Source organism: Cryptomeria japonica, chromosome 7, assembly GCF_030272615.1.
Source record: "Cryptomeria japonica chromosome 7, Sugi_1.0, whole genome shotgun sequence".
NCBI classification, from domain to species: domain Eukaryota; kingdom Viridiplantae; phylum Streptophyta; class Pinopsida; order Cupressales; family Cupressaceae; genus Cryptomeria; species Cryptomeria japonica.
This window is the reverse complement of record NC_081411.1, coordinates 856,549,870-856,621,958: the sequence shown is the minus strand read 5'-3', so window position 1 is coordinate 856,621,958 and position 72,089 is coordinate 856,549,870. Positions and strand designations below refer to the sequence as shown.

General features: G+C 34.9%; 1 long non-coding RNA gene across 1 annotated transcript; it reads right to left on the bottom strand.

Annotated features, from left to right (window-relative positions):
- Nucleotides 1–48,177: 48,177 nt before the first annotated feature.
- LOC131028914 (uncharacterized) lies at nucleotides 48,178–49,314 on the bottom strand. Its single transcript, XR_009102669.2, has 2 exons — nucleotides 49,024–49,314; nucleotides 48,178–48,679 (listed from the first exon to the last, which is right to left on the bottom strand). It is a non-coding gene; the product is annotated as an uncharacterized LOC131028914 (long non-coding RNA).
- Between the last annotated feature and the right edge of the window lie 22,775 nt (nucleotides 49,315–72,089).

The following is a 72,089-nucleotide window of genomic DNA, read 5'->3' as shown; positions in this document are numbered from 1 at the left end:
CCCTAATGAACCTCTCTCTCACACCTATCTCCCCCTCTAAATTTACCCCAAGTCTCTCTCATTCCCTCTTCCCCCCCAATTACCCTCTCTCATAACTCTCTCCCCCTCTCCCTTTGTTTATACTTCCCTCTCTCACTCTTCCACTCCCCCTTCTCCCCCTTAATTACTTCTCTCTCTCTCTCTCCACTTCTCTCTCCATCTCTCCTTCTCTCCCTCTATTGATACTTTCCCCTCTCCTCCTACCCCCTAATTTCCCCAACTCTCTATCTCATTCTCTCCTCCCCCCAATTACCCTTTCTCTCTCCCCCTCTCCCTTTATTGATAGTTTCCTCACCCCCCTCTACCCCTCCCCCTAATTACTCTGTGTATCTCTCTTCACCTCTCTCCCCATCTCTCCTTCTCCCTCTTTGTTGATACTTGACCCTCTCCCCTCTCCTTCTACCCCCTAATTACCCACAACTCTCTCATTATCTCTTCCACCCAATAACCATCTCTTTCTCTAACCTCTCTTTGTCTCTCCCTTTGTTGATACTTCCCTCTTCCCCCTGGCCCCTCCTCTTAATTACCCTCTCTCTCTCTCTCTCTCTCTCTCTCTCTCTCTCTCTCTCTCTCTCTCTCTCTCTCTCTCTCTCTCTCTCTCTCTCTCTCTCTCTCTCTCTCTTTGTCTTTCCTGATTTCTCCCTCTCTCAATATCTATCTCTCTCACACACCTCTCTACCCCTCTCCCCCTCCCCCATAGCAAAAAAAGTCATAGGGGAAAGATACTCCACACACCTCATCAAGAACTAAGATCCAAATATAGCTAACACAAAAGCATCTAAATTAGAAAGATAATCAAGATTCATTACCAATATGGAGAGAGATCTCTAAATAGATTAAAATAGAGATAGAGAGAGGAGAGGGATAAAGAGAGAGATAGAAGAGATAAATATATAGAGAGGGAGAGACTGGGAGAGGGAGAGATAGAGATGTATACAGATAAAGATAAAAATAAGGAAACTTATAAGAGTAAAGAGAGATGAAGAGATAAAGAAAGGGAGAGATTGAAGGAGAAATATAGAGAGATAGACATACCTAGAAAAGAGAGACATAAATATATATATATAAATGTTAAGGTCTATGAAGAGAGAGGGGGAAATATTGAATGATAAGGATGGATAGAAAGGAGACATATCTAGAGATAGAAAAGGAGAGAGGAAGATAGATATAAAAATGAAGATAAAGGGAGAGGGAGATGAATAGATATAGAGAAAGGGAGAGGTAAATACAAAGATAAATATATAGAGAGATAGAGAAGTATGGATAGAGAGGGGTACATAGAGTGAGATACAAAAAGGAATAGATAGAGAGATATAAAGGAAGAGGAATATGTATAGATAGAGAGATGTAGATAGTGTGATAGAGTGATAAAGAGATAAATAGAGATTATAGATAGAGATAGATAGAGAGAAAGAGGGAGAGATAGAGAGATATACAGTGGTTATAGAGAAGGATGGAGGGAGAGAGATAGAGATATATAGAGAGGGAGTAAATACAAAGATAAAGGTAGAGAAGGATAGAGGGAGAGAGGGAGAGATATATTAATCATGTATAGAGGAAGAGATATATAGATAGAGGGACATATGGAAAGAGAGATGGATAGGGAAATAGATAGAGATGTGAAGATGGAGGTAGAGATATATATGGATAGAAAGTGATACAGAGTAGGACAAATGAAGGGAGAGATTGAATTAATAAGAGAGATTTATATATAATGAGATATAGATATACATGAAGATAGATCTATAGGGAGAGAGAGGGGGGGGATAAGAGTGGGAAAGAAAGGAGGTGATAGAGACAAGTAATAAATAGGTTCAGGCAAGATAAGGTAGAGGGGGGAGATAAATAGATAGAAGAGAGATTATTAGAGAGATATAGAAATAAGGTGTGACAATGATAGAGTGGGAGAGGAAGAGATAGGAATAGAAAGAGGGAGATATATGTAGAGATAGATGTAAGTTGGGAAATATCTAGATGGGATGGGAAAAAGATTGAGATGAGTAGAGAAGGAAGATATATATATAAACAATATTTATAGAATTATAGATAGACAAGTGATAAAGAAAAGAGGTGATTGGAAAAAAAGAAAAAGAAAAAGAAAAAAGACTTTTTATGAAAAAATTGTGAGTATTTAAATTTTAAAAATGAAGGATTAAATTCAAATGATTATAATTATTTTTTGGTATATACTCTAATAAAAGTACCTTATCTATTTGATAGGTCTTTAAATCACCTTTCCAACCCCTATAAAAGATCATAATTTCAATAAGAAATGCAAAATTTATGCTCATTTTACTAAAGTATTTTTTTTATGCTGAGCAAAATGGATATTTTTGGAAAACAAGGCATCATAGTAATGATGTCACAAAATGGATATTTGTTAATAATGGATATCCATTTTGGTTTTGTGTTACCAAACCAAATTCAAATTCTGGCTGACCCATACAAAAATTCAAAGCGGAATTTGACGTGTTTGGCAAGGTTTGAAACACTTTTTTTTTCCTATTGCCACTTTTTGGCCCCTCATAATCCTACACATACCTAGGGTATAAATAAGAGAGAATCATACAAAGACACCTTATGAGTTGTGGAATGGAAGACCTCCTACTATGAAGTATTTCATAATCTTGAGAAGTAGATGCTACATCAGAAGAGATGAAGATGATCTTGAAAAGTTTGATACCCAAAAAGATGAAAGAATAATTATGGGATATGCTACAAACAACAAGGCTTATCGATGTTACAACAAGATACTGAACAAGATAGTGGAAAGTAAAAATGTGAAAGTATGTGAAGAATGGGATCAGGTTGCTCTCGAACTTGTATAAGAGGCTGATTTTGAGATTATTCTAGTTGCTATAGAAGAAAAAGAGTGATTTGAAAGATGGCAAAGAGAAAGAGGCTAAAGAAGAAGAGGAAGAAGAAGAACCTAAGCAAGTGACTAAATCCCCAACCAGATATGTAAATAGGAATAATTCAAAAGATCTAATAATTAGAGACAAAAAAAAAAGGTGTTCAGACAAGAAGAAGAGTTGTAGAAGCAAATGAGCAAGAAAACTACTATTTTTTTTCACTAGTGGAACCTAAATCATATAACGAAGCAAGTTCAAAGAAGAAAGTTGGGTAAAATAAATGGAAGAACTAAATCAGATATAGAAGAATCAAACATGGAAACTAGTACCTAGACCAGTAGGCAAAAATGTGATAGGATCTAAGTGGGTGTTCTGGAACAAGTGAAACGAACAAGGAAAGGTTGCAAGGAATAGAGAGAGATTGGTATGTAAGGGTTATTCACAAGTTGAAGGTATTGATTTTAAGGAAACTTTTTCTCCAGTAGCTATGATAGAATCTATAATAATGTTTATTTCTTTTACAAATTATAAGAATTTCAAGGTATATCAAATGGATGTTAAGTCAACTTTTTTAAATGGAGAACTTAAGGAAGAAGTGTATACTAAACAACCAGATTGATTCAGATAGTTAGAAGATTTGGGTATTGTTTGCAGGTTAAAGGAGGCATTGTATGGACTGAAATAAGAACCTAGAGCTTGGTATGCTAGATTGAATAGATATGTGTTAGAGAAAAATTTCAAGAAGGTATTGCTGACAACAATCTTTATTTTAAGGTTGAAGGTAGCAAGTTGTTGATTGTTGTTGTCTATGTTGATGATATTATATTTGGAGGAAGTGGTGGTCTATGTAAAGAATTTGCAAAAGAGATGCCGAAGGAATTTGAAATTTCAAATATTGGTGAGTTGTCATTCTTTCTTGGTCTACAAGTTACTCATTAGAGGATGGAATTTTTATTTCTCAAGCTAAATATGTCAAAGAGATGTTAAAGAAGTTTGAAATAGAGAATTGTAAACCAGTTGTTACACCTTTAGTCCTTGGTTGCAAATTGAGAAAAGATGATGTATCTTTGGATCTTGATAATAAGAAGTATAGATATATGATTGGAGTGTTGGAAACCAATAACACTGAGAGGGGGGTGAATCATTGTTATATCAGAATGATAAGTTTTAGCCTTATTAAAACATGCATACACCAACTGGTATACTGGTACATACAGAATTGAAAGAAGTAAAGAAACCAGTAAGCCAATCACATAAATGAGAATCATAAAACATAGATTTATACGTGGAAAACCTCAAAGAGGAAAAAACACGGTGAGATTTGTGACCCACAATATCAATCCACTAGCCATATGAAGAGATATTACAAAATATGAGGGGCTTGCACTTGCAGGAAGGCTTACAACCTAGAGAATACTGCTCAATCACAAAAGGAGCCTCACTGACTACATAAAATTCTAGACTATAATCTGGAGAAGTGTGAACTGCTAAGATAGCATCTTCTATGCTAGAATACAGTTCTGGTTTAAGCTCTGTATGTTCCGGTCTGAACCCCTAAACCCTTTACCGGAATAACCCTCACAATAATTTCCTCACATACATAATCTCTTTGAACTATTTCACATCATATTACATTCGCATATCCATTATCTCCTATCTCATGTTCCTCTCCCATATATCAAAATGATCTATCAAAGTGACTTATATACCCTATACAAATTTACATGCCTTATGTCGGCTTACAAAGATATATACAATATCAAATTACATGTTGGTCAGATAACATAAGTACATAAACATTAAATTCAATTGCCGATGTCAAATCCAAGTTATGTTGGCCTCCAATATCGATAACCTTTACTAAACCATGTCAGCCTGCAATGTCGGTGACCAAAGAAATCCTTATGTCCTGTCAGTGTCGGTGCCAATGTAGTATCTGTGAAGTGTCTGTCGGTACACCATAGAACCAATTTATGAAGCCATAACATAATACCATGTTGCCATCAATGACAACATAGTGAAACCAACCAATTGAGTGTCAATTGCCAACAATCTCCCCCTTTGGCATTGATGGCAACACTCATGTGAAAAATGGTCAAGGTTTCATCTGTCGGTTTCATCCTGCCCTACTCCCCCTGAGCTGAATATGCAAAATACTCTATATCTCCAAAACTCCATGACTCCATAACTCTGTAACTCCCCCTAATGTAAACAACTCCTTTTATTCTTTTTCACATCTATACTACTCCCCCTTTGACATCAATGCCATCAAAAAATCTAAAAGAAATGTCAAAAAAAGAACTGTACAATGAATATCCCAAAATGTCTTACCGGAGCTTAGCCAACTTCAAAATTTTTGGATAAGCCTTCTCCAGTAACTCCAGATAAGTATCCCAGTCAGTTTTGAATGTGTCGGAAATAGATACAAGTCCACTCAATAAATGTGCAAAAGACTCTTTCTCATTTACCTTTGTTGGTGTGGGCTTTCCCACCATATCCATGCATTCTTTCTTGTGTACACAGAGTGAATCCAACTGAGGACTCACCAAGCCTCTCAGACTTCTGGCTCTTCTAATTATTTTGTCTCTTTCCTTCTCAAGAACAAAAATTTGGCTCTCCAAAATCAAAATTTGACCATCAATTGATGTAGTTAATGAAATTAGCCTGTCAAAAGAGTTAGATATAGTTGCAATTTTCTCCTAAATCTCTTTTATCTTTTTATCTACATTGGTTGTAAGTATTTCAGTGTTACAACATACCCTATATATATATGTACATTATTTCAAAGAGTTTTCTATTAGGATCAACTTCTCCTCAATCTTTTTCTTCTCAGTTTCAAATACCTGATCAAATGCAACTCTCTTAGCCTGAGTAAATCTTTCTAGTGCTTTCCATTTTGAGATTTGTTGTAAGGATTGAAAATCCTTTTAATTATGCTTAGTGATTACCTTAAGCTTGTCGGATGGGCTCGCTTCATTTTCAATCTTACACTATGAGACCGGTCTGTGTAGAACAGTGATTGATTGATCTATAATCCCTTTATCTGTGGATCTCTCCTTCATCAATTTTTGTGCAGCCATCATCATCAGTTCAGTGGGACTCATCTTTGTGATGTTTTTCTTTTCTACCTGTGAAGTGTTAATTGACAATAATGATGGACCAACAACCGGTTCCCTGTCAAATTCCCATGCCTTCTCTTCTGAAGATTTATCCTTTATAACCTCCTCACTTTCACCAATGGCTTTACCACTTGGTGCAATCTGTGTAATTGTCGGTTCCTCTGTAGGAACTATAACCTCAACCTATAAATTTGTATCTAGAAGACTATTATCCTCAATATTAGTATCTTGTACAATATTAGCTTGTTCACTCTCTGTATTAACCGATATCTCAATATTTGTCTGTACATTTGTATTTACCGAGGGATAAATTTATACTATCTTAATATTTTTCAAAACAAAGGGTGAAGTACCCATAATCCCCTTTTCTTTTCCTTCAACTGGGGTATCTACAGTGTCTGTCTTGGTTTCTGGTGAAGTAAAGAATCCCCTGTTTTCTCCAAGAGATTTAACCCATGCTTTTTGAATCTCCTTTATTATTTCATTTACTCTTCCTAGCATCAGACTAGTTATCCTATATTTGCTATTGAACAAAAATTTGTCTGCCACCTCAATTGTCTTTTCCATTTCATCAGGAACAATAGTAACCCAAATAGATAATAGCTCTTGAATTCTAATGCATTTATCTTCTTGCATTGTTGACAGTCTTCTAGCATCTAACATATTATACAATTCAGTCGATATTTGATTTTCTATTTCTATTAAGGATTTCTTATAAATATCCAAGTACAATAGGAGTGCTTCCTCTACCTCTCTTTGTTCATCCTCCTCTAAGTGATCATAGTAAAATTGAAAATTCTTCAACATGCCATCTTTAGTGATTTCATCTACTAATTCTGCACAAGTTTTAGGTGGAACCTTACCAGAATCAGTGTCATCCTTCCTCTTCCTCTTTGCAGTATCGGATGTAGTTGTAGGTGTAGCTTTTGGTGCTTGCTTCTGTGCTGGTATTTTGATTGTAACCTTCCTAACCGATTTCTTCTTTGCTTCTAACTTTGTTTCCTCTAGTTTCTTCCTAACAACCCTCTTAAATAACAACGATGTGTCATCCTCAGATTCTGATTCTAAAGTAACAGGCTCATTATGAACTTCAGGATCCTTCCCCTTTCTGCCTTTCTCTGGGACATCATCAATTAATGCTTGAATTTCCTTTGAGACCTTCTCCACAAATTTGCTTGCTTCTCTCTTTTCTTCTGGTTGAACTCTGTTTCAACCTTTTGAGTTTTATGTTGTGTAGAACCACAGGGCTTCTCTACCTCATCTATCAGTGCATCAATCAACATTTTTGCATAGGCATCAAGAATCTGTGCATCCACCTCATAGCCCATTTCTTCAATCCAAATATTTTGGGGCTTAACTACTTCCATGAGTGTCTCATCCTTCTTTACCATGAAGTATATGTCTGTTGAATATTTCTCTACAATATGCTCAGGTACCCTTACCCTAGACCTCATAGATTTTCTAAATGCCTTAAAATACCCCCATACCTTATCATCTTTGTGACTTCCTAAAGCAACAACTGACTGTTTCAATTGTCTCCCTACCAGGATGTCAAAAGGCCATTGCCTCTTACCAGAACCGAGTGTATCATTCAGGAAATATAACATCAGGAAAACTATCAAGTTTCCATACCGAAATGTACCCTTCTCTTCACCCTTAATCTTCCCTATATTTATCAACAACTTGTCTAGCATCCAACCGCATAGATCTAATTTTATATTCTCTCTCATCATTTTGTATGCAGCTAAAATGCATGAACTAGAAATAGAATTCAGTCGGTTTTACTGAGTTACCTTATACCCGATGACAATGCTACCAAATTTTATGTTTGTGTCGGTGATAGTGCTCACTTTCATGGATCTTTTGTCAGATGTCGCATTGGTGATCTTCCTCACGAAATCATTTGAAACCTTCTTGTCTGGATGTTGCCCAACCAATGGTAAACCAGTGATTGCATGGATGGCTTCCTTAGTGATTTTTTAAGGTTTGTTTAACTATATAAATTCCCTATGTACTCTACTCAGAACATAACTAATTATCTCATCCTCAAATTCTGGAATATCTAGAATGTCGGTAAACCCTAGGTCTTCAATATGCTTCAATGCCAGTTTGATCTTTCTAGATTCTCCCATCAACTCACTCATATACATGTCCTTAATTTTTTAAGTTCCCAAGTCCTCGATGTGACAATGAATATATGCCCTAACATCCTCTACATAGACAACTCCCTTCGGAACGTGAGAAAATTCTTCAACCGAATCGTCCAGGGTAGCCACATGTGGATACCGCTTGAAAATGGCCTAGGGCGATCCTTGACCTCTACAACAGTCAAGTTTGCAACAAAAACATGAATAGAATATTATCCCTCTTCCATGTTAATGATAAATACCTATTGATCACTCTCGGTGAAAACCTCCAACAAATTCTTCCAGACATCGGTGAGATCGCTCAAGAAGAAATCTGATTGCTCTGAATTGCCTTTGATCACACTTAGTCACTCTTAATCACTCTGAAATCACTCTGAATGCAAGATGATTAACAATGAAGTGTATTCAACCTTTTAACCTTCGAGAAAAACCCTAATCTTCCATTGACATAAATGACTACCGGTGAAAGATATTGGATCTCGCTCACAACATATCCATGCTGGATAATTATCTCCAATATATGTAACATCTTCCAAAACCTCTTCTCGGGGCATATGCAGCATCTTCATGAATTTTGCCTACCCCTAAGGCATATGCCTCAGTTACCAAATGAGCTACCTACCAGTGCAGGAGCAACCTCTTTTGTTGGATAAGTAATCGGGACATTCCCATCTAATGATTGTTCTCCAGTCTTTCTACCCCATCTCTAAGTATGATCTTGTCGGATTTCACTAACCTTCTCTTTTCCTTTCTCATTTGATCCTTCATTACTAACTAGTGGATTTATGCTTCTATAGAACTTAGCAATATGTCCAACCTCATTACATGCATATCATGTAACATTTTTCATTTGAATTGCTTTACTAAAACCGGTGAAATTGCTTGACTTGCACTGATTAGCCATATGTCCAAATTTTCCATATGCATAGCATTTGACATTCATTTTGCAATCTTATGTCTTATGACCAAACTTATTGCATTTAGAACATTTACTAGGAGCAGAATCAGGGTTCTGATTTGCTCTGTTTCTACATTGCCTAGCCATGTGACCAAATCTATTGCAAATGAAACATCTACCATTGAATTTATAAGCATTAAATTGCCTTACCAATACCTTATGGTTTTGATCTTCATTAGCAGTACCGAAATTTTATCCTTGCTCAAAACCAAGTCCACTATAATCTCCAATCTGCCTCTATCTCTTCAATAACTCATCAAGTTGTGTTGAGCTGATCTTAAATTTTTCTTTGTACTCACTTCTAGTAGTTAAATCTTCTCTTAGAATTATCATTTGTCTCTCAAGCTCTTGTTCATTACTTTGGGATTGTACCAAATCAGTTCTCAACATATCATTTTCATGAACCAATCTACCACATTCTTCAAATTTGTTCTTCAGGGATACAACAAGATTTTCTTCCTTTTTCTTTTTGTCCTCAATCTCCTTAGTCATCTTCATAGTTATAACTTGCATTTCATTCTTCATAACCATGTTCTCCTTACTCAATTTCTGACATTGTTCCTTAAGTGCATCTTTCTCTTCATCATCTTGACTTTGAAAAAGTTCCTTCCTCCTAGCTTGAATAGATGATAGCCTCTCTTGTAGGACAAGAATGAATTCCTTAGCTGAATTCAATTCATCTTGTAGCTTTAAGTTCTTCAACCTTTCAGCATCATAATATTCAAGTGCCATCTCAAGTTGCTTCTCCAAAGCCATATCCATGGATTTCGATTTCAGGATCTTCCTCAAGCTATTAAACTTCCTCTTAGGCACAAGACTCTGATACCAATTGTTGGAAACTAATAACACTGAGAGGTGGGGTGAATCAGTGTTATACCGGAATGATAAGTTTTAGCCTTATTAAAAAATGCATACACTAACCGGTATACCGGTACACACATGATTGAAAGAAGTAAAGCAACCAATAAGACAATCACATAAATGAGAATCATAACACACAGATTTATACGTGGAAACCCTCAAAGAGGAAAAACCATAGTGGGATTTGTGAACCACAATATCAATCCACTGGCCATATGAAGAGATGTTATAAAATATGAGGAGCCTACACTTGCAGAAAGGCTTATAGCCTAGAGCACACTACTCAATCACAAAAAGAGCCTCACTGACTACATAAAATTCCAGACTTCGATTTGGAGAAGTGTGAATTGCTAAGATAGCATATTCTATGCCAGAATACAGTTCTGGTTTAAGCTCTGTCTGTTCTAGTCTGAATCCCTAAACCCTTTACCAGAATAACCCTTACAATAATTTCCTCACATGTATAATCTCTCTGAACTATTTTGCATCACACTACATTTTCATATCCATTATCTCCTATCTCATGTTCCTCTCCTATATATCAAAATGATATATCAAACTGACTTATATACCCTATACAAATTTACATGCCTTATGTCGGCTTACAGAGATATACATACAATATCAAATTACATGTCGACCAGATAACATAAGTACATAAACATTAAAATCAATTGCCGATGCCGGATCCCAGATATGTCAGCCTCAATACCGATAACCTTTACTAAACCATGTCAGCCTGTGATGTCGGTGACCAAATAAATCCTTCTGTCCTGCTCATGCCGATGTCGGTGTAGTATCTATGAAGTGTCTGTCGGTACACCATAGAACCAAAACATGAAGTCGGAACACAATACCATGTTGTCATCAATGACAACATAGTGAAACCAACCAATTGAGTGTCAATTGCCAACATGGAGGACTATTATACTTAACTACCTCTTGACTGGATCATATCATGCAATTTGTTTGTCTAGTTACAAGATTTTAAGCTAATCTAGAGTTGTCACATGAGCAAGTCATAAAGAGGATTTTTGGGTATTTGAAAGAGACTCCATATTTTTGCCTTTAGTATTAGAAGGATGGATATTTCATGCTGAAAGCTTACACAGATGTTGATTGGGATAGAAGTATTGATAACATGAGAAGTACTAATGGTGGTGCATTTTTCTTAGGAGATGGGTTGGTTTCTTGGTTAAGTAAGAAACAAGATTCAATATATTTATCTACTATAGAAGAAAAATACATTGTAGCTACATAATGATGTACTCGGGTTATGTGGATGAAACACTCTTAAGGATATCAGAGTGGTATATGATGAAGTTATCCATATCATGTGTGATCAAACTAGTTCTATAAACATCTCAAAGAATCTAGTAATGCATTCAAGGACAAAACATATCTCAATTCGTTCATTTTTCAAGGGAGAAGGTTGCAGAAAAAGTTAAATTGGATAATGTTTCTACAAAAGAACAAGTTGCAAATATTTTCACTAAAGCATTAGAAAGGATACCTTTGAGTAACTCAGGTAGAAACTAGGGGTCAGTACCCCTCCTTTTTCAAACTAAATGCATTGTTGTGGTGCATCTTTCCAAGGGGAGATTTAGAGCTTATCCTTTATCTCTTGGATTGATGTTGTTGATTCTTGTAGAGTTGTAAATTATATCCGCATACAATTTTGTCCTCACCTAGACCTCACTTTGGTGCTTTGACGTCCAATGCCTAATGTATCTCTTGATTTTTCTCACACCACTTGTCAACCTCACATTTTCATCACCTTCACTGTCTCCTCCTCATACTAGAGTCTTGATTCTCAAGAACAAGGTGTTGAGTGCCCTAGTCATATCTTAGGACCAAGGCATCCTCCAAAACAGGACCCATTTTAGGTCCCCATAATAGTCACTTCAAGTGAGCGAAAATTTGACCCCGTGTCGGCCCTCTATAAATTCAACTAATTTTTGGCCAATCAAGTATAAAAGGAGGTCTACTCCTCTCATTTGAAAACCTCTTTTCCAAGAGGCGAAATTACATTCTAGAAAATTCAAGTAAGCAATCAATCATTGGAGCAGAAGTAGAGTCAAGTTTTTGCATTCAAGATGGCAGCCATGATCAATCTTCTTTGAAGGCATTTTAATTACAAGAAATCCCAATTCCCTTGAATGAGGAACGAAAACAACTCCCTCAAGGTATATTTCAATTACAAGAATTTTTATTTCGGATCTAGCCTTTCCCTCAAAAGGAAAGCACTTTGCAACAATGTCCATTTCAATTAATATTTTAATTTCAAGGTTAATTCCAAAACTGGGGTTTGACCTAAGGCAAACCCCTATCCCCAACATCTTTCCCTCTCTTTTTTTGTGTGTAGGAAATAGGTGCAGCAGCTATACTCAAGAATTCTGGCAGAGTCGAAAATGATGAACAGGTTCAACTTTCAATGCAAGAAAATTCAGAGGACTAGGGTGAATCTATACTACCTGGTCCTAAAAAATCATACCAAACTTCTGGGAATAGGTTCTAAACATCTTCCTTTGCCCAGATCTCAGTTTGTGGCTTTGTCGGATATCTGTAGCAATCTTTTTTTATAATTTGCTTCAATTATTCATGGTTTTACCCTAATTTCGCAACTACATTCCAAATTCAACTAAGAAAGAGGATTACTATTCCCAACTAGTGAATCTAACCATAATTTTAGCCCTTTCCATATTTGGATTGTGGCTAGATCTATTAGGTTCACTCCTCTTTCAATGCAGTATGTGTCAGATGATTAGTATATTGTGTTCTTCCCTTTGTCTTTAATGTCAAACAAGGAGAGAACTTGTTGATAGGGTGATGTACTCAAGTGTTGATATTCAATTATTTCTATCAATGACAAAGGGGGATATTGTTGGAGATATGAGTATGTATGGTTGTCATTGATGTCAAACTTGATTATCTAAATGGATTCTATTCTGGATATGCTCCTAGTTGTTGCAGATTGAGTTTGAGTTGCAAATTGAGTTTGATATTTTGTTGTTGGTTGTGATACTTTGATTTTGGTTTGCATAAGCTAGTTGTTGTTGTTTTTTTGTAGTAAGAGTGTCTGTCAAATTGGTCCAGAAAGTCTTCGGTGGCCTCTAAATATGTTGTATCTTGTGTTGCAGTTTAGTGGATGTGATCTTATGGCTCGTATAGTATTCTCAGTGTGCTTCTTTGATGGATTCTCTACTCTACAAGGGAGCTATTTTGATTTGTGTTTAATTGTTTATAGTTCAATGTATGATTGGGCTAGCTTGATTAGATCATGTTCTTTGGTCCAGATATGCATTGGAGAATGAGTTGGAGTATTGTTTTGGGTCTCACCATGGCATGTGGAAATCCATGTGGAATAACTTCCATCAGAAGATGTCTTTTGGTCGACTGTTTGATGAGTTCTATTGTCTATCTACACATTACGTTTGATGGTGAGTTTGGAAGATGAGTTAGCATGTTTGGATCATTGGATTCATCTTGGAAGGATGTATTATGATTTTTTGGGGTCCCCTCTTTCTCTAGGAGTGGACCGCTTTGAGTATTTTTGGTCCAGGTGGATTATTTTATGCAATAGTGTTTATTCCAAATGTGGCCAGTGCTCTTGATTAAAAAAAAAAATCTCTTATATTTTCAGAATGAGGTTGTATGAGTTGTGTGTGGAATGTGTGTGAATTAATGAGAATTTTATTTGGACAATATGCAAGCATATCTGAGTTTGTGAATGTGTGAAAGTCAGTTCGTGGTGAACTTTGAAGAAGATATATTTAGAAAGACAATGTGCAGAGATAGTGATAGAGTTCAAAGATGTTTGCCATGATATTGGTTGCTTGATCCTATTGTTCAAGGACAATTTCATTTTCAGGAGATCATTCTCATTTCAGTTATGTTATTTCTTTTGATGTTGAATGATAATGGGTCTTTGAACAACATTTTGTATCTTGTCCTAAAGCAGTGTGCCTCAACTGGGCAAGTCCATGTATCTTGCCCTTAGTGAGCCTTATCCTACAAGTCCTTCAGGTGTTTTTTCTCCTTGGCAATGACCCCAAAACATTGTAATCATTCATATTCATAGTGTGAGTTAGATTCTCATCGTGGCTTTTCCCTATTTGGATTTTTCATGTAAATATGGTGTTCTTGTGTTGATGGTTGATGTGCTTTTAATAATGTTTGTTGAATGGTTAAATGTTGTTTATAATTTTTGTTTTGAAGTTTCAGACTGATTCACCCCCTCTAAATCCTACCTTGGGTTCAACAACTTACTTGTCCTTTCTCTATTGTAAATATTCCATGACTTCTAGAACTATTTGTTTATCTCCTCAGGATTTTCTCCTCAAAGTTACAAAAAAGGTTTGGTACATCCATTTTTTTTCTCTTTGAAATTCTCAAAAGAGCCTTAAAAATCTTTCTTCTCCAACATCCTCTAGCTAGTCATCTTCTCTTCCTTATTTTTCCACTTTACTTTCTTATTCAATCATAGGATCTCATACATTTCTAGTAACTGTTCTCACCTCATTTCTTATATCATTTATTTTTATTTCACAAAATCAATCCAATACCTCCTCTTTTTTTGGCATTCCTCTTTGAGGTGGCATCTTGAAATTTTTGTAGGTAACACCAATGTGCTTGCATAAACATCACATTCTATACCCACACCTGCAACAATCCTCTCAAGCTCCTCACCCACAAGTCCTAGTGTAATTTGTCTCACATTTATTTTTTCTATCCATATGCTCAAGACAACTGACTCTAATTATATAATGATGTAGAGACAAAATCTCTAGGCCTTATTAGGCTAGGAAAGGTTGCAACAATACCCACAAATTAAAACAATATGTAAGTTCCAAACATAGAATGGAAACCTCTCCAATTTATTTGAACATAATTGGGTATTTATTTATAATTTCTCTACCCTTTATTCAATGCAATGCTCGGTTTCCTCCTTTCTCACTAGCTCTACACACTTTTCCCATATCCACTCAAGACCCTCTATTTGTTCTTCTTGAATCTCCTTATACCCTTTGTCTATGCACAATAACTTCCCTCATTTTTCGATGCACTCTCATTCCTTTTTTGCATAACCTTATCCACTCTTCTCTCCTTCCTTAGTACAGTTATTGTAGCATCATAAATTTTCATCTACCTAATTTACACCTCATGTTTGTGCTCCCACTTTAGCATGTCTTATCCTCATACCCTCTCTAGGTCTATTCAGGCTCAATTATCCAACTTTGGTATCCTGTACACACTTAGGTGGGTCCCACTGTGAGATGCCTACCCCCTTGGATACTTGTTTTGGTCCCCTTTGCAAAAATACCAAGGTGTGGAGCTCCTTGGTCTGGACCAACGTGCCCCAAAATGCCTCGATCCCTCTCAAAGGGGCCCCAATTTGAAATGGGGTAAGTGTTATATCTCCCCACCAAAATTTAATCCCCAAGGTTACACATGACTATTGGAGGCCGGCCTAATTGGTAAATCACCTAGGGAGCCCTCTATAAAGATATCATATCAATTCATTTTAGATCCATCATCCATCTATAACATTCATGCATCCATGAAGCATTCATTATTAAGCATTTTTTGAGTTTCAAGGCTGCATATTCATCTTCAACTATTTTAGAGCAAATTTACATCAATTTTCATGCAAGCATGTGTGTGATTAGGTTTTTTCATGTCTATGTGTTTGTCATGACATCACATTCAAAATTTGTGATTTCATTCAAAGAGCATTACATCATCATCATCAATTGCACATTTGAGGTATATCTCCTTAACATTTATTTCAGTATTTGCATTATTTTTAATTCATGGCTAATTCTAAAATCATTGTTTGACCTAAGGCAAACTCGTATTCCCGACATCTTTCCCATTATTTTTGTGTGCAGAAAATAGGTGTGGAGTTGTACTTGGGAAATCCGACAAAGTTCACAGTGAAAAACAAGTTCAACTTTCGATGGTAGAAAATTTGGAGGACTAGGGTGGATATGTACTACTTGGTCTTGAAAAACTAGGCCAAACTTTGGAGGACAGGTTTTAGACATCTCATTTTACTCATATCCAAGTTGGTGGCTCCATGGGACATTTGTAGCTCGTTATTTTTGTTGAATCACTTTAATAATCCCTTATTATACCTTAATTTCATAATCATTACAATTCAACTTAGAAAGAGGATTAATCAACCACACAGCCCAATTGAATTCAATCAGAAATCTCATAGCCCTTTCCTATTAGGATTGAGTCAAGATCTATTGGGTTCAATCATCTTTCAATGTTGCGGTGTTAATTGGGCTAGTTAGTGGTTTTATTATCTAAAACCTTGATTCCTAATTTTGACCACATTACATTTTGGTGAACCAGACTGCATGCTTATTTATGATTTGTGGTCTTAGATCTCATTTTTAGATTTTGAAAAAATATTTTTTCTCTCATATATATCATAATTACATAAATTTAGTGGTTAATTTCATGAAAACCCTAATTTATTTTGTTAATTTCAGCTTGTGGGTTGCATAACTTTTCACTTATATTTTTAGATCTGATTTTAACGCACTCATAATGGAAATTACTAAATCTGATTTTTTTTCTATTTCACATAAAATAAAATAAAATGATTTTTAATTATCTATATGATAATCATGTGTTGGATAATGGCTTCTTTCATCTCACATTGCTTCTTTTCATTCATAGTACTTTTGCATATTGTATTTTAAAGGTTTCTAAAAAAAATTCCTACTTGAAAATCATATCTCAAAGCTTTTATCCATGTTATATGTTGTTTTATGATGACATTTTTAAGTACATGCATAACATATATAGATCACATAAAGGCTTTTATAGATAATGATAATCCTTAAAGTGGCATTGGAAAAATTAACATTTGTACCTCTCCTAGGGTATCTAATGTGAATTTGGAAAAATTCAATACTCCTATCAATGATCTCTCTAGTGGAGAGAAAGCATTGAAGAGAAAAATGACACAATCCTCTTCTCATAGCCATACTCTAGCACAAGGGGGGTAGGATCAAAATATTGCTTTATCAATCCCTCTAGATCCTCCTTATTCTCTTAGAGCTTATCTTAGTCATCAAAAAAATTGTAGGGAATATTATGTTATTCATTTTATTCATGACCTATCCCCTCATATAAAATTAAGCAAATATGAAGCCTTAGATGATAAGGATCTTCCCTCCCAACCTATCAAAGAGGATGTGAATAATGATGATAGAAGGGAGAAATTCCCTACAAAGGATATCCTTCATCTAAGGATATTTCTTCATCTAATTATCCATTTTATCCTTCCATGTGTCCTTACACTACAAATTTTAAATAAATCCATGCTAATGGTCCTTCATTTGCACAATTAAAAATCTCTTATAGGAGTGGCCATTATAACAAGATTTCAAAACAAGCTTATAGAGGACAAGGACTTAGAAAATATGAGCAAGGAAGAAAAGTCCCTATAAACCCTCCTTCACAAGCTGGTACCAAAGGCCTGGGATATCCTCATCATTCACCTATGGATGATCTCCTTAGGATTCAAAACTTTAAGGAGTATCTTGCGAGACATAGAACTTATCATCCATCTAAAGGTGCTTCTTCTTCAAATAATCCTTCTTCCTTAAATCATCATGACCATCATGCCAATGATAGTCCTAATTCTCACAAATAAATACAAGGACTCATTGATAATGCAACCATCAAAATCAAAGAATACAATCCTCCTCCTTCTAGCAACTCTTGTCCTACATCTCAAGAGACAAGACCTACTCCTATTAATGATCAAGATAAATTACCTACTAGAATATTTTGGAGATTAAAGTATGATAAGAATGTCATTTTTCCTTTCATTAGACTTAGTTACAATTATAAGAATAAGGAAGGTAATTAAAATTGTCTTTTTCATCGTAGTTATTCTCATTCTCCTAGAAATTGTAAATCCTTTAAAGCATTTGCTCAAGACCAATACGATAGAGCTTGCATAGCTCTTAGAATTGAATTCGCACTTTTTTCTTGGTGAAGATGGAGTGCCTTAGCACTCCATTCATCCTGCATGTTTCTCCTCGCCCTATGAAACTAGTAGTTAACTTCATTGGGGGCTCTTTGTCATGAGTGGTGATGTTTAAATAACAAGCATCTTGGGGCAGCAACATATAGTTCCTCCTTGTTTCTTCACTTGGGGGAAGCAAAACAATACACATCCAATTTTATCTTTCTCTTTGAAGATTACCTCTTCTTTAGACTTGCATTTTTCATATCTAGATGTCTTTTCTTGCATTGAATATTCCTTCATGTGAGTGCATGTGTGTTCCTTGTTTAGGACCTTTCATTGCTTGAAATAGTACATTTTCTTATGTATAATCTCTCCTTAGAGGTTGTGTAATTCTTCTCATTGTCCCTGCAATTGGGGGGCATTGATCTTTCTCTTACCCTTTCTAAGGATCCACTTTTCCTTCGATCAATGGTGTTTTCTTACAATACAATGTCATTCCTTGTTGAAATTGTTTGTTTGCTCAAGGATTCTCTCTTATGTGAGAGGTGTGCATCCTTCTCTACAACCTCTTCTTCACTTGGAAATGCATGCCTATTATAAACAAACTCTTCACTTTGGGTTAAAAGTGTGTCATCCTTCATCAATAATCCCTTTCACCTAGCAATGGGAGGAAGGTATTATTCTTGTTCTCCTTCCTCTCTCTTGGTTGATGTTATTTTTGTTCAAGAAACACCTCTTGGAAGTAGACATCTTTGGAATAATATCTCATATCCTCCAAGGATCCTTTTTACACTTGTTGCAACATATCTCTTTTTCAACTATCTTATCCTTGCTTGTAAGAGTATTGCCTCTTTAGCTTGGATTTATGAGCATTGATGCCTAAAAGGATATCTCCTTGGTGATGAAGGTGTGTATCCTTGTTTATAGCTTCCTTAAGAAATCAACATAGGACTATGTTGACATCTTAAGGGGGGTGCATTTCATATCACCCTCCTTGTACTATATTTTTGCATGTGTTATATGGGGTGTTCACTCTTGAAACTAGACAAAACAAAGTCTTACACAAGATGCTTCAGTCCTAAAATCAGACACAAAACTTATATATGTCTTATATGAGGTTACACATTCTCAAAACCAAACAAAACAAAGTATTACATGAGATGTTCCCAGAACTAGGCATATATTTGTCTTACACGGGGTGTTCATTCTCAAAAACAGACAAAACAAAGTCTTACATGAGATGTTGCATACCCAAAACTAGACACACATTTGCATTTTGATTTCATATCTTACACAAGTTTTTGCATGCTCAAAACTAGACAAAAAAAAGTCTTACATGAGATGCTCAACTCCTAAAATGAGACAGTTGTGTATGTATGATGAGTGAAACTAACAAAACAAAGCTAGACCATTCCAACTCTCCTTCCCAACATGGATCACCTCGAAAAACATAGCTAGCATGTGGTATCCATGTCCTCTATTTCTCTTCCTCTCATGGATCACCTAGAAAAACACAACTGGCCCATAAGATCCATGCTTTTCTCTTTCTTCTCCCCATGAACTCATAGCTTTTCTATTTTTGTTTCATGGTTTGATGCATTCTCTTGCTCTTTTTATGTGATCTATTGTGTCCTTGTGATGGTATTTCAAGAATGATATTAGTGATTGAGACATTTTGATTATCAAGGTCTCTCCGGCTAGTTGACTTAAGGTCGTGTTTTGGTTTTTAGCTTTTGTATTGTGTCTTTTGTCTTTTGTCTTTTGTCTTTGTTTGTCTTTGTTTTCCCTTTTTCTTTGTCTTGTTTTATGTGTCCTTGCATAATATAATGTGAGTTAATATCCTAAGATTGGGAGCTTGGTTCCTCGAAATTAGTGATGTTGTATCTCCTTGTTATTTCACTCCTAATTTTTTCTCTCTCATCATTCTATATTACCATGAGTATTTGCATAGGCTCATACCCCTATTAAAGTGGAGAATAAATTTAACATCATATATTGTCACCGGTCCAATTTACACCTCATGTTTGTGCTCCCACTTTAGAGTGTCCTATTTGTGTCCCCTCTCGAGGTCCATTCAAGCTCGATTATCCAACTTTGATGTCATGTACACCCTTTGGTGGATCCCACTGTGATATTCTGACCCCCTTGGCTAATTTTTTTGGTCCCCTTTGCAAAAGGACTAAGAACGCCCTCATCTAGACTAGGGCTCCCCAAAACACCCTAGTCCCTCTCAAAGGGGCCCTAATTTCAAATGGGGTAAGTGTTATATTTCCTCGCCGGAATTTGATCCCTGGGGCTACACATGACCATTGGAGGTCATCCTAATCAATAAATTACCTAAGGAACCCTATATAAAGACATCATACCAATTCATTTTAGATCCATCATCCATCTATAACATCCATGCATCTATGAAGCATTCATTATTAAGAATCTTCTAAGTTTCAAGGTTGCATATTCATCTTCAACCATTGTGTAGAAAAGTTACATCATTTTTCATCCAAGCATGTGTGTGTGACTAGGATTTTTCATGTCTATATGTGTTTCATGCCATTGTATTCAACATTTGTGATTTCATTCAAATGGCATTGCACCATCAGCAATAATTGCATATCTGAGGTATATCTCCTTCACATTTATTTCAGTAATTGCATTATTTCAATTCATTGATAATTCCAAAACTGAGGTTTGACCTAAGGAAAACCCATATTCCCAACATCTTTCCCTTTATTTTTGTGTGTAGGAAACAGGTTCAGAGCTATACTCGAGAAATCTAGTAGAGTTCACAATGACGAACATGTTTGACTTTAAATGGCGGAAAATTCAGAGGACCGGGGAAGATTCGTGCTACCTAGTCTTGAAAAATCAAGCCAAACTTCCAAGGACAGGTTTTAGACATCTCATTTTGTTCAAATCTAGGTTGGTGGCTCCGCGAGACATTTGTAGCTCATTTTTTTTGTCGGATCACTTCAATAATCCTTCATTTTACCCTAATTTCATAATCATTACAATTCAACTTAGAAAAAGGATTAATCAACCACACATGCCAATTGAATCCAATCAGGAATCTTAGAGCCCTTTCCTATTAGGATTGACCCTAGATCTATTAGGTTCAATCCTCTTTCAATGTTGTGGTGTTCATTGGGCTAGTTAGTGGTTTTATTATCTTAAATCCTAATTCCTAATTTTCACTATATTACAATTCTATTCTCTTGTATTTATGTTGGACTTGAGTCTTCTCAACGTATCTCTTTCCCTAGTCTTGCAACCCACATCATATGTGATGGGAAGGTCCCATGTTTTCCTCTTAGCTACTACTCAAAATACCCACTTTTTGTTGTTAATTTGTAACATTTTAATAATCTATAATGTTGTCAACCATTTTGGCTCCATCTAATTGATGCCTCCCTTAGCATTATGATTTGTTATTGGAAGTTGAATGGTGTTTATTCCAAAGGCTACGCTTCAAATAAATTATGCTTAGCTCTATATTAAAACATTTCCAACATAACCACCACTAACGTATTTCCATTGTTCAGTTTTCAACAATCCTATTAGATGGAGGGTGTTTTGTCTTCCTATGATGCCTTCTTTAATTTCACAAGTCACTGAATGGTTTCCTCATGAATTTTGAAGAGTTGAAATGATACTTAAAACAAAAGTCTTTCATTTTTACTAATTCCACAACCGCAACCTTGATTTATATCTTGAATTTTGAACATGGTAGTGCTAAAGCCATTTATAGAAATAAATTCATGCTACAATATTCGCGAATTGGGTTTTAACATCATATATTGTCACCGGTACAATTCGCACCTCAATACAAATCGTTGCCCAAATTTAATAAAAATTACAATTTGATTGATCAATATTTCATATCCATTTCTTATTTTAATAGTCCAAAGAGATTATGATAACAATGCCATTTTTTCGAATCTAGTGAAGCAAGGCTAGTGCATGAAAATCATTGATCATTACATCTTCCTTCCAAGAGCCTAGATTCTCTTCAAAATTTGTAGAGATGAATAAATCAAACAAACCAAAATTCAAGAATACAAGTTGGAATTTTTTTTTGGTCCCCATTGCTAGTTCACACGGGTGCTCCTCCACCAGTGGATGACCATGTGTGGGTCGGTGGTGGCTAGATAATTCATTGATTATATTTCATATATCATTACTTGCATTTATACAAAAAAAATTATGTGGTGTTGACTAAGTGGCATGAGAGCCTAAATTCTACCATTTGTATATCATATTTCATGTTCTTATACCTAGACTACGTAGTTTTACATGTGACATGTAATATGTCAATTGTGTATATTAAAAATGATCCATTTATTTATTTAATATTAAGAAATTGAGTTACATATTTAATTTTATGATATAATTAAAGGGTTGCAAACCTTGCATTTATCTTTTGATCTTTTGATCTATTTTGAACTTAGTGGTTATACTCTTAATAGCCATAACAAGGTGGGCCCATGAGTCTAGCAAAGACCAAAATGGAAGAATACAATAATCCTTCTTCTTGATCTTGTCACCAACACATCCCAAATAAGCAACTATCATGTTAAATGCATTTTAATATGATCAGGAATAGATCCTCCATCTTCCATCTTTAGAGAATACATATTTTTCTCACGTAAATTTTGTTTTCCATGGATTTAACTTGATAAACATATTCAAGCTTCTTCCAATGATCTTTTGCACTCTTCTTTTCATGGAAATTCAATAGGACAAAGTCTACCAAATAGAGCCTTATGACGCCTTGAGCTTTTGATTAATTATCCCAAACACATTGGGCCATGGTGACTGGTTTTTCTCTAGTTACCACAACCCATAGATCTATATCTATGAGCATATCCTCCATTTTTAACTTCCATAGTTCAAATTTAGTGTTGTTAAACTTCTCCATTTCAATTTTTTTGGATGTGCTTGTCATCTTATTCTTTCAACAAGATTTTGAAAATACTTTGCAAAGGGTCCCACTCAAACTGAGATTGGTTTAAAACTTCTACTACCCAACAACAAAACTGAAACTGACTAGGCTTTGATACCAACTAAAGGGGAGAAAAGATGTGGAAAATTCTTCCTAACACTAATATAGTGGGGGAGACAGTACACTTTTTTTTATAAATTTTAACTATTACAAAGTAAGAAACACATTCAGATAGAGATAATGTAGCTCATACTCACATAGGCCTCACTTTAGTGTTTTGGCCTCTCTATTTTGATTATGTTTGTTTATGCTCACGTTGGCTTCAAAACGCAATCTGCATCTATCACTTGGTTCAATGGTCTTTTTTTCAACCCTAATAGACTAGACAATTATGCCCTAGGTGCCCTTGTCTTTAGACAATAGCATGGTCCCAAGTACCCTTGTCTAGCTCAAAGGGACCCAATTTTGGAGCCTACAACTATTGGAAAATATAGGCAGGAATTCCCTTACATTATCAACTTGCTTCAAATTTTCAAACAAGTTTCATGAGGTAAGGCATAAAATAAAGCCCTACTCCCTCATTTGAGACATTCGTCTTACATCTCTCCACTCAATTATTCAAATTCAAGTGAGAAAGAAATCAAACATTATCAAGGCAATGAAGGAGAGGTCAAGTATTCAAATCTCAAACATTCACGATGGCATCCATGATCAACATATTATGAAGACATTTATACATGACAACATCAACCTTTGTATGAAGACTTCAAAGCAAGACTCGTTAAGGTATAAGATTCCAATTTAATAATTTCAATTCCAAATCTAGCCTCTGACTTTTTTAAAGCATGCTTTACATTTCAATTTCAATTCAATTATAGGGTTAATTCCAACCCTGAGGTTTGACCTAGGCAAATCCCTATCAACAACACAATTTCTCTTATTTTGTGTGCATGTTACAAATTCAAAAGACACAATTATAGATTAGAGAAGAGCAAATAAAGACACATAGATCCATCTTTTGCAGAGGAAAAAATTAGAGAACAAGGTCGTCCTAGGTGAATTTGTCCAACAAGTTTCTAATGAAATTTTAGGGAAATATTTTGAGCAACATCCCAATTCTAAAAATATCTTAGTTGTCCACATCCAACATTTTGAGAACAAGGTCGCCCCAAGCAACATTGTCCTGCACTTTTGAGCCCAAATTTCAAACACAAGTTCCTCTCAACTTCTTGGTTGCAAATTTGTACTTATCCTGCATATCAAATTTGAAACTACTTATGCATGTTGATTACTATCAATTTTACATCTTTAGCCCTAAATCTTGCATTCAATTTACATATTTCCATAGCTCATTTTCAACTCAACTCAAGGAGTATTGAATTCACCTTGTGCTCAGTCCTTTTAAATCAAATTTGTGATTGAGCCAAGTGGATCCATTATCCTTCCATGTGCAATCATTAAGGAAGTAGGTTTAGTTCCTAGTTTGCATGCATCAACTTGTGAACCCTATTCTAAACATTATAGATAATAAACATACAAATAGAATGCCACAATGAACACATGACGCACATGGGAAAACCCTTTCAAGAGGAAAAAAACCCACACTCTAAAAGTACATTTTTTTGTATTTCTAGTAAAATTAGCAGTTACAATATAATATCAGTACTAGGATTCTTCAACGAGAGTACTCAATCAACAACCCACAATCTAGGTTAATTTCAGCAATATAACACTTCACCTACAAAACATAACTTGCATAATGCTCTCAAGACTACCTTATATACAAAAATGCAACAAAGGAGGAAGCTTCTAAACCAATCCAAAAGATACACCTATCCAAATACATTTGGCACATTTTCCAACAACCTATAAGCATGCAAAATACACATTTACATCATCCTATGACTCCTCATTCAAACCTCCAAATTTGGGTACCAAATATTTCCTATATTTAGGTATGACAAATGCTCTTACACATCTTACAATTGTCATAAAAACAATCATAATTGATAACACTTATAGCTATAAGAGAATCCATCATAACTGACTATTAATCATTGATTCTCTTACAATCTATCAATACCCAATTCGGATGCCCATCTTCTCCATGCAAAGGTGTCTCTTGACACTATCCATTCCATAACAAAATCTATCATAAAGCTATCATAGTTGTCATAGGTAGGTGTGTCATAATACCAGTCATAAATTTGTCATCACATGAAAGATGGCACCTACTTATTAATATTCCAATATCCTCTAAGTGGGACGCATACTTCCTCATATGACGATAAAAAATCCATGTCACCTTCCTTGTAGGATGACAAGTCAACATGCCAACTCCCAAAAATGACAAATAGCATGTGTAAACAAAATTGTCTACTAGGATAATTAAAATAAATCAAATATTAAATAAATAAATCCAATTATTAATGTTAGGACTTATAATGGTGTAGACACCTTAATCCCAATATAATTCTCTACTAACCATGGGAGGTCAGGTAAGTATTTGTTCTCCTTTTCCTACCACTCGGTCTTTTCTTACTCCTCCCATGCTTTGGTCCATATCATCACTTTACCCCTTCTCTACCATTCTACTCATATCCCCTCCACTTTCTTCCTCTTCCCCACTCTCGACATAGTCATCTACTCCTCTCTTGAATCTTCTTATCTTGTTTCCATTTGTCATAATGATGCAACCATCCTTGGTCACTAGTTTTGAATCTTTCAATACTTAGTAGCAAACAACCATCCCATCTAGTTTGCCACAAGGTTTTCCTCTTGCTAGTGGAATCATTTAGTACTTGGTGGATTTCCATCAACAAATTGAAAGCACAAAGGGAACCCAAGAGAATCACCTTGAAAAGAAAAGAAAGAAAGCTCTAAGGATTTATGGATCGTAATTAGGTTGGAGATGATAAATATTGAAGAACTTCTAGTGGACATGTATTCGTTCTTTTTGGAGTAATAATGTTTTTTATCAGATAAAGATAGGTAGTGATTGTATTATTACAACAAAGAAAGAGTACATGATAGCTACTCATGCATGTAAAAAAAATGTGTGGCACAAAGTTTGTTCTTGACAATTGTTTAGTATAAAATATGGTGAGAATTCACAACAATAAACAAAGTTTAATATATTTGGCTAAGAATCTTATCTATCATGCTTACTCAAAGCATATTGGAGTACAATATCATTTTTTTAGAGAAATAGCTAAAATTAAATGTTTTGTTGAAACAAATTAACATAAGAGGTAACGTTGTTGATGAATTGACAAAGGATACGAGTATTGAGAAATATACGTGGTGTGGGAAATCGATGACCATGATTCCTCTAAGTAGTTAACATTGTAAGATTGTGGCCCCTATAGAAAGTATCCAAGTGGGATAATATTAGGTATGTTTTGTATACCCTATTTTTAAAACATCATTTTCTTCTAAATACCAAGGGAAGAGCACCAATAATTGTGCATGTTCCAATAACCATTCACTCCACACACATCTGACCCTCGAGAATTCCAATATACCATTTAAGATATGTGAGCGCACGAAATTAGCTATAATGACTATTGGTGCTCTTCCCCAAATAAATTTCTATAGTGCAAACCAACTTTATAGAGAAAGAAAAAAAGAAAAAGACCAAATTCTTTTCTTAATAAGCCGACAAACATATGTATATGTGGCCGACAAAAGTAAAAGTCTAAATACTAGAGCCAGCCGACAAATGTCTAAATATTGGAGCCGACAAAAGAGGTAAAATAAATAATTAGAAAGACTAATATATGCAGGCTTATCGATGTTCCAAAATACCACGGCTTTATCAAGTCAACTGCACGGTGAAAGTATTAATTATAAATCAGATTTATGTTGTGTTAATGGCATTTTAAATCATTCCTTAATCTGACTATAAGCGTAAAATCCAAATGATGAATGATTAGAGACACTAAGTGCCTAGGAAAATTTCCCATTGAAAAAAGTAGCTCATGTAGATATTGATTTTTTCTTTTATTTCAATATATTTATAAAGTTGTAAAAAATATTATCGAAATTTGTATTGTTTTCTTTTTTAATTTGTTCAATTTATTTTTGGTTATTAGAATTTTTCTTATACAATACAAATCTTTTCATGCTTTATAATCTATAAAGACAGATTTCTGAGTTGTCTATTCTTCATACAAAACAACTTCTGATCAAAAACACAAAATCTGCAAATCACAACGGATTTTTACACAATTTCTACCGGTTCGATCCTCTTAATTTGCCTTCTCAATGCTATAAAAATGCAAAAAATCTGCTAAAAAACAATTGTGCTATGCAAATTTGTGTTTTTGATCAGGTGCTATTTTGTATGGAGAATAGTCATTGCCGCAGATTTCTAGCGGCTATTTAGCTTATTTCCACCAGTAGTCATTGATCAACTTTTTAAGGAATTATTTGTGAAGCAATAGATCTCATGAATATTTATTTTTCTACTTATTTTCAAGCATACATTTTAAATTTATCTTAATAGTATTAATAACAATTTGTGCAGCTAGAATTAAGAAGAAAAAACTGGAGGTAAATATTTTTAAAAAGAGGAAAGATATATGAGGAACCACATGATATTTTTGGTAATATGAAATTGTTGCTTATTTTTAGCCCCTCCTTTTTTAGAAGACTTATTTTCAATTTGTGAATAGTAGCCACTACATTAAAATAGGAAAATATTTTGAATTATTCTTTTCTCATCATTAAAAAATTGTATGGGAACACTTGGGCTTCTTAAATTCAACCCAAAGGTACACTTAAGAAATCACATGGAAACATGAGGTAAGTTAATCGAAATTCTACATAAATTGAATAAAGGTTTTCAATATTTAATGTAATGAAGAGAATTTACAAAGAGAAATGTATGAACATGTTGACTTCTTGGAACCATGAATAAAGGAAATAGCATGTCCAAGAAGTAAGACTTATAACTCTAAAACAAGATAAGAGTTAACTCGTTCTAAATACTATGATATAAATAAAATATAAATGATAACTATTCTAGTCTAGTGAACTAACATGAAAATACCCTAGTGAAATATTTTATTACTCTAAATCACCATTTAAGTATGACTTATGAAGAAAGAGAAAAAAGAATGAGACAAATCCTCAAAGATTTGTCTCAACAACTAGGCCTAATGAATTACCTATGTACAATGTGTTCTACCCTAGAAGAAGAGAATGAGAACACCTAGTTAAAAAATTTCCCTCCTAAAGAGAGGAAAGATGCAATGGTGTCTTAAAATTCCTAGAAGTTGAGGCTAATGAACACTCCCACATTCAAACAAATAGTGATATATATCCAACCACCCTATGGTCATCAATGGTAGTTCGTTTGATTCTTATTCACTCAGCTCCATGTTACAATGTTACACATGGTCCTCCCCCCATAGTCCACTACCATTCCACCAAGTCCTTTGTTTCCACTTATTTAGTCTCGCAAACCTTCTAGTCACCAGAGCATCGCCAATCTACCACTTATCCACCTTAATGGAATTTCCAACACAATATTATTCAACCACCATCCATGTTAATGCTACGATTGATTTACTACCTACTAGCCATTAGGGATAGAGACAGAGACATCCATGTATTTATAGTTGTTATTTGGATAGTCAAATTTGACAAAAATTTATTTCTCATCTAATGGTATTTTCTCAAACATTTTTTTTCAAATGAGAAAAAATTGTGTACTACATAATAGCGTAGATGGATTTTAGATTGGATCCCCATTTTTATTTGTAGAAATGTGCTACTTGATAGAGATCTTGTCTTATACACAAACAACTATGTATATTCTTTACCAAGATTATGCATGTCATCTTGATCATCAAGATGTATACTTATTTGCACATGTTTATTTATTATATAAAAAACCCCACATTTAGGATCTTAAAGATAACATCAAGGACATTCTTATTCTCTTTGATGATAGACCATATGGAGTTTCATCTCCTATTCTAGATTATACAAGGGTGCATTCTAACCCTCTTGTTCACAACATCCTTATATCTTGACATATTATAATTCATATCAATTTAGTACTCATAGTTAGATTCATTAATATATTCCTAATCCTTACATAGTACTTATCTTATAATCAATTTTAGTCACAATATAAAAGTAACAATTAGACAAACGACAAACTTTTAGAGACATATACCTAATTATTTCCTTCACTCTACCATTTGAGAGAAAATTTATTAGTTTAATATATCAGATTTTCTTTCTTCTAAAAGGAAGATCCACTGCTCATTGTGAAGGGACCTTCTATAGCTCTCATGACATGACATGTTACATTTCATACCTTTATCTTCTATGTGGAGATAGCAATGGACATTATCTTCTAGAGATCTTAGGATAATATTGCATCTTTTCACTCCTTGATCAATTCATCCAATAGATATGAGTATAACTCTATACCATCTACCTCAATTAGAACATGAGTTAACTTACCTTTTGATTGGAAGTAATTGAGATTTAAACTCATACTTATTTATAAATGATAATTATTCTATCTTATTAAACTAACCTTAACCTATCTTAGTGATGGAATTTTACTCTCTCTTTCTATAGATTTTTTTTTGTCAACTATAAAGTCTCAATACTATAAGGAATGAGGTTAAATTTAAGCCTCATGTGATTTTGGCACTAAACCAATGGAGGTAGATGATTTCTACATCCCATATAATGAATGTAAAAAATATATTTTTTATCTTCCAAATAAAACAAAATTTATTTCAAAAACAAATATTCACAACCATTTTGTGCTATATGTTGCAAGAGTTGTTAGAAAATATCCAGTTTATTTATACCATTATTCCTAGGAAAATAGTTGTGTAATTTATAGATTAAAAAAATAGCAACATAATGAATTGTAAAATTGAGATCTTAAAAGGAAAAATAAAATGAAAGAAAAGAATATGAGAAAAATAGAAATTTCAACCAAGAAAAAAATTTAAATGATGTACATATAGAAAGTGTAAAGCGGAAAAATCAAACCCTAGTCGTTCTCCCCTCCCCAACTCCGAGGAGAGAGAAGGGAGGTCACTAGGGTTGATGGTTTTCACTTAGGAGGAACTTTACATTCAAAAGAGGGGTTGAAACCCACAAGATCCAATCCCACACAATGCAGGATTGGATTCTAAATGAGTTTCAAGGGTTAAGACGTCAAGGATACCCTCTTTTGTAAAGAAATGTAGATAGGATGATTGGACTAAGAATGCATGTAAAGTAGGAAAGATTCGCTTATAAACAGAGATAGGGATACAGGATGAAGCTGCGAACCTGGAATTAGCAGTAAAATGTCGAGACGGTGCTGTTCTGCAAATTTGAGCGAAAGTTGACGGGACGATGGCGCCCAGCGTGCACACGGTCCTCCGAAAAATCCACGAAACGAAGGGGGATCTGTTCGTCTCTGCACAAGGATTCCAGATCTTCAATTACAGCCGCGTACCTGCAACCTACACACAGAAAAGAGAGGACGATTGGGGGATTAGGGATGAGGGGTTTGCCTTTAGGTCAAACCCCGGTTTTGGAATTAACCAAGAAATGAGAATGTTGTAAATTTAAATGTTTGTAATGTAAACAAGTACTGATACCTTGTTGTAAGAATGTTTGTATTCTTACATGCGAAGGTGTAATGTATGTAGTATGTTGTATGTTGTATGTGATCTCCTCTTCAATGGTTGAATCCTTGTCTTGAATGCAACACCTAGCCTTGAATGGAGACTTAGAATGCTCAATTGCTTGAAGGAATGCTTGAATGCTTGAAGGTTTGAATGTTTGAATATCGCTTCCGCGTCTTTGCACACATATGTCCTCCTCCTTTTTGAGAGGGGAAATGCAGTTTATATACTTGTCAATTAGGGTTGAGAGACTGATTTTTCCGACCTTAGGCCGACCTAGAAACAATATTTTCCAATTTGCAAACATAAAGACCCGATGCCCAAAAGGAGACCGGGCCCAAAAATAGGGCCAGGGACCAGGGCGCTGAGCGCCATGGTCCTGGGGGACCAAGGCGCTGGGCGCCATGGTCCCACCTCCCGGGACAGCAGGGTGCAAGGAGGGATCATGCCAAGGTGCAGAAAAATGCAGTTTTTGGTGTTATAAACAGATTTCGGGGTCTCCATTCAGGTTCAATGTTGCGTCGCCATCGTGAAGACCCAAATGCAGTCGAAATTGCAAGTGTTGTAATTTTAGGACGCTACAGAAAGCATTTTTTAATACAAATCCACATAGACACTATGAAAGTATTCTATCCTAATAAAGTTACAATACAAAGAACTCTAGTATCATCATAAAAAATAGCACCCATCTCTAAACCATTTTCCTTAACCTCTAATGCAACATGTAATATTTAAAGAAACTCATCCATGGTGGAATTTTGGTTGAAATAACTATCCCAAGCCTCCAACATAGAGTTTTAACTTCTATAATACCATCAATAGTAATCAAAACTATAAAATAAAGCATGTGACATTTGTCCCAAATCTCAATATGTGGAGGAGTTATATACAAGGGATTCCCACATCATTAAGGTCACCTTGCAATAAAATATTGCTGGTACTCTTCACCTCCCCAAAAAGAAGTATGTTTCTTAGTGTTCTAGTCAACCTACTAAATTATATTATAAGGAATACTATAATCTATCATAAATAACTCTCTTATTTTCACCTCTTATAATGTCATGATTAATATGCTAAATATTCTTTGTGTCAAAAAAAAAATCCATACCCTTCTTTTCATAGAATCTATGTCCAATTTCAATAGGGTGTTAATATTTAATAATAATACATTTATTATTTTTTCTATGTTTCACAATATTTTTTTTTAGTGGAAAATCTTTTTCAATTAGTGAATAGTTCATACCGGACATATCAAAATTGGTGAATATATTTTTCATTATGCGGTGGTCAAATTGCCCCAATTTTATGAATTATCAATCCAATGCATTTGAATTCTCCATCAATTAATTTTATTAGTCATATGTAGTCAATATTTCTTCTAGTAGCAACTATGCATTTCCAACATTGTAATCACTATTTTTGCCTAAACTATCAAATGCATGTATTAATTCACCCACTTATTTACCAATGACATAAAAAAGTTAATAATGTATGAGGACTCATTTTAACAAACAATATTAAATTTCAATACATTGTAGGACTCATTTTGCAAATAACATTAAAACTTAATTGTGTAGGAGGAACCATTTTGCCAATGCTATTATAATTCAATGCTAATCATAGGTCCATAATCACCTTGAAATCGCAATGTATTTATTTTGTCGAGCTTTGATTCACCCAAAATTTACATACATTATTTTATTATGACGCATGAATCGCCAAGTTTTTACTATAGCATTTTAAAATCCTAAGGAATTTGTCAAATTTTAAATATACCATCTAAAAATCCCATAGAATTTTGCTAGATATGGATTAATATAATACTATAAAAACTCTAATTTTTTTGTTGACACATTTTATTTGATTTTAAACTCTTGATTAAGATCATAGGCAATTTGCAACTATAGGCATAGTTGTATTAGGGAGTCGATGAAAACCTAAAGGTAAGTGAAGTTTTCTCTTTCTTGTATAATGTTATGATATTATTTATCTCTATTTTTAGTTCATTGTTACATATTATTTAGTAAAGAGACATTTAAGGAACAAGGAATTAGGGATATATATTCTATGATTCCTTCTTAAACAAAAGACTTTTTTTCTAAGATTTTATTTTGTGAGAGATGTCAATGAGGAACAAGACTCCTAAAAGTGGTGAAGGGAGGCCTCCAATGTTGAACATGCCCAGTGTTGAGAGGAGGGTTGGATTAGCATCAATTAAAAACATTAAATTAGATTTGTTGAAGGAAAGAATAGAATCAAATGATAAGAGTTAACTCACAACATTGAAACAAATATTACAATGTTTGTTTTAGGGGTCACTGGCCAAGGAAGATCACTACTCTCATAAAGGACTTGTAGAGAAAGATATAATGAAATAGGGACCTACTAAAGAGGCTCACTATCAGAGAGTTTTTTAGTGGCGAATCTTCGCCAATTGGCAAATTTCGTGTTTTTTTTTTGAGGAAATGGCGAATAGTCTAGGGAAACATAGTGGTCAAATCGCCCGGAATTTTGGGGTTAATGGTACACTGTATTCTGGCTTCGCCATTGACCACACACTTTTCGACGTGCATGCTCGTAATATTCGCCTGGAATCACCCAGATGTGGGTATTATATCACCTTCATTATTCGCCAGAAATAGTAAAACGACCACGTACCCAGGACCTAATTCGCCAACGGTAAATTAAATGTTCATTGCACGCGTTGGCCAAATTCGCCAATATCAATTAAAATATTATAAGCATTTGAGGACCCATTTCTCCCTGCTTAAATCAAGCTGCATTTTGAAATGCCCACGCAATTCGCCAAAAATGCAATCATGGATTGATATAAATACAATATTTCTTACAATTTTGTTTGTGTCTGATTAGTAAATTTAGGAGCTATCGATTCGCATTCCGCAATTTGAGTTGGAACATCGAAGTTCATTGTAGGGCGGAGGGCCAGAGTTACAATCCTGCAACACAGGCCCAGGCATTCCTGATTCCTAATTCAAAGAATTGAGAAGGCATAAAGGTGAGTAATCATTTCTTCATACTTGATAGTATTAGTTTTAACTTTTAATTCGTAGTGAGAGGTCAAGACCCAACATGTCACAGTCAAACATGGGTGAGACTCCTCAGGGTGGTGAAGGGATTGAGATGTCAGACAAGGGTGAGACTGAGACTCCTCAAGGTGGTGAAGGGATTGGGATGTCAGACAAGGGTAAGACTCCTTAGGGCGGTGAAACTAAAGGGATTGGGAGGCCATCAAAATGCCCAAAACTTAAACTTCAAGATACTACCATAAAGTATTTCTTTGGAATTGGCAAAGTTTCTGGTCCATCAACTTCTGTAGTTGCAAAAGCCATTCACAATAGCTCACCACCACCACAAGGTGGGATTGTCATTGAGTTAAATGCATCAAATGAGGATGACAATACCAACACGGCAGAACGTGTTCTAAGGGATACACATAATGAGATAATTCACTCGGATGCAAATGCTAGTACTGAAGATGATGTTGGTAGGAAGAAAAGAAAAAGGAAAGTAAAATTGGGGCGAGAGTGGGAGATGACAATGAGTTTTAAGATTGATTGGGTAGCAAAGTACCGATTCATTGAACCAGTCCCAAACAATGATGAACAACCAACAAAATGCAAGTGTAAGATTTGTAGCTGGAAAACTAAAAGAGAGAAGAAGATGCAACTAAAGCTTGACACCATAGAAAAACATATTGGTAAGGTTTATGAAAAACAGATCATAGATGGAAAGGAAACACCAGTAGTTAGATGGAAATCAAAGGAAGAATGTCTTCATGTTAAGTATTCCATGGAATATGAAGAGCATAACCACAAAATGACACTGATTGGTAATAGTGGATTTGGAAATACAATCAAGGCTGGGCTTGAACATGTAGCGAAAGATGCAAACCTAGCAAAGACTGTTCAGATGAGTGTTATTTTTCATATTCCATCGAGAAGGCGTCCTATGAAAGATTTCCCAGAATATAGTAATTTATTAACTTTTTTGAATGTTCCTCACTATCCTATGTCACATTGGTCAATAAACGTTGGATGGGAAATGGCAAACTGTCTCACTGAGGTGGAAAAGAAAAAATTACAAGAGAGTGTAAAAGAGTCAAATTTCATTTCATTATCCATAGATGAAGTTATTGCAGTAGATAACACTGATTGGGTTTGTATGCATGTGTATACCGTAAAAGAACACATCCGCCGAACTCATCTACTCTATGTTTGTAAAATGAGGGGCAATTCAACAGTAGAAAATTTATATTTGGAAGTTAAGAAAGATTTGAATGAAATTGCTGGTATGGATGACTTGATAATTGCCAAGAAGTTGGTGTGTTGGAGTTGATGGAGCTATAGTAATGCAACGTCAAAGGACCGGTCTTTGCGCAAGATTACAAACTAATATTGCACCATACATGGTTGGCATTCACTGCATGGCCCATCGAATGAATTTAGCATATAGAATTGTAAGCAATTTCCCTACAGTGTCAAAACTTGAAGATCTGGTCCACGAGCTCCACTCATACTTATGGCGAAGTCCTAAACATTTTGCAGAATTTCAGATTTTTGCTAAGGGAGTAACAATGGAAAACAAGCTTCTCAGGGATGTTGAGACCAGATGTATCTCCTTGCATGGACTAGCAGAATGGGTTCTAAAAGAATATCAATCCTTGATCAGACTAATGTGTGAGCAACGCCTCACAGTAGACAAAGCTCCTAATCTCTTACATAAGTTAAGTGATATAGAGACTCTGTTAACTTTAGCTAGTCTTCTCCCCATGTTGGATTCAATGAACAAACTTGTTAATAAATACCAAGAAAAAATTATGTATATCAATGAGTATAGCACTCTATGTAAAATGGCATGCTTGAGCCTGGATGGTCTATATTCAGATCTAACAGGGCAAAGCCCAAATTTTTTTAGGTGGCAAATAATTACAGATTTGAATCATGCTGAATTTTTTTTACATTTCAATACAAAAAATGAGTTATGTGTCTTTGTAAAAGTATTTCAGATACCAATGCACCAATCTAAGATGGGCAAGCGAGGCAGAGCACTAACAGTTAAAAAGGAAGATTTTGACAAGATTGTTAAATCTGTTAGTGATAATTTGAAGTTTTTTGCATATGAACTTTCAACTGAGATTCATGAAAGATTCCCTCGAGAAGAAATACTTGAAGCCATTGGCTGTGTGTATCCTCAATTTTGGCATTAAATTGGAGATAATCCAAATGATGCAAAGTTTCATTAAAAAACTAGAGGAATTGATATTGATATTTTCAAAAGATGCATATTGCAATGGACAGCCAATAGAAGGAATTTTAAATTTGGGTCATCATAAAAAACAATGTAAACGCTTTGCATTGACTATGAAATAGTAGTTGGTTGACTTGGAGAATCCATTTGAACCTGGATCAATCACAAGGCTTTGGAAAAGGATAGATCAAAGTGAATTATTGCGTATTGCAATACCAAAATATTTGAAACTTGTTGATTTATGTCAAACAATGATATTGGGGTTGGTGGAAGATGAGAGAGTTTTCAGTGCATTAGGGCTTTTGAAATCAAAGATCAAAAACAAATTCGACAAAAATTTGGAAACTTGCTTGAGGTTGTTTGTAACTCTGGATAATGTTAGATATTTTCCATATGATAGGGCACTCGCAATCTGAAATTCCATGCATGAAAGATGAGGGTTGTGCAACACTTTAAAAGCTAGCGGTGCTATTGTTAGTGCTAGTGTTGAGACAAATGATGGATCGCAGACTTGGAGTCATCATGAAGACAAAGAAAATTTTGAATACCCGACTCAAAATGAAGATGAACCTATTAGTACTAGTCAATTTTCGGATCTTGAGTCCATTTAGGATATAGAAGCCTCGGACTGAGTCACTGAAGTGAATTAGTAGTCAGTTTATAGGTATTTATAATTATACTACAATTCTTGAGTCATATTACAACTTCAATTTGCAATACTATAGTTGTCATTGATGATTTTTGATATTGTATTCCTTGAATTTGTCAATCAAAATGGATACTTATTTCATATTTTTAATTGTGAATTTGAATTATTAGTAAACAATTAGAATTTATTTTCTGAATTATTAGTAAACAATTAAATTATTAGTAAATTGGTTCCACATTATGTTGAACATGAAATGCAACAATTTGTGTCACAAGATCCATAAAATTATTCATATTGCATAACTGTTCAAACCTTTCTATTGTTCTACATTAAATTCTTAACATGATGTTCATGGTGATTAGGATTTTGTGTTTGTTTTTTGTCTTAGTTGGCTAGTAAACCGAAGTTGTCGTGCGTTGAAAATTTGAGTTGTCCTCTCTTTATTTGTCCATGTCAACGTCAAGTATGGTCAAAAGGTTGGTCAGACAATGAGACATGTTTAATGTTTCATCTCTAACTCGCAAATAATTTTCATGATTAACAATTTAAGTGGCGAGTTAGTGAGTGTCAGCTAAATTACTGATGATAGCTATGGACATTCAACACTCAAATGTTAATAAAGATTACGATTATGTGGGATATTTGGTTGAACACATTCATAATGCTCTAGTTGAAATTCAGAGTGGTGCACCGAGCCCTACATTCAAGCATTATTCATTGTTGATGCATTTAATCTTGTTCTATAATGTTGAGTTCATGGATAAAGAATTGGAGCTTTTCAAAGAAGAATTGGGTGTCTTAATGCCAATACAAAGATGAACCCAGGTTTGGGATAGTAGTTCTCCCCATTCTTCTTTGCTTTTCTTTGAAAATTGGATTGTTTTGCCAATTATGGAAATGCTAGGAATAAATGGAACAATTGTCAATTAATATTAGGAGAGTTTTGAGACCTTACCAGTATGTTCCAAACTGGTCTATTTCACATAACTAGGGGGAATTTTTCTTTTTTGATAACTTTACTGTGATGAGAGTCTATGGGTGTCCTCAACCTCCCCATATTTTACCAAAATTTGTTCCAATTAGGATTGCTTTTATGGAGTTTATTTGGCAATTGACCCTAGTTGAAAAAGAATACCTTGACAAACACAAGAAGGGTTCTCTTCTTCCTAGGCTTTGGGTTGTGTCTGATTTTACCATTGGTAGGAGTTCCTTTGATGAAGTAAACAATTTCCTTAAACAGTATAGGTTGTTTAATGTTGTGTCTAGATTCTATAATCCTGAACAATTTATTAAACGTGCATTGCCAAAAATGACACCTTGCGCCACAATAAAGGACCATGAACCATTGGATGATGAAAATGTGGTTATAAATTTGCTGAGAAAAGAGGACGTACAAGAAAGGAGAAGAAAATGGAAAAATTTGATGAGAGTTGAAGCAGAATTGAAGGTTGTTGATCCTAGTTTCTCAGGTTTTTGCCCTGATAACCCGTACCTAGAGAGGATTAACAAAATGTTGAGTTTATATGAAACTCTGATGGAACAAATGCCTCAAATTCTAGAAGTTGTTGCTCAGCAACAAGACCCCCAAGATGGACAGTCTTCACATGGCAAGAGGCCACTTAGTGTGTCTGCTCATGATGTAGAGAGTGGGGATGAAGTTCAATCTACCCGAGTGCCACGTACAAAGAAACAAAAAACCAAAGAGGTCGGTACAATTGTGAGGAGAGACCCTACTAGAGCAAGTGTTACAGAACAAGGACACTACTTTCATCAAATAAGGACACATCTCATAGAAGCAGGGCAGAATGAAGAATGGGGAGAAACAAATGAAGCCCTTTCTCAAGGCTTTGATGAGTGTGTGATGTTGTCAAATGAGTTCATGAAAGATGATGACTTTATTAAGTCAGATGAATTTAAAAGTTTTGTGTTCTAGAGATTTTTTCGGGGCTGACTGGTCGGCATTTTTTATTGTTCATCTACAAGTTTCATTTGATGCCTACTTTGGAGGATGTGTTAGTGTGTGTGGTTCATTGGAATCATTTTGAAAGGATGTGTTGTGATGTGTCTAAGTCCCCTATATCTCTTGGAGTAGACCATATTGGTAGGTTTGGGTGGCCGAATTTATGTAATATTGTTTATTCTCTATGGTTGACCCTTAATAGGGGTTTCAATGAATTGTCGTGTATATATATGGGTGTGGATATATGATTTGAGTATGGGATGCATGTGAATTGATATGAAGTGGATACGAATGATACACAAGAAGATTTTGTATAGAAGAAGTGTGAAAGATAATTTATGAATAGATTTGAGATAGTGTTTGAAGTTAGATGTATTTTCCATGATATTTATCACTTGACAAACTGGTTCAAGGACAATTTCACGATCAGGAAATATTTTTCACTTCATTTCATTGATCCTTAATACCTGCTAGAAGAAGGTGTGCCTATTTTGGTAGTTGGTGCAACCCTTATATCTTTCCCTAAGCTTGTGTGCCTTAGTCTTACAAGTCCTTCAAGGCAAATGAGCTCCTTGGCCTTGAGCCTAAATATTGTAATCAGTTATTCATATTGGCAGTGTGATTCTCACTGTGGCTTTTCCCTATTTAGGATTTTCCATATAAATCTAGTGTTCATGTGATTGTTGTGCATTGTGCTTTCATGTTTCATAATTGAAGTAATAAGTTAATTGTGGTTTGAAGTTTGATAGATTAGAAGTAAATTATTTGGTATGAATTGATTCACCCCCCCCCCCTCTCAATCACGTGGTATGCTCAATAGACCTTTCTTGCATTTTCATTATCTCTCTATTTCACTTCTTGTGATTGTTTCACTAATAGTGAGGATCTTTCTTGATCTATGGGAAGAGGGTCCAACCTTCCATCCTTTGGCACCTTAGAGAGGTTTTGACCATTGGATGTGCCTTTTATTTTTATTATTTTGCGGTTAGATGGTGCCTTTCGATTTTCACCTAAAGACCAAGTATTTTTATTTTTAATTTCATTTTCTTGGTTAGGAGGATTGGACTCTCTAAAGTAAGCTACCCAGTCAAGATCTGTGGAATTTCCAGCTTTGTGATCCTCATAAGGTATTCATTCCCAAATTCTAGAGACTTGACAATGGCTTCATTGTTTTCAAATTCTAAATTTGTGGATTTTGTTGGTCTCAACCGATAAGGTTTTGGTATACAAGACAAACGTTATCATCATGATCTATATAGGTTATGGTCATGATAGTTAAGGTACAAGTAGTGGCGTCAAAGTAATGTTTCCAAGATTTGGGACCAATTTCCTTGTCTTTGAAGGTTGTGTCATCATCATTAAGGTCATGGTCTCAATAGGATTTGTCAATGACATTGGTGTTGGAACTGAAGAGTATCATTCATATTTATTGGAATCAGTCTTGATGCAACTCTCCTCATATGAACAATCATCATTAGTATCAGCAAAATCTTCATTTGGAGGTGACTAAGTAATTGAGGAACCGACAACTAGTTGTTCATTCTTGATTCTTGATTTGTACAATTCTCAACTAGTTATCAACTCTCTAGTCCTTGATTTATATAATTCTCAACTAGTTGTCCATACTCCAGCCCTTGATTCCTAGGTTGTCATTTAGTGAGAACTAGTTCTATCACACCCTATCTTTGTGCACCTAGTCAACTATGACCATCATAACCATATATTTATAACATAGTAAACCCTTTTCCATATTGCTCTAGTGTAATTGAATAGGTGGTTTGTCTTCTTTGTCTCTATAAATCCAAATCGATATATCTTCCTCAAGAGATTCTTCATTAAGATTTCCACATCGAGTGAATATAGTAGGGGGGTGATACTAGGTGATGACTTTTTCTTAGCATTGTATTGGTTGTGGTTTCTTGTATGATCTGGGTGTTGTTGGTAATTTGCCAATATAGTTCTAAGGCTTTTGCATAGGTGTACTCTGCATCCTTTGACATTAACTCTGATATTGACCTTGAGCATAGAAGTTGATGGAGTGGAGGTTTGCAATGAGGATGAAGGATTTGGATACATAATATGGAAGAAGATACTGCTTGATTAATAAGGACTTGATTTTTCAGTGGTGCCTCTTAAGTTTTTATATTGGAAGGGGTTTGGATCACCTAGTATCATGATATTTATAATTTTATAACACAACTTGATACAGTGGTGGTATGTGGATGGGATGGCCTACATGGTGTGGATCCACGATCTGTTGAGGAGTATGTTATACCCGAGGTCTATGTCCAAAACTTGGAATACAATGTCTTGAATTGTCAGACCAACTTTGATAGGGAGAGTAATAATACCTTTGAAGAGGCACTCCATGTCATCATATTCTTTGATGTTTATGTATTTTGACACATCAATCCTATCCTAAGAAAATCCAAAATATTTTACTAGTTCTGAGCTGCAAATATTAAGGCCAACTCCACCATCTACCAGGACTCTTCTGATCTTGTGTTTATGAATGTAGACTTCAAGATGGAGGGGATCATTATGAAGGAACTTATGCATTGGTAGGTCTTTTTTGGTGAATGCATCCTAAGGTGTGGTATAAAGGTGGCTCACCATGATCTGAAATTCATTAACATTTATGTCATTAGGTATTGTAGACTCTCACAAGGATTTTTCCAAAACAGCTTTATGATTAGGCGATATGCACAAGAGCTCAAAGATGAATATCTAAGCATTCTGAGTTTTCTTGAGATGGTCCAAGAGGTTTTACTAACTCATGGGTTAGGAAGTTGACGTTTCCCCTTGCAGAATTACCTTGGGTCAACACATGGCTACAACAAAATCATGATTTTTTCCTTTGACAGTTATGGTGGTGACTCTTTCATCATCTTAATTGATGTGGTTAATGGTGTATTCATGAGACATATTGTTATAATTATCCTTATTATTTTGAGTTCCTAAACTACAGGCTTTTCCCTTATCATGATTGTAAAATAGTTCTTTGAAAATAGTATGATCATTATATTGGAAGTTTCTTTAGGATTTTCGGCTGCTATCTCACCTTGGTTGATCTAATTTTGAATGAGAATTTTGAGCTTATAGCAATTTGAAGTCTTATGACCTTTTATTCTATGATATTCACAAAAATCATTATCATTCCACCAAGCCATCTTGAAGGGACCTAGTTCATTAAGTTTTATTTTGGGCAACGTGATTACGTGAGATTGAATTAACTTCTTAACGATTGACTCAATTGATTATCAAAGAGGATTCTAGGTTCGCCTTGGATTATTAGTCCTAGGACCATGTTGTGGATTAGGTTGAGTTGCACTAGTTGAATGGTCATTGTTGTGTGGTTGACAATTATTAGGAGGTGGTGTATTTGCATTGGATAGGCCTTAAAGACAAATTGCAGATTGGGCCCTATTGACTACCTTTGCATCAACCACTCCATTGTTCGTGACATTTTTAAATTCCTTGACTAGAATTTTGTTTTCTCATTAGACACATTATTCGTTTGATTACCTTAAAAAAAATAAGGCCTTGAGTTATAAGACCTCTTTCACATTTCAAACCTTTCTCAATCACTTGGTGGAATACTTCCAGACATAGAATTTGCATCATGAACTTCATTTGTCTATTCAAGTTCTCAATAAACATTTCTACTTGCTCTTTTTTTGGAATGTGTCACGGAGTTTTGCTTGCAAGTTATCGCCAACATTTTTACTTTTTACTTTTTTTTTAAAGCAACAAAGGATTTCTCATCTTTTTGTTTAGTGGCTTAAAGATCCATTATTATTATGTGATTCTCAATATTGTGTAAGAAATGTGCCACAAATGTTTTTTCTATCTCATATCATGTGCATATACCAAGTGGTAGGTGAGAGAACCATTTCATAGCTTTCCCTCCTAGACTTTAGGGGAAGATGCACATAAGTTAAGTGTCATTGTGAGTGACCTCAATGCAAGCAGTGAAAAAATATCGGATATGATCCTTGGTATCTCCCTTTCCCTTAGGCTTGTCGAATTTAAGTACCTCAAATTTTGGTGGGAAATGTGGCATGTATAGCATCTTGTCAAAGGGATACGAAGATAAGTCCTCAATGGTGTAAGTGTTACAAGTGCAGTTGTTGTTGCACGAAAAGGTCAACTTGTTAATGCCCGATACAACCACTATACTTATAGAATCCATAGGAGGCAATTAAGCCATGTCACAAACCTGAGCATTGCACTGCACAACACAAGGAGACCAAGGGCACACACCTTGCAACAATCCCCCCCGGCACAAGCGAGGGGTTTGAACCTGTGACCAAGCTCTGATGCCACTTGTTACAAGTGTGGTTGTTGTTGCACCAAAAGATCGACATGTTAATGACCGATACAACCACTAGACTTATAGAATCCACAGGAGGCAATTAAGCCATGTCACAAACTCGAGTGTTGCGTTGAATAACACAAGCAGACCAAGGGCGCACACCTTGCAACAATAAGTTCTATTGGCATGGGCCCGCCTTGAATTTTAGCCATTTGTTGTTGTAGGTTCTACACCTTTTGCATGAGTATATTATTTTGTGTCAGTAGAACCTAGACGTTGAGATTTGGGTCAATGAAAGGATTGTTATTGATATAGACTAGCAGTTGATGGAAGGTATAATTGTATAAAAGCTAGGAATTGGCCAAAGAACTTGGTGGAGTGAAGTAAGCATATTGGGTATTGGCATTCTTAGATTTGTTCCAACGAATGGGTTTTGCGAGTGGAACTTTTGGTTGGGTGGAGAATTTGGGTTATTGAAAGTGGATCCCACTAGAAGCAAAGTGGAGATTCATGGTAGTCTTTTCATTGCTTGAGATGAGGCATTTCTATTTTCTTAGGAATTTGAGGATGAAACGCTTTATATTGAGCTCTGACTTTAGGTATTGATGTTGGAAGGTGTAGGAGCTTGGGTGGAAGCAACATCGCCCTGGTCAATTGGTGGGGTGTTGAAAAGAGGATTGTTGGATGACGAGGTAAATGTGGCAATCTACATAGCACTTTGGGAAGTTCTAACAAAGGGAAGACTAGTGGACACTTTTTGTGAAGATGATCAATGTGAGGACCCCATACTTTGTGAAGCTTGGGTTCCCAACTGCATTATTGTAGAAATATCAAAACTAGGGGGCAATTTGGTGTCATTCTGAGATAACAATAGGAAGTACCTATTTGGGTCATGATTGAGGAGTGCATTTATGACCATGAGGACTTGGATATCATGTTGTGCTTTCTCAAGATCTTCAATAGTCAACCCTTCATGAATATTTTTCACATAAAATGGATCATCAGGATTGAAAGTGGTGGCATGATCCATTAAGGTAGTTGGTCTTCGAGTTTGTTTACCTGAATGTGACGCAAGGTCAATAATACTACTACGATTGAAATTTGGGTCATTCATGGGATCCAAATGATTTTTTACTATTTTTGATCAAGTATAGGCCAGGAAAAACTCCTAGGACTACACTAAGGAAGGTAAATATGCAAAATTATATTTTTGGTATTTTTAAGAATTTTTCAATGATGATTATGCAACTAATATAATGATTATGAAAGCTTATATTTTTTAGTTTTTGGGACTTTTAGAATGCTACTAAGGGAATGACCATGCACATCTATATTTTTTGGATTTTGGAATAAGGTCTAATGACACTAAAGAATACTAAATGATTGTTCATTAGTTTTGAGATGTTTGAACTTTGGGAATGTTGGACAACCAAGTCAATGAAGGATACCTAAGAGAAATAAAAAGATTATTAGGACCTCAAATATTTGTTGATTCGGGATAGTGTGACAAATAATTTACCCTCACTAGACAAATAAGTGGAAGGGTTCAACTTCTTGATAGAGAGACAAGACAGGTTTGAGAGGTCAAAATGATATAATGACCACTATGGCATAACCGTCAAAGATGTATTTCTTGGTTCTCAAAATTGGTCTCAACACTATGGCAATGATGTTGTCTAAAGAAACTTAATGACCGCTAGGGTATGCTATAAATTCCCTAATGGAGACACTAAAATATGCAAGTGATAACTGCAAAACTAATGATGGTGGTATTGACTAGAAAGGCAGTGATAATCACAGTGACAAAGGTGATTTTGGGTTCCAATTGTGATTCAAGATTATTTCAACTAATTTGAGGATTTACTCAAGCAAATGCTTGACGAGAATAGGAAAATGCAAGACAAAGTTTGATCGAATGCATGGAATATTTTGAGCAAATGTGGTATTGATTGAAGTGTATGCATGAAAAATTATTTGGATGCGTGAGAGATTTGATGAATGTGTGATTTTTAGTTTTGTTCAATTTTTGGCTCGGTTTTGGTCAATTTTTCAGACAATCAAAAAACAAAGAAGACATTGGGTTGTTGACTCGAACTCTATAACTCTAAAATCTAGAATTTTGCATCAAGGGCCTAAATTAGCCCAAATATTGGACTAACTCTACTGGTATAAACACATCAAATTTTGACAAATACTTAGAAGCAAGCACATGTCCTAATCAAGGCTATAAAGGATAGTACTTGATAGGGTCCCTGCTGCAATAAAATACCTATCCACATCATACAAATAAAGGTTTAGTGGCACTGGCCCAATAGCATACACTTAGCTAACACCGACACACCTTTCCTCTTACCCCAAAGATCCAAAGACCTTATGAACTGTGGAATTCCTATTTTACTATGGGAGGTACATGAGGGGAATCTACGAGGTACAATTTGTACTCCCTAAACTATCAAACATAGGGTCTGGTCTCTAATCACAATGGTTCTTAGTCAATATTCGAGGATATCCATGTACATGCTACAATGGTGAGATACTCAATTCTCTAGTCAACCCAACATGACCCATATGTCCACATCCCAATTGACACCACAAGCATCTATTATGGAGTCTAGGCTACAACTTTCACTCTCACCCTTTTTGTATAGTGGCCCAAACAAAATACCAATCGAGGTCAAACCAAGGGGTGATGAAATCTCCAATGAAGGCTCTTCTACAGAAGAACCTTGTGATTTCTCTTACACCCAAGTTCCATGAAGGCAAGGGGAGAGGATACTCTCATAAGATTCTAGGAAGATTACATAGAATGTGTCAAAGCACCAAATAGTCAAACAAAGGTTAATTTTCTTTAAGAAAGTAAATGTCATCTACGCTACCAAACAAAAACATATAGAAAACAAAGGTAAATTAAGCCTAAAGACCTTGCCACAAATAGATTAGTAGTTTCAACATTAAGGTCTTCTACCCACCATCGCCAACACGCTAATAAAAAAGAAGATTAGTAACACCAAACTTTACTCTAGGGACAAATTGGTGAGGGCTTCCACAATTTCTTAGAAAGGGTGTTGTAGATTGTTTTTCAATAAACTCAAACATGTTCTTTTGGATATCTTTCCAACAATTCCAAAAAGCAATTTTGTCCAATGCACTAGGAGTTATAACCCTGCAAAGTTGGGGTACCAAAAATTAAATAGCCTTCTTGTAATTTTTAATTTCTATTTAATTGTGACTTCATCCAACTATCCATTTCAACTTTCAAGGATGGCACAGATGTGGTGACCTTTTAAATTCTTGAATTAATATAGATAACTCATTTCAAAGATAAGAAAGATAATTTTGTGAGGCATACGCCAATTCCAAGGAGATTGTTGTGTGTTCTATAATACCTTACTAGATGTTATTTTTAAAATTCTCAAAAAGATTTGAATCAAAACTAAATAAAAATAATAATGTTTGTTAATCTCAACATTATAATTATAAACATATACATGTGTATAGCCTCTATTAATACAAACCAAGAAGAATTTTAATTAAGTCCTTGTTAGAAAGGTTAGGCCTAACTCTACAATGGCACCACCTTTCTTATCATGAAAGGAAAACCTAAAAGATAAGAATATTGTTTTCTTATTCAATTAGAGATGGCAACTTTCTTTTTACTATAGACTATTGCTTAAATGAGAAAAACAAAAAGGATAAAACCATTGTTTTCTTTCTTATCCAATTAAAATGGCAACTTTTCTTTTACTATAGACTGTTGTTTAAATGGGAAAAACAAAAAAGATAATCTAATGTTATTTTCTTCCTTATCCAATCAAAAATAGCAACTTTCTTTTAACTATAGACTTGTTTAAATAATTTTTATTATTATTATTTTGTTAAAACAGATTTTTTATTTTATTTGTATGGGATTTGTTGTGAGCATGATCTTAATCTTGATTTTTTAAGAAAAAGAGCAAATAAATGCACTAGATAAAGATTACTTTTTCTTTTGTTTTTAAATTTTGGTATCTATAGACCTATTTTACATAGATTTTTAAAAACACATGTATACTTGGGCTAGAATCAAAGATATCATGTGCTATTTTTCTAGGTCAATGCATTTCTTCCAAAAAAACTTTATTTTAAGAGAAAATAGAAATTGGTTATCCAGTTCCTAGGATGCCCAATACATAAGTTACCATCTTCTAATACCATAACTTATGTATTGATACATCCTAAGAACTGAATAGCCATTTCCTAAACTAGCCTTATCAACTCACTCACAAGCAACTTTTTATGTTCCACTCTATTTTAGGAGGAAATAGAAATGGTTATCCAGACCCTAGGATGCCCAATACATAAGTTACCCTCTAATACCGTAACTTATGTATTGATACATCCTAAGAAGTGAATAGCCAAGTTACCCTCTAATGCCGTAACTTATGTATTGATACATCCTAAAAAATAAATAGCCATTTCGGAAACAAATAGCCTTATCAACTCACTCACACGCAACTTTTTATGTTCCACTCATCAACTGTTCAAAGCTACTCCTCTTCTAACCAAAATTTTCATCTTTCATTCTCTTAAAATTGATTAATTATGATTTATTCTATATGCCATGACGCCTTGGGCTGGGATCCGATGGAGGAGCTAAGTTTTCTTAATTATTATAGTACAACAAGGATCCTATGCATTCCATTCATGAGTAAAATTCTTAAAATCAGAAAATTCTCTTGAAAATTCTGTACAACAAGGTAGTTGATAGCGAGGGCTACAAATTTAACAGCATTGAATTTTCATAAAAGCTAGGTCAGAACTTGACATATCAGAATTACCCCTAATAATTATTCTGCAATTAACTGAAAGTGAAACTAGTGTAGATTGGACTGAATTTACATGGCTATTGATTATAACCTTTCTTTTTCCTTTAAATCATTAATCCATGACAGTGAAGTTTAAATCTTTCTTTCATCTTAACAGGTTAAAGCAATTTGTATACAACTGTCTATTCTCATCAGACAAAAGAAAAGTGCAAAAATAGAAAGAACTGAACTTAGAAGAATAAATCAGAAATTAGGGATGAAGGAAGAAAACTTCTAAAATTTCTTAGATTGCCTCTTTTACCAAAAAAAAATTTACTTTATTTCTGAGTAAAACTTACTCTAAAATCACCATAACAACTGGTCATACATGCAAATACTGCCAATACTGCACCTGATCATTGACAGACGTTATTAAAATTACAACTCATAATAACATGCAAAACTGCCAAACGTAAGAAAGTCCGAATCCAAAGCTGCAAGATTCTGAATAGAAATGATGCCTTTTAATGGCCTAAATCCCATTTTTGGACCGACCTTAAATGAGGGTATCTCCTTTGCTTGAAATGAAGAAAACCCAAATCAAAACATGCAAAAAAAATATATAAATTCAAATAGCATTTATACACCATAAAACCTGTGTATTTCTGATCAAACATTTTGTGAGAAATTTGAAGCTTTCATAAGAAATATCAATCCATTGACAATATCTATAAGATTTCTGGTATAGTTAGCCAACAGACCGCCCTCTCAGTCAACTGCTGATCATCTTTTAGGGATACCATCATTACAACTTTTCTTAATAGCTAAAACAGAACACTCGCATAAAAACCATGTAAAACAGCTGAAACATTATAAGTTTGTGGATTCAGAGAGTAGTAACATTTACATAGAGAATTATTTGGGATTATCTCCATCCTTATAACTATAGTTTTCTCCACTTATATTGAGATCAACAACGGTCGAAATAACAGAAGCAACCAGAAGCATGGCACTTTCCATCGTTGGCTCTCTCCTTACCAGTGCAAATTTTGGCGCACTGTTGTTCATCATCTGGACATGTATCTGGTGGTGCCTTCTTGCTCGCTTTCTCACAAATTACAGCATTTCCACTCTCAATTTCTGCTCATATAACACACATAAATCCATAAAAAAAATATTCTCCTCTTTTCAATGGAGGATCACAGAACATGATTCAAAATGTCCGAAACAAAAGAAACAGATTATTATCTAAAAATTAACAAATTGAACCATCAACCATCTTACAACTCCTTGAACTCTCTTGCATCTGATGATGGATCACAGAATGTGATTCGAAACGTTGATGGCTAAAATAATTTTACACAATCAAATTCAACATACAGTATTTGAATGGATTGTAGAAATCTAATAGATCTAATTAAAATTCTTTCCATCAAAAGAAAAAATTGAATTGGAGAGTGAGAAAATGATAAATATTATAGCACCTGAAGCCAGGAGAAGCAGCAGCAGGAGAAATACAACTGTTTGTTTGTCCATAGCAGTGGGATTGATGAAGAAGAAGATATGAGACAAGCCAACCAAAATGGAGATTGTGAAATACAAAAGGGAGAGTCATAATTTATAACCTAATTTCTAATGTTGACATAACGACAAGGTTGTAAATTGTAATGATCCTAGCTGACAAAAGGAGTGCTATCAGAGACAATGTACATTATAAAAACCCTAAAAATCCTATCAAGTCAACTATACGTGGAAAGTATGGAGTGGAAAATGGAAACATGGTGACTGGACTTCCACTCTCACAATCGTTTTCACATGAGTAGATTGCCGATTTCCAAATGCCAAATATGAGTTCACACAGTGCATAAATGTCAGCTGCACCACTGCTATTTCTCTGCTCATACTCCATTCCATGAGATTTATGTTGACTAGCCTATATATCATTTTAAATCATTCCATTATTGTAATTTGTGAAATGGGTTTTGAAGTTATTGCACAAAAAGTAAACGTTGCAATTGCAAGGAGTGGAGAAACTTAAGGATACCTAGTTCCAGGTATAGTGCCTAAAGAAAAAGATAATACTACTAGAACATCAATTCAAAGATAGGTAGGTATGTCTTCAATAAATAAATAGATGTTTACATGTAAACAAATAAATAAGATTAGAAAAGAATTAATAAAAATAAATATTTATTTAGGTTTTTTTTTTTTTAGAATGTTGTCTATTTTTCGGGTTTAAGTTTATGTTGTTGTGTTTTTTGGGTTAGTCTTAAACCTCACACACAGCAACATATTAATTCTAGAGAATGTTAGTCAACTTTAAGTGTTTAACACTTTTAAGTCTAGAAAATGTGAGTTAACTCTGAATATTTAAAACTTTTAAGCCTAAAAGTGTAAGCTTAGTGTGTGTGATTTAAGTCATTCTTGTTTTTTGTTTATTCGAGCGATGCTCATTATTTCACTCCTAAGGGATGATCTTGTGTCCCTCTACCTTTTTTTGTGAATATTGTATTTTATCTCTATTAATGAAAATGGCTACTATTGATCCAAAAAAAGTACGAGTTTAAGTTGATACTTTTTGAGTTGAGGGATCATGTATTCAACAAAACAAGATTTGATCTTCAATAAGTTCCTTTATAACTATTCAATTTCACCAATAGACAAAACAAAAGACTCACTAACAAAAACTAATTTTTTAGCTAGAAATATATTTTAAAGCATGCAAACCATTCAAAAGTTATAAAGAGTTCGTTCCACATTTACTTTGTATATCTACAACATCTCTACTTTAAACTAAAACATTTATAAATGAGCAATTGTATTTACCATCCACAATCACAATGGAACTATAATATTTCCTTTCAAAAGTTGTTTTGGAACAAAAATTTAATAAACAAAATACATACTAATACAAATCTGAAGTTTTTCTTTAAAATAATTGAGAAGTACTTCTCAACCTTGACCACTACAATCAAATTAAATATCATAACAAAATGTAGGATGTATTTGTTGAAAATATTAGAAATATAATACTGTAATGAAGAATTTTGCATAGTCACGTTGTTTTTTATTTAGTTTTCTTCACTTTTTGACAAAAGTCTCTTATACATTTATATATTGATAGTGGAGTTATTCTATGAAAATTGGGCCCCCTTGTCCTATGCCCTATGTCACCTAATTATCAATTATACACATTCCTATTCTCAAGTATCCCTTACCTCATCCATGCACAAAAACATTCATTTTACACATTAAGGAACATCCAAGATTCTTGTCTTATCATTTTTCTTATGAGCATTCCAAGGCCACTCCAAGGCATGTCTTTCAAATTAAAAAAATTCAATTGTTTTAATAAAAAGGAGTATGGAATTGTGTGATTATGCTAGGAACATGTGCACAACTAAAGAGTGATATCTTCAATCATATACTCGAGTATTTTTTAGGTTGACCTAGGAGTACATGTCCCCTTGCAAAGCTAACAACAATTATCTCAATGTATTGTTAAATATCACCATGCCCAAATATTAAAAAGTGTAGAGGAATCAAAGGCAAATATAACAAACAAAGAAATATAGTACATATTGTCAAATAAAATTTGTAGGCACAAGGTCAATTTCATTAGCACAAACTTAACTTTGCACAAGAAAAAAATAATTCTAATCCCAAAGTGAACAATAAACTATCATTATTCCTTTATGATCCTGATGTATTTGAATTCAATGTTATTCTAGATTGCATTCATTCATCAATTATATAGCTAAATAAACTTTTTTTTGATTTATTTTTACATTTAATTGTTGCAAGTATTAAAAGAAAACATGCCCAAAAATTATAACACATTAAATTAATTTAGATTAATTATATTTATGTGTATACACATGATATTGTATTAGCCTATATTATAGTTAAGGAGGGTTTGCTTTCCTTAATATTTTGGGTGAACCCGATCTATACCACCCAACCTAGTTTTCCGTTAGGGATTATTTTCACCCACGTTAGGGTTTTAAGATATTATACAAATCATTTATCATATAGTTTTGATCTTTATATGTTTCTATAATTTAATCCAGGTTTGGTCATAAATGATGATTTATCTTTTAGCCTACCCTCCCACCCTACATTGTTCTACATAGAGCCTCTTAGAATTTGTTTCTTGCTTGATTTGCATTCACTTATATTAGGTTTTGACATGTTTCTATCTAAAATGATGGGAAATGAAATCCTAGCCTAGAGATATAAACTAAAATCCATTTCCAAACTTTTTCATTGGGTAACTACCAATTAGGATCAACTTTAATCTTATAGAAAATTTGAGCACTAGGATTGATTGTTCCCTCTTGAATGTTGATGATTGGAGAATGATTTAGATATGAAAATACAAGAAAATAGGTAAAAAGATACAAAACTAACAATAATCAGCATAGACAAAGAGCTACATAACTAGTAATCAAAATGTAACCTTAGATCTGGAATTGAGATGTAGAAAGCAACTTGTCACTAAAATCAAAGTCTAGAAGTGTCGGTCTATAAACTAAGGTGCCCTAGACCCAAGGGTGCCTTCGCCAACTAAGAACTGTGGATTTTGGATTAAGATACTCTATAGATCATCCTCCCAAAATTTCAGCAAAAAATATCAGACTATGGAGTGATGCTCCATAGACTAGGGGTTTTCTCTTGTTATAAATATGGATTCTATGTCTCATTTTGCACTCTATGAATTTGCAACTCTCCATAACTTGAACATAAAAAAGAAGGAAAAATATGTGTTGTACATAGGAGTTTGCTTGAGTCAAAACCTAGGTAGGAATTAACCTCCACTATTGCTATGATTGATTTAAAAAAATATATTACCCTTAATATCCTAACAGAGGATAAATCTGAAGTGAAATGTTGAAATGATAAGATTATAACTCAAGGTTGATAATGGTAGTGATGCAATTCTCTTTGGATAAGTCCAAGTGTTGATGCAATAACATGATAAATCATATTAAAATCCATCATGAAAACATACTTGAAGATAGCATGATGTAGCTTGATGCTCCTTATATATACTCATATATGCTCTTGAAGGAAGGAATACTCGTTATTGAATTGGAATGATAAAAATTGATATATTTTAAAATGAATTAGAGATGATGGCTTTATATAGGGTTATCAAGGTATTTTCACATTAGGTTATCTTCCAATGCTCATATTAAAATATCAAAATTTGATCACAAATAGTGAGAACTGGCAAACTGGCATGTTCAAATTTGGGTCCATTTTCAAAGGACTGTGGTGTAAGGCACCCTAGCCCACTAGGACTATGGTGTTAGGTGCCATAGTCCACCTAGAAAAGGGAAAACTACATTTGGTTATAGAGTGCCTAGGATAAATACATTGGATCTATTGGCAATAGAAAGGAAGGAAAACTAAGAGGGTGGGCGAATCAGTTTTCAACTAATTAAACAAATTAAGCACAATCTTAGATCTGAGCAATTGCAACAAAAACAAAGATAACGGCAACACACATAACACCAATATTTTTTTATGTGGAAAACTCAGTTAAAGGAAAAACCATGGTGGAAACCTACCCACAATGAGATGATACTCTGCAGTAGTATGTGTAAATATTACAATGGGGAATGCACATGCATTCAGACACACTGCCTAGAGCTCATTGCTCAAATTGCAATGACCCAGAAGGCTACAACCCTCAGGGAAGGTTCACTACCTTACAAAGATGATCAAACTACAATTCAGTAAAGATGAACTGCAAAAATAGCATCTTTTAATGTCTGATGGAAATTTCGATTAAGCTCATATGTCTGCCCTTCACCAATCTCTACTCAATACACCACACCAAAAGATGAACTCACTCAATCGCACTTACACCACTCTCTAATAATGAAAACTCAACTACTACCAAATTCCATGAATATTACACCCATTAAATACAAATCATCAACCTTGACTACAAGGTCGCCCAAACCCTTAACACATAATTACAAAATTACAACACACGATACATAAATCAACCACCAGACCAATACAATGTCACAAACAATATCGCATGGACCTAAATCAACTCCTCAATCATGCACCACCACCAGAAATCTTACCAAGATCAACCGCAACACATTACACCACCAAAATACTGCATAACACGAAGAATATCACCGGACCCATAAGGTCATCAAGAACATGCACAATGATCAATGTGGACCGTCAGGAAACAAATCAAACATGATTAGGAAACACCAACAAGCACATTAGAACATCTGCACCAACACCACTTATTCAAATCTTCATCGATTGGAACACTAACACTCAAGAACACTTAACAATAGCAACTCAGACAAAAAGATAGCTTGCAGAGCATCAAATCATGAACCATCTAAAATGAAGATACACACGAACATCCCAAACACTCTCCCAAATCTGCAACACAAGATATGATCATACTGAAGCACAATGAATCAAACACCATAACACTGCAATAGTGAACACTGAAAATGAATCTCCGTACCGAAATGCTCAACTCGATCAAATCATCACATAGAATCATAAAATCAATAAAGAATGAAGTATCTCTAGTTGATTCAGCATCCTAAACAAATAAACCAACTAGATCAACTCACTACAATCACCAAATCACCAAAATATTTCTTTGCAACACCAAAACACAAGAATATGTTGACATCAATGACAACAACATATCCTAGCAGCAGGAATATCCAACAATCTCCCCCTTTGGCATTGATGGCAATATATGAATGTGAAAAATAATCAATGCAAAGAAATAAATCAACACCATCAAACTCCAACAAACTCCTCCTAAGATCATGCACACAAAGCTCCAAAGATAAGGCAGTTTTTCACATGCTTCCCTCCCCCTTTGACAACAATGCCAAAGACATAAATTGATCAAGCTTCTCTCCCCAAACCAGATAAACTCTAACCCTTAGGATAAACTCACAACTTTGAACGACACACTGACTAGTCCAACTGAGTAGCAAAACCAACTCATCAACCTGGATAAAAAGATAAGACTATGAAGTCCACCGGATTGATGCATCTTCATGCACCTAGTTCTCATTAGGAGGGGAAGAGACCCCTAACTTGTCTCTCAAATACACAAATGTATCTGCAAGAAAAAGCTTAGTGAAAATATCTGCAATTTGATCCTTTGTAGATGCATACTCCAGTTTAACTTCTTCATCACTGACTTTCTCCCTCAAGAAATGATAATTAATTGATATATGCTTTGTTTTAGAATGCAATACCGGATTCTTAGAAATATTAATAGCACTTGAATTGTCACAGTAAATAATAGTAGGCTCATCATACATAGCTCATTAGTCTTTCAACAACTGCTTCATCCAAACTACCTGAGTACAGTTGCTAGCAGTAGCAACGTATTCAGTTTCATTAGTACATAGAGATATAGCATCTTGTTTCTTGCTTGCCCATGAAACCAACTTCTTCCCCAAAAAGAAAGCTCCACAAGTAGTGCTCTTTCGGTCATCTACATCACCTTCCCAATCAACATTAATATAAGCACATTACATGAAATCATCATTCTTCAGATACCACAACCCATAATCAACAATTCCTTTCAAATATCTAAAAAATCTTCTTCACAGCAGTAACATGAGTCTCTTTAGGATCATCTTGAAATCTGGCACAAAGACATACAACATGCATGATATCTAGTCTAGTCTAAGTTAGGTACAGTAGTCAACCAACCATAGATCTGTACAAGGTCTAATTAACTTTTTGAGATTCATCTTGCTTAGACAACTTGCATCCAGTCACCATAGGAGTTCCAACAAGTTTAGAATCAGCTAACCCAAATTTCTTCAACAGTTCCTTCACATACTTAGATTGGGAAATGAAAATACCTGTACCGGTCTGAGTAATATGCAATCCTAAGAAGAATTCCATCTCACCTATCAAAGACATCTCAAATTCCTTTTGCATATCATCAGCAAACTTCATACTCAAATCATCATCTCCTCCAAAAATAATGTCATCCACAAATACTTCAACAATCAAAATATTATCATTCTCAACCTTAAAGTATAAGTTACTATCAGCAGTACCTTTACAAAATCCCAACTTCATCAAATACTTATCTAATCTTGCATACCAGACTCTAGAGACTTTCTTTAGTCTATACAATGCTTTTCAATCTACATACCATGTCTCCTTCATCTGATAATTAAAATCATTTTGGTTGCTCAATGTAGATTTCATCCTCAAGATCACCATTCAAAAAGGTTGACTTGACATCCATCTAATATACTTTGAAATTCTTGTAAGCAGCAATCTAACCGCTTCAATTCTATCTACAAGAGCAAAAGTTTCCTCATAATCAATACCTATCATCTGATAACATCTCTTACATACCAATCTTGTTTTATTTCTTACCACTTCACTGGCTTCATTCAGTTTATTCTAGAACACCCATTTAGTACCAATTACATTCTTGTTTTTAGGTCTCGAAACAAGCTCCCAATTGTTGTTCTTCTCAATATGATTCAACTCTTCCTCCATATCTTTTATCTGATTCTCATCCTTACATGCTTCAGCAACATCTTTAGGTTCAATCTTAGAAATTGGGATGTCTCTTCGGCAGCAAGTCTTCTCCTAGTCATCACACCTTTATTCTTATCACCAATAATGTGATTCTCAGAATGAGTCAATTTCACATACCTCAGAGTCTTCTGATTATTTTGATTCGCGGGCTCTTGAACTTCTTCACCGGCAGCAGCAATATCTGGATTAACTGTCTCTATCGGATCATTTTGCTTCAAGATCTCAATCTGTGCAGGCTTAGAAATAATATCATGATCATCAATCATATATCCACATTCTCTAATATGTTTCCCAAATTCATCATCCTTCACATTTTCACTTTCCACTATCTTCTTCAACCTCTTATCGTATCATTGGTAGGCCTTTCTCTTAGTAGGGTATCCCAAGAAGATTACTCCATCACATCTTGCATCAAAATTTCCTATATCCTCATCTCTTTTGATATAACATTTTCTTCCCAAAACTTTGAAATATCTAACTCTAGGAACATGACCAAACCATAGATCATAAAGAGTCTTACTGGAATCACCCTTGATATGCACCCAATTGAATGTGTAAACAGAAGTGCTAACAGCTTATTTCCAAAAGGTTTGCACAACATTTCCTTCAATCAACATCATTCTAGCAGCATCCAAGATTCTTTTTTTCTTTTTTTCAACAACTCCATTTTGTAGAGGGGTCCTAGGAGTCGATAATTATCTTCTAATTCCATTCCTCTCACAAAATGTATCAAACTCACCAAACATGAATTCTCCTCCTCTATCAGATCTCAGACACTTTAGCTTCAACCCTATCTTAGTCTCCACCTTTTCTTTGAATATATTGAACTTCTCCAGTGATTCTGATTTCTCCCTTAGAAAAGTCACCCACATTATTCTAAAGTAGTTATCAATCAGCAACATGAAACACCTTTCACCCTGCATGATTCTCACTCTTGTAGGACCACTCAAGTCAGTATGCACAAGATCTAACAGTCCATTAGATGTATACATTTTACTCTTAAATAATGTTTTTGTTCAAGCTTTCCCAACTGACATTCATTACATACTGGATTAGAGGGCTTCACAATCTTAGGAAAATCTCTAATAGCTTGAGTAGAACTTATCCTTATCATACAGTCAAAACTAATATGACAAATCCTTTTATGCCACAACAAAATTTTATCAATCTGAGCAATCAAATAACTTTTCTCACCAGCATTCAAGTGAAATATATTACCTTTAGTCTTAGTCCCTTTTGTAATCTCTATATTATATGCATTTAGCATCTTGCATTTACTATTCATGAATTGCAAATCATATCCCTTGTCAACCATTTGTCCAACACTCAAAATATTATGCTTTAAACCTTCAACATATAAGACATCATCAGTATTATTCTTACCATCAAAAGATATAGAACCTCTACCACGAATCACACAAGCTTTATCATCTTCAAACCTCACTATGCCACCATCATACCTTTCCATATTCACAAATTTACTTTTATCACCTATCATATGATGTGAACAACCATTGTCAATTATCCATTCATCTTTCTCTTCAATCTTAGTAGCCAAATATTTCTCCTCAACAATGGATCTTGTAGGATTCACTGTTACTGAATCATCTTCCTTGATAGCAATAAATACAAATTCATCTTCTGAATTTCCATTGTTTGATTCCTCATTTATCACACCTTCATCAACAACATAATAACATCTCTTCTTATTTTTGTACTTCTCGTAGGGCTTGTAGGGCTTATCATACTTATCATGCTTCTCATATTTATCATTTTTATCAAACCTAGACATTCTTTCAGGACACCTATTTTATACACCTAAAAAATGGTCTGAAGATAATTAATTAAATACACAGTTATTTAATTGATCCCCTTTCCCAATTAATTGAATTCACAAGCAATTTGATTAATTTCCCTATTCATCTACTAGTAAATAAGTCTAATTGATTTATTTATATAGTTCATTCAATAATCCCCCTTTGATTAATTAATTCTAAATTAATTAATTCCCTTCATTTTAATCAATTCTTCTAATTCCTAATTAAGATTAACAAACTAAAATTTGTTGAGATTAATTACTATTCTCCTAATATTTGAATTTCTAAATTCAAAAATGAGCACAAGGCTCATAACTTCTAACCACCTAGCCTAACCATCCTCTAACCTAACCCATTCTATCTAATCTTGGGTTTAACTAACCCTATCCTATCTTGCACATCTTAACCTCTTTTATCCTAACCTCTTATGGGTTGGATATTCTCTCTTTGAGACACATGGCACTTTTGCCACATGCCTTCTCATGAGAAAGGTTCCTTGACACTTGTCACCACAGAGATGACAGATGTCCCTTCCTCCAACCTCTTGTCTACTTTCCTCAATCTTAACCCTTGATATCTTCAGATCGAATCTGGACCGTCGATTCATGTCACCTCAGCTTTGGCCTTGGAATTCCTATAAATACCCCTCATTTTGGAGCAATAAAGATCCCTTGCATTCTAGATTTTAGCATCATTACTATAGGCATTTTTATCTCAATTATCTAGCATAATTAGCATTTTTAATTAATCATGCATTTCATATCATTTGCATAATCATGAGTTGCCACTTTGGAGGTCATTGCTCCGTTGAGAGCCAACAATCCAACACCTTCAAGGTCCTCAAGAATAGAGGAATATGGGACATCTCAAAGGAGCTTTTGGTTTGCTTTTCTTTAGCTTTCAATTTGCTTTATAATTTCATTTATATTGTCTCATCTATGTGTATGCTTGCTTTCATTGAATCACATTTTTAGCATCACATTAATTAGCGCCCACTATGGGGCCTAGCCCCTTTGATCTTTAACAAGTTTGCTTACAGGAAATCTCATTGGCAGGTTGATTATCTCTTTCAGCACATAGATTAGCTCTTTCAGGTTCTAGATTCACGTTCATAGTCTCTGTTGTAGCATTATGACACCTCAAATTGTGTTTATGGGAGATTTTTCAACTCTATTTTTTATGTTTTTCTGCACTTTAGCATTTTTCAATCTCTGTCTTAGTATTTCTGGTATGTCTTGCAGCATTCCTAGTCTGCATGGTAGTGTTCTCGGTCAGTTTGGCAACGTTATCAATCATTTTGGCAACGTTCTCGGTCAATTTGGCAATGTTCCTGTGTTTAGAACAACGTTATTGGTCAATTTGATAGCGTTCTTGGTTAATTTGATGGCATTCTTTCTTAATTTGATAGCATTCTTCATTTTTAATTAATTGTTCTAATGTTGTATTCTGCATTTCTCATTTTTGCATCTGGACTGTCATTTTCCCAAAGCTAATTTGCAGTTTGTTAGTTTTGTAGATACCTATTTCGGTGTGAAAGACTAGAGTTATAAACCATTTCGCCACCAAAGATTGCAATATAAACTACTAACTTTGTTTGTAGCCGTAAGATTTTGTACTTGTTTTTGATAAATTAGGCACATAGACTAATTACAATGGAAATGAACAAAAATGTCTTATGTGTTTTTGATGATAGGCGAGTATGCTCTCACCTTTCTTAGGTGATCAGAAAGCTAGACTCATCATTTATTTTCAATAGTGTGTATCTTTAGTGGGCCTGCCCTCCCGAGAAGCCCATAAGGTCAGTGAGAGGGGAACGACCCAAGTGGGAATGGCTAACACCAAGTTCTCCAACCCACTATAAAATAAACATGATTTGATGAAAATCAAGTCAATGGCAGTGCTCGAGAATAGCTCTCCTCCATACCTTCGGGTATATCAAACCTTGGTTTTCAAGGCTGGGAGACCTCTTAATTGAGTCTATACCCCAACACGCCGAATGGATCCCTTACTAGATCCAATTAAAATTAGAAGCTACCCGATTTACCTCCAAACATTATTAAATTCTTAGTGCGTGGAAGGGGAAGAATCTCTCCTAAAGAAACTCACCATATGTCTCTCTTGAGCGTATGTGCAAACTCCCCTTTTCGGACCTTATTGCTAGGCTCATAACAGAACTCCACTAGCTCTCGCAAAGGAAAAAACATGGGCGCCCTTTAGGGGGTGACAAGGCTATGTGAGCTGACAAGGTATCCATTATGGGCTAAGAACTAATAATGAAGCCAATCTCCTGAGGATAGACCGAATGATGTGTTTTCAATTGTTCAAAACCTGTGAAAACTTGGACTTTCTTTAAAGCTTCTTGAACATACACTTTATGTGTCCTTTGGGACAAAAATACAATCTAAATTTTCTATTTGTAATTCAGGTCAAGATATCATCCATTGAAATATAAAAAAAATTGCAAACTCAAACTTCAAATTGTCAAATTTACAAGTTTCACAGCAAATTATCTCTCTCGGTCCAAATAGTAGCTCTCTCGGTCCAAACAGTAGCTCTCACAGTCCAAGCAGTAGCTCTCTTGAACCAAACAGTAGCTCTCTCGATCCAAATAGTAGTTGTCTCAGTCCAAACAGTAGCTCTCTCAATCCAAACAGCCTCAGTCCAAACAGTAGCTCTCTCGGTCCAAATAGTAACTCTCTCGGTCCAAACAGTAGCTCTCTAAATCAAAACAGTAGCTCTCACGGTCCAAACATCAACTCTCTTGGTACGAATGTTAGCTTTCTCATATTTCAACATTAACTCTCCAAGCTTGAGCTTGCTAGGTATAAACACCCATTTTCTCAGTCTACGCATCAACTCTTGGTGTCAAAACAACCATTGTCTAAGTTCCAATATCGTTATTTTAAACTTCAGAGTTCTTGGTCCAAACAGTGGCTCTCTTAGTCTAAATAGCAGCTCTCTTGGTCTAAACATCATCTCTTCTGGTCCAAATGTCAGCTCTCTTTGTCTAAACTATAGCTCTTTTGGTTTGAATATCAATTTGCTCATATTTTAACACTAGATCTCCCAATTTGCACTTGCTAGGTCAAAACATCAGTTGTCTGAGTCTTCAAATCAAATAGGCGGGTCCAAATAACAATCTCCTAAGTCCAAACACCCAATTTGTTGAGTCTAAACATCATTGTTTTGAACTTTAGAGTCACTGCATTGCAGAATAACATTTTTGGTATGTCCCTCAGTATTCTTGGTCAGGTTGTCAGCATTTATGGTCAGTATAGCAGTGTTTTTGGTTAGTATAGCAACATTTTTTGGTCAATATAGCAGTGTTTTTGGTTAGTATAGCAGCGTTTCTGGTCATTTTGTCAACGTTTCTGCTAATTTTGTCAGCATTTATGGTCAGTTTGTCAACGTTTCTAGTAAACTGCACAAAAATCAAAAAATAAAAATAACCCATTTCTCAGACAGTCAAACATAGATATTAGGTCATCTTCTCGGGTCACTCAGTCAGGTTATCTTCTGTCAAAAGAGATTCAAATCTAGACACACAAAGGTTCTCAAGTATTCATCTCCAACAAGTTCAAGATCTAACATCTCAAAGTGCATCATCACATTTTTCTTTGATAAACTGATCATTTAAACATAGTTTCTCATCAAGATTTATCATCCTTTATCATGAAACTACAATGCTTGATCATATTAACCTCGTTCTCTATCATAGGATATATCGTTCCTATCTAACTTGGTCATATCAAAAATCACAAAATTTGCACTCCAAACTAAGATCGAAAAACTTGCAAACTCATAAATACTTGAATGACCATTTCAAGTCTTGTCAATCTATCATATTTACCCCAACAATTAATCACTTATTGAGACACATTATAGAAAATTGAAACCTCACAAAACATTTAGAACACGTGTATGCCCATTTTAACCAGGGCTCACAGATGAAAGATCAAAGAAACAGAAATAAAAACACTTGAAATTGTAGAAGATCATGAGGAAATGGCACAAGGAAATAAAATACAAGGAGATATAACTTATCAACACATTAGAGAAATCCAACAAGATCGTAAATTTGATAAATTCATGGAGAAAATATTGGAAGGTGAAAAAGAAAATTACTTCCTAATGTTAGCAAAATCTGGTGCTAAACTTCCCCAAGATTTTGATGTAAACAATTTAAGACAAAGGAAAGATCAAGTGACACTTATAATGACAATGAACAAAATGAATAAATTTTCAATTGCAAAAAGGATGACACAAGAATTCTTGATGATACAAGAACTCATGAGGGCACACAAAGAACTAATGATGACACAAGAAGGAATTATGATGACACAAGAACTCATGAGGACACACAAATAATTAATAAGGACACAAGAAGGAATCGTGATGATACAAGAAGGGAGCATGATCACACAAGAACTCATGATGATACAAGGAGAAACTGTGTTGATGATCCTCTCTTATCTCTCATGCAACAGATACAAACTCTTCAAACGCAAATTCAAGATATACAAAAGGGAACTACTAAGAAGTATTCGCTTCAGGAAATTTGTCCTTTTCCATTTGACAGAAGTCTCAACATGATACATTTTCCTCAAAATTTTGAAACTCCTAGAAATGACAAATATAATGGAAGAACCGATCCCCAAGATCATATAAGAGAATTTTGCACGATGAGCATGGAATTTGCACATGAGGACACATACTTAATGAGGTTATTTCCAAAGAGCTTAAGTGGACAAGCTATGCAATGGTTCTCGAAGTGATCTGAGTTGACTGATATTTTTGGGAGATGTCATTTCCATGATTGCTTTAACTTTAGCTAGATCTACTTCTATACCTCTAGCTGAAACAATGTATCCCAATAGCTTACCTGAAGTGACACCAAAGGCACATTTCTTAGGATTGAGCCTTAGCTTGTATTGTTCTAACCTATAAAAGATCTTTTCCAATATTTCTAGATGTTCCTCTATGTCGTATGATTTTGCCAATATGTCATCTACATAATCTTCCATGAATGTATACATCATGTCATGGAATATTGTTGTCATGGCTCTTTGATATGTAGCACCTGCATTCTTTAGTCCAAATGGCATGACATTCCAGCAGAAAGTACCTCATGGACATGTGAAAGTTGTCTTTTCTTTATCTTCTTGAGTTATTTTAATCTGATTATATCCTAAGAAACCGTCCATTAGGGAAAAAATGGAATGTCCAGCAGTTAAATTGAAATTGATATTAATATTAGGCAAAGGAAAGTCATCCTTTGGACATGCATTATTGAGATCTTTGAAGTTTGTGCACACTCTGATACTTTTATCCAGTTTAGAAACAGGAACTATGTTTCATACCTGTTTGCTTCGCCAATAGGAACAATAAATATAGCTAAAGTTTCAACCTGAAGTTTGGACATTCACTTTGTGAATTTATTATCTCCATAATTGAAGTTCATTTGTTTATCAACCCAGGGATGTATTACTTGAAATGGGTTTGCACTATATGTACTAAGTTCCTGCAATAGCTATTCTTCATTACTGCAGCAACAAAACCTATTTGAAATAAGTAAGCAAGAATTATAACAACTGAATGGCTACAGGAAAACTTTGCATTAACATAAAACTTAATTAAAGAACTGCTAACTAAGTCCAAAGCTGACAAACAGGAATTACTATGTTTTCTTTGGCTGCAGGAACAGTCACAGGATCTGTTTCCAGTGGTTGCAGGAACAGTCAATTGCCAGAACGACTAGTGCAGAAGAAAGGGAAACTAAGTTAACAAATGCACAAGAATACTCACCAAGTGGGCCCCCTTGGATGAGTGTATCCAGGCTTCCAAAGATAACTCTAAATACTTAAAATAGCATCACTTTATTCATTGTCTTTCAAAGGTCGATACAACATACAGAATGAAAGAAAGCTAAAAATACTCTACAACTTTATTTCTAAATCTTATGTCTCTCTTCCCCTTCTCTTTCTCTAACCTCTGAGAAGAGGTGCAGACACTTATTTTTAAAAAAAATACAACAACTTCCTACAATCAAGGTCACGCCGATGAAATAAGGTGGAGAACATTTATGACAGAGAACAAATGGAGTTAAGCCACTGAAAAGGTGGATCTCTACTGAACCGCAGCCAAGAATATAGCATGGCGGTATTACAAGATTTGATGTTTACTGAAGATAGACATAAATGAGACTTGCACGCCCTGCTATTTCTTTTTCACTCCTTACGCCCATTATTCTCTTTGTTGTTTGAACTTTTAACCACCCCTTGAATATCTCAAACTACCTTCATGACGTGACACAATAACCGCCACTGTAGCATCTTATTTATTCCTGCAATTAAAAAGTAGAACATACAAGCATACACATATATCTATTTTAATTAATCAAAACACTTATACATTTCACACATGATATCACCTGTGATAATCTGCATGGCAACAGGAATAATTGGCATGGCAACAGAAATAATTGGTCAAGACAAAATAAGATTTAATGAGTTCAGTTAACATCTAGAATGCATATAGTCAAACTCTAATACATCATTACTATCCCATTATATGAATTAAAATATGGTAAAAACTTATGAGCTTTAAGAATAAAAGGAGCTAATATCTCAGCTCATCATGCTCCCCAACTTAATGTCTTGTTGATCCTCCAGCAAGAGGAAAATTTCTGATCCGGGCACTTACTCGCAAGTCACCAATAGTTCCCTGTCATATCCCTCTTGTAGCCAAATTCCAATAAAATCCTTTCATTTTTTCCAGTCTGGCCCATCTAGCTTCTTTTGTGGCCTCCTCATATGCCTTATCTGCAACCCTACATCCCATGAATGGCCACTTAAGGATAGGTGGTTGAAATATCAAGGGTAGTCAGTTATTGCTCTAGGTGGTTGAAATATCAAGGGTAGTCAGTTATTGCTCTTTGCCCTACCCAAATGGATGTATTTAGGAGCTCTTTGTATAGCTACATGAAAATTAGAAAGTGAATGAGGCTCACCTAGTTTTAAGTCTTCTAGAAGATTATTCCAACACTAAACCAGACAGTCCATTGCAGCTGCATTTTCATTTTTAATCAAATATTCATATTCCTGGTATGTTTCCTCTCTTATTGGTAACACCTGGATCCTTACATCAGGTCTTGCTAACAATTCCAGCCAATCATAATAAAGAAGTCATGGATTCTTGGGTTCAGCTCTGAGGGGTAATGGACAGTCAAATTCCAAATTTCTATATGTTTTAGCCTAAGTCCCCATACTGATTTCATTTTGCACCCATGACATTAATTCTTTTATGTGAATGTCACCAATGTATAACAAGGGATTTCACTCACTAACAGAAGTTATAGCATAGTTATGTAAATAGAATTCACATAAAAAATTCTTAACAGTTGTTGGAGAGGTTTGATAAACACTATAAAATTCTTCTGGGGTATCTAAAGAAGGACTAAGGTCTCTAACAATGCGGTTTAGCTTAAAACTTAAATATTGCTCTTTTAGATGCAAAGCATAAACTCTTGGAGGATCCCTACATTGTATCAACTCGGGAACCATACTAGCAATTGTGTCAACTTTAGATTTCAATTCCTCAATCTGATTATCCCTCTTTCCAATTTCTTTTTGTTGTTTATCAATAATTTCATGTAACTTAGCCCTTTCAATCTTCCACTGCTTATAAAATGTAAGTGCAATAGACAAACTAGTGAGAGATGAAGGAGGTCTATTAGTTGTTACCTAAGAGTATAATATTTCTTCAATAGGTTCTCCAAATTGTTCTGCTACATGTGCCAGATTTGAAATTATTTTGGCTCCATGTTCTTCTTGTGATTTAATATTTGTTTGACTCTCATGCCCTTCTTCTGATGTTTCTATTGAAATGACTCCCACTGCATCCCCTACTGCTCAAACTTTTTGTTTACTTTGTCGAGTCCTTCTTGTATACATTTTCAGAGTGGTTGCAGGAATTGTTTCTATAAGAGGCGTTGTTGTAGGAGAATTTTCTTTTAGCAAGCGCTTTTTGGTTGCAGGAGAAACCTGCGCTGCTTGAGGTTGCACAATGGTTTCTCTCTTTGCGTCAATTGTCTCTACTTCTTTCCCTTTTCCTTTAGAAGATGTCACTCTACTTTGAAAATGAGTGGAGGGATGCTCAATATTTGTTTCCATCACCATTTATTCTACAACAGTCAAATCTTCATTGGCAATAGGAGGTTCATCCTCTATAAAAACCCTAGGAGATGAGGGCTCTCTGATATCCTCCTCTTGGGCTACTAATTCTTCTACAGCAAGAGCATTTTCCTCCCGAAATTGTAATATATCTTTGAATACCCCCCATGCCATTTGAGAAACATCTCTACGAGAACGTTCTACTAACAATTTTATCAAGCCATGATGACTGACAGAATGATTTCCACCCTTTCGTATTTCTTGTGCACTTATGGAAATAAGGTGATATAGAAAATTGGGAACATTTACCCTTCGATGTCATAAATGAATAAGCAATTTAAAATGGACCGAATGTAAATTTAAATACATTTCATCATAGGTAATGTATTTCATCACATACAATGCCACCTGGGACCATTCCACTGGAAGAGATATCCATCTGGTTCCCTATTTGTCCACCCTTAGTGGTCCATCTGTTGGGTGTGTAAATTTTGCCCTAGCGCTTCTTGCATCCTTAGATTCAGGAAATAGTCCCCCTTCCTGCAGCAACCCAGTAACTTCAGCTATTCGTTGCTCTATAGAAATGACTCTCAATCCCTTGACAGAGGCCTCTCCTTCATTGAATGTACACATGAATTCGGAAGCAATTTCTTCATTTAATTTGTTATTTTACAAAAATATTCCATCCACCCATGCATACGGAAGTAATGCTCACACTAGACATCCTGTTGCAACATGTCATGAATTACAGGCTCATGGTGGATAGGATCTCCACCCATGACTATTTCGGTTCTCAAAATAATTTCCACAACAGAGAATGAGGGACTAAAATAACCTGCAGAACTGAAAATATTTTGCTCGAAAATACCTTACTTACTTCTAGTTTCTTTCAATAATTTCGGTGATGGGATGAACTGATCACTCATGGCAAAGAATGTCTTATTCAAAAATGATGTTAGGCAAATCAAAGCAAATTACTAACAAGGACGGATAATTACTCGACTTGGAAATCAGACCATAAAACACACACCCCCCCACTTATGATGACACGTTTCCATACATGCAAAAAGGACAGAGGGAAGGGTACATGGATTTAAAATAGGCAATAATCATAGCAAAATAATAAATGCATAATTAATTAAAAATAAACAATGTACATACCTGCAGTCATACCAATAAATGTTGCATGAAACGATTAGCTAATAAAAAGGGGGTGAAATGAGATGATGTGACATGAATGAAGTGATAGACAGAGAGATGGAATGGGATGACGTGGATGAAAAAAAATTATTATCAGAGAATAATATTTCCATAAGACGTGGAAATTTTTTTATGAAAGCATTTATTGAATGCTAAGAATGCTCCCTGCAGAAGCTGCAAGAACCGCACCCTTGATGCTTTTTTCCAGTTGTTGCGGGAACTTCTTCAAATGCTAAAGGAACTTCTCTAGTTGCTACAGGAACTGATGTTTTATCTTAACTGGTGAATTGTTGCAGGAACTGTTCTTTGGTTGTAGGCTTATGATACAAGCCTAGTCGATGACCATTGACTAGAAGCTTGAATCTGACTGGATCTATAGTGGTCAAGCAAACTGCTCCATTTGTAAAAACTTCATCTATTTCATATGGGCCTAGCCATCTTGTCTGCATCTTCCCCATAGAATCTTTATATCTTGAATCATATAGCAGTGCCCAATCACCTTTTTAAAATTTTCTCTCCTTTATGTATTTATCATGACATTTAGCTCTTTGATTTTGAATAAGTTATGTATGTTGGACGGCCATCTTCCTCAACTCATCCAAAGCATTTAACTGCAGAATGCGGTCTATTTGTGCTTCAGAGAGAGTCATATTCAATTGAAGATTTGTTCTAATAGTTTTGTGCTCAAACTCAATGGGCATCATTGTTGTTTTTCCATACACCATTTCAAATAGTGTAAAACCAATTGGTGTCTTCCATGTTGTTCTGTATGCCCAAATGGCTTCAGGAAATCTATGTGACCAATATTTCTTATGAAGAGCTACTATCTTGGTAAGAATGGCTTATAAATCTCTATTTGTGACTTCTACTTGACCATTTGCTTGTGGATGATATGGGGTAGACTTCATGTGCTTGATATTATATTCATTAACCAATGTTGCAATCAAGGTAGAAGTAAATTGTGGTCCTTGGTCTGAAACAATCTCTCGTGGAACTCCATACCTGGTAAATATTTCTTCATAAAGAAATTCGGCTACTTTATAATCTCTTACATGTGTCATAGCTCGTGCTTCCACCCATTTGGTGACATAATCAATGCATACTAGAATATAAGATTTCCCATTTGAAGGAGGATCAATCGGCCCAACAAAATCTAATCCCCACTTATCAAATAGTGCAACTAATATATGGGGATATAATGGCATTTCATTAGATCTGGTAGGCCTACCCATGCGCTGGCATCTATCACATTTTCTAGTATATTGTGTTGCATCCTTATATAATGTTGGCTAATAATATTCTATGGCAAGCATTTTAAGTGATGTTCTTTTAGCGGCAAAATATCCTCCACATGGTTCATCATGACATGCATGAAGGATATCATATGTTTCATCCTCTCTTACACATCTTCTCATGACTTGGTCAGGTCCAGTATAAAATAAACAATCAGTAATCCATGAGAAATTAAAGTTGTTCTCAACTAACAGTCTTCTTTCTTTAGGAGAAAAATAAATTGGCATCTTATTAGCAGCTAAATAATTTGCAATATTAGCATACCAGGGAGAATGTGCTTTTATAAGTAACAAATGTTCGTCTGGAAAAGCATCATCCATGGCTGCAGGATCATCCTACAATTGAAGCCTAGAAAGATAATTTGTAACTACATTGGATTTACCTGATTTATCAACAATAATAATGTCAAATTCCTACATCAATAGTAACCAGCGAGCCAATCTTCCTGTAATTGAAGGTTTGTTCGTGAGATATCTGATTGTTGTATGATCAGTGTGCACAAATAACGGATATCTTGTTATATAATGCATAAATTTGTTGAGTGCATATATAACTGCTAACATCTCCTTTTCAGTGACAGTGTAATTAGCTCAAGCCCCTGCATGTTCTTTCTGCTGAAATAAATTGCATTCTCCAAATTGTCAATCTTCTGTCCCAAAATTGCTCCTATGGCATTTGTATGAATATGAAAAGGTAAGGACCAGTTCGGACCCTTGAGCACTGGTGCTTTATTCAATGCATGTTTGAGCTTCAAGAAATCTTCATGGCATGAGGAAGTCCAATTAAATTATATATCCTTGGTCAAAAGAGAATATAAAGGGCCTGCAATTTTGTTGAAATCCTTGACAAACCTCCTATAATATCCAGCATGACCAAGGAAACTTCTGGCATCCTTTTGTTTTATAGGTGCAGCGAGGTTTTGAATGACTTCTATTTTTGTTGGATCAACTTGTATTCCATTGATAGAGATATGATGACCAAGAACTATACCTTCATGCATCATCATGAAGCACTTTTCATTGTTTAATGATAAATTGTAGTCTTCACACTGCTGCAAAATTTTCTTCAAATTCTTCAATGCCTCTTCAAATTATGAACCATAGGTGGTAAAATCATCCATATAGATCTCCATGTTGTCCTGAGAGATAACTGAAAATATGCTTATTAGTGCTCTTTGAAAAGTAGTTGGAGCATTACATAATCCAAAAGGAAGAACAGAATATACATATGTTCCCCAAGGACAAGTAAATTTAGTCTTTTCCTGATATTTGGGAGAAATTTGAATCTGGTTGTAGCCACTAAATCCATCCAGGAATGAGAAGTATTGCTTCTCTACCAAGGGTTATAATACCTAATCCATAAATGGTAATGGAAAATGATCCTTCCTGGTTGGTAAGTTCAAAGCTCTGTAATCCACACATACCCACTGTAGACGTATAAAAATGACCATATTCCTAAATGAATATTTTATGTTCATTTCCCTATTTAATTAAATCCAATTTAATTAAATTATTCACATTCTTCTATTTAATTAAGTAAATCACTTGATTAAATTCACTATACCATTTAATGAATAAATCATTTTATTCAATTAAATCCCCCTAGCCACTTTTAATTAAATTCAAATTTAATTAAAATAGTTATCCTAAATTGAATAAATCAAATTTATTTAATTGCAACCAAATTGAATGAAAATCAAATAATTCAATTAAATCCTATTATCCCTACATCCACTTGCAAAATCCCAAACCCGTTCCTAAACCCTTCTAGAATCTTCTAATCGATTCTAATTAACATAACCCCCCTCTAAACTTTGTCACATCCCTAAGCAAAGGGAGGTCACTTCTCAAATGGCCCAAAGTCTTGGATAACCATTGAAGGTTTTCAACCTTCAACCACCAAAACCCCCAAAGTCTTTGAAAACCATTGAAGGCTTCCAACCTTCAACCACTTAATCCCCAAAGTCTCCAATAACCATTAATGGTTATTTCAAACCCTCCCACATGGTTAAAACATTTGTTTTGACTCAACCTCTACCCAATCCAAGGGTCTCATCAGGTCATTAATGCTTTGACCATGATTATCTCTTAATCATTTGCACAAAGGTTTATCCTTGGATTAACTCTTAATCCAGTGGGTAAGCCTAACTTAGACTTGACCCTTAGCCTTTAGATAACCATTAGGTCTTCTCAGGCCTTTAATGCCTCCAACCTCTTCTCTCAACCCAATCCTATGTTGACACTTGTCATCATTTTATTGGTGTCAATTGTGCACATGGATCCCCAACTTTCAAACCTGGCCCTTGATTGAACCTTTCAATCCTGACCATCCATTGCCCTGTTTGTGCTATAAATAGAGCTCTCATTCCTCCATTTTTAACAATCATCTTTCAAATTTGAAGCATCACACTTATGCTCAAATTGTGTCAAGCTTTCATTTTTATATGCTCCTCATTTAGCCTCTTTTAGATCATAAATTAATCATGAATATGCATGTTAGAATAAGTTCATTATCATTTTAGTTCAATCATAGAAGAAATATAGTATGCTAGGATAATCTTCATACTAATCTCGTCATCTTATCATTTAGTTTGTTACATTTCTAGCATCTCATCTAGCTTATAACACATCTCATACTAAGATCAGTTAAAATCTCTCTCCTTCTCATATTTGCCATCCCTAAGCCATTTTGCTCAGTAATCTGAGAGCAAAACATTGGTTTGAGGGACATTGTGAGATAGAGAACCATGGGACCCTCCTTGGGAAGCTGAGTAACACATCGTTACTCCATAGCTTGCATCAAGAAGTCCTGTGTGTGTGTGTGGATTGGTATTTTACATATTTTTCACATTTTTAATTCTAACAACCCACTTTTCCCACATACACCCACCATTTACCTCATTTCTTTAGAACTATAACTAGAGATGACACCCATTGACTATCCGAGATAGGATAGATAAATCCAGCATTTAATAATTTTTGCAATTCCTCTTTAACTATTTCTCTTAATTCAGGATTAATTCTTCTTTGTGGCTATCTAAGTGGTCTACAGTCCTCTTTTATGTAGATACGGTGGGTACAAACTGTAGGATCAATTCCATGCATGTCTTTGTAATCACATTCAAAAGCATGTTGATGACATTTAAGCAAATCAACTAGTGTTATTCTTTGAGTCCCTGTGAGTTGATTGTTGATATTTAAATATTTCATTAGATCAACTTCCACTTTGATAGTAAGATCAACCTGAGATGCTTCAAAAAGATGAGAAGTGTAGACTTCTTGCGGCAACAAGGTATGTAAAATATCAGTGGTTGCAAGAAAACGTGATGCTGGAATATTTGATACTAACTCTTGTGACTGTTGGTCTTGTCTTAACTGATTTGTTTGAATTTTGTAGAGAATTGAATCATCATCATGAAGTTGTATGAATGGTTCTCTAGTAATCATCATAAGATGATTGACAGAGTCGACTCCTTCCTCAAATTCTTCT